Raw genomic sequence first — 72089 nt, 5'->3', positions numbered from 1 at the left:
CATAGAACTTGTGCTCCAGACCCTTCCCCAGCTCCGCTGCCCTGCTCTGGACACGCTCCAGCACCTCAGTGTCTGTCTTGCAGTGAGGGCCCCAAACCCGAACCCAGGATTCGAGGGGCGGCCTCACCAGTGCCCAGTACAGGGGGACAGTCACTGCCCTGGTCCTGCTGGCCACACTGTTGCTGATACAAGCCAGGATGCTGTTGGCCTTCTTGGCCACTCGGGCACACTGCTGGCTCATGTTCAGCTGGTCATCAGCCAGCACCCCCAGGTCCTTTCCCACCAGGCAGCTTTCCAGCCGCTCTTCCCCAAGCCTGCAGCGCTGTGTGGGGTTGTGGTGACCCAACAGCAGGACCCGGCACTGAGCCTTGTTGAACCTCATAGAACTGGCCTTGGCCCATCGATCCAGCCTGTGCAGATCCATCTGCAGAGCCTTCCTGCCCTCAAGCAGATCAACACTTGTCCCCAACTTTGTTTTGTTTCCCCATGTTTGTCATCTGAAAACTTACTGAGGGTGGACTCAATCCCCTCATCCAGATCATTGATAAAGATATTAAATGGGACTAGGCTCCAGTTAACTTCCAGACAACTGGGACCTCCCCAGTTTGCCAGGACTGCTGATCAATGATTGAAAGTGTCTCGGTGTGCAGTTCCACCACCTCCCTCAGTACCCTTGGGTGTATCCTGTTCAGCCCCATAGACTTGTGCCTGCCTAAGTGGTGTTCCTGGCATTTCAATGACCATTTTCCATTTGATTATGAGGGCTTAATTCTGCTCCCCAGCCCTGTCTTCCAGCTCAGGGGGTTAGGTACCCCAAGAATAACTAATCTTACTAATAAATGCTGAGGAAAAGAAGGAATTAAGCACCTTAACCTTTCCTCATCCTTTGGCGCTATGTTTCCCCTTGCATCCACCAAAGGATGAAGATTCTCCTTAGCCCTCCTTTTGTTGTTAATATGTTTATAGAAACATTTTTTCTTGTCTTTTATGGCAGTATCCAGATTAAATTCTAGTTGAGCTTTGGGCCTTGTAATTTTCTCCTTGCATAACTTCACGACATCCTTGTAGTCCTCCTGAGTTGCTGCCCCTTCTTCCAAAGGTCATACACTTTCCTTTTTTCCTGAGTTCCAGCCAACATTCTCTGTTCAGCCAGGCTGATCTTCCCACTGCCTCACCTTTCAGCTCATGGGGACAACCTGCTCCTGCGCCTTTCAGATTTCTGTCTTGAAGGATGCCCAGCCTTTCTGGACCCCTTTGCCCTTCAGGGCTGCCTCCCAAGGGGTTCTGTCAACCAGAGTCCTAAATGGACCAAAGCCTGCTCTCTGGAAGTCCAAGGTAGCAGTTCTGCTGATCGCTTTTCTTACTTCTCCAAGAATCAAAACTTCTATCATTTCATGATCACTATGCTCAAGACATCCTCCAGCCATCACATCATCCACAAGTCCTTCTCTGTTCACAAACAGGTCCAGCCGGGCACCTTCCCTAGCTGGCTCCCTCACCAGCTCTGTCAGGAAGTTATCTTCCACACACTCCAGGAACCTCCTAGGCTGTTTCCTCTCAGCTGTATTGTATCTCCAGCAGACATCTGGTAAGTGGAAGTCCCCCAGAAGAACAAGGGCTAGTGGCTGTGAGACTTTTCTGAGCTGCTTATAGAATTTACCATACCTACTCTATGTTTGGCCAGGAGCTAGAAACTTTTGAAAAATGCATTACTCTAATGACATCCATGGAGGAGAAATCCTTACCTGATTTGTCCTGCACATGGCTAGAACAGGTCTTGTGTACTGTCAGTTTGAAAACTCCATGTTGCTGAATGCACAGTTCAAACTGCAGCAACATTGTTATTTGGAAAACACCTGGTTAAGTTGCATCAGGAAACCTGTGGGTTTATATGTTGTATTTTTTATTTATGTGAGAAAAACCCATCAGGAAGTCATTACTTGCCTTTCTTGCATCTCTCCAGTGGCACAGCTATAACATGAGTCAAAGAGCAAGACTCTCTCATTTGAAATCTGCAAATCTCAGTGTTCGTTGACAGCTCTGTAATTTTTGTCAATACCTTTCACAAACCGCACAGTATTGCTATTTTCTTGATGACATCTGGAGGGATATAGGCTGGAGTTACCAGTTTAGTAGGCCAGTCAGTATATCAAAATGGTCAAGTAATCTGCCTGTGCAGTCCATGCTTACAAACAGGTGAATTATTTAAATATTTTACTGTGCCACTGTGCTCTGCAATCAGAAATGGCATAATTAAGATTAGTGAATGTCTAATGGGAACAGCAGATTTTAATCAGATTGTTTACTGCCAGTGGATCCGGATAGTTTTCACTTGCCTCGGTTTCAGTTTCAAGAATGCATCCAAAGAAATGTTTGCCAGGGAACTGTTTGGTTTCATGAACATATTTTGATGTTGAGACTTTCAGTAGCTTATGCAGAGGGCAGTAATGAAGGAAACAGGTTTTAAAGTGAGTTGTCCATCATGGAGATGAGTTTTGTAGTTTGTGGGCCTAGCAAATCCATATATTTGCCAAAGACTTTTGAAATCACTCTGGGAGGTGTCTCACCACCAAGGACTGCCTCTGACAGAGGAAAAGCAAGGACCTGGCACTGTGCTGTAATTTGAAACACCGTACTGGTTGGTAGAAAAAGAAAAGGGTTCACAATGTTTTTCCATCAAAATCCACAAAGCTTAGGGTCTGTGGGCAACATGGAGAAGCAGTAATTTTTAACTGAGCACTTGAAGTTTTGTCTTTTAAGTTACTCAGGCAAGAAAAGAGCTTTTGCACTGCCTAGCTCAGGCTGCAGGGCAGCCTGTTAAATGGAGAGCACCTCTCAGATCAGTGAGCCACTTAAACTCTGTGTGTGTATGAGTGTGTGTCTGTGTGCATTTGTTTGTATCTTTTCCTCCAAGACATTTGATAAGTAAATAACGGCTGCACTCCACTTTTTTAATCCTGCCCAATTACCAGATCTTCCATCAGCACACTAGAAAGCACAGGTTCCGGAACTGTTTTTGTGGCTGATAAAGCCACTGTAGGACCTTACCTTAAATGACGGCTCTTTGTCAGAAAAAGGAGACAATACAGGGTGAGGCTGGGCATGTTTTTACTGCTAATCATGTTTTGATTGTTCTGAGGGTTCCCTGGTTGCTGTGCATACAGTACTTGTGTGAGCTGTGTGGTATTACACATCAGTGAGATGGCCAAGGCCTGTTTTCAAGGCATGTATAAATTTTGGGGCAGGGTAGGGTATTAGTCCTTAAAACCATATTGTTTAGAGGGTACATCAGCATGCCCAATTTCCGCCATTAGCATGGCAGCGTGGCACACAAATGATGACATCCATCCCCTGTCTGAAGCTGAGGATAAATGGAACAATGAAGATAAGCTTAAACAAGTAGTCAGAGTGATTCACCAACCGGATTAGCAGAACAGAAAAATCCATGAGGCTTTCCATGACCTCCCACAGGCTTTTGTTTTCCATGGTGCTGAGAGTGCATTATTTCCATCAAACAATGTGAAACAATGCAAACCAGTATCACAGAGTAAGGGGCAGTCTGAGGCATAATCCCACTGCTGCCCACAGTCCCTAGGGACCATTCCTCAGACACACCCTGCTTCCAATGTTTCTTCTGCTTGGAGGCTGGAAGGAGGATTGGGGGCTGCAGGAAGGAGGAGTTTGGATTGTGTATTAGCTGCAGGTGAGGCACCCCTGCCAGTGATAAGAGGTTTCATTTCCTAGTATGACTTGAATGTGCATATATGTTTTTCCTCCCTATTAATTTTAAGCCCCTGGGCTGAGTTCAGCCAAGTCTGGCAGAACAGCAGTCTTGACAGTAACTGGGTTTCATCAAGAATGTTGTCTGGACTGAGAGGGGGAACACTATTAATGCCTTCACTAAACAAAATGCTCTAGTGTGAGCCAAACATCTCTGGACATCAACTAGCAGAGAATGAAATAAATGGATTCCCATCCACAAGAAAGTGGATGGGGTGGCTTTTCACCATTTGCACCTATCCCTCAGGTACAATAGCTGAAATGGTGGTCAGTTGAGAGAGACCCACAGCAGAGAAGGGAGAGCATGAAGAGGAAGAAAAAGGCAACACACAGACACCAGCCAGTGGGAGTGCCAGATTTCTAAAGAAACCTTGCACAATCTGGGAAATAATAGGAACAAGAACTGTATCTGTATTCAGAGCTTACAGATTATAGCACAGTTAGAAATTAAAAGCCAAAAAGAAGACAAAGATTGTTTTCACTGTCTCATGAGGTAGATGAGAGGTGAGAAGTGAATGAGGCATGGTTACCAGAAATAATACCAAAGGCACTGCAACAACTGATAAGGTAATTTCATGTAAACTGTGACCCAAGACAAACTAAGTCTTTAAATGAGACTGTTTTTCTTTACCTGTGGCCAAGAACCACAGGGGGAACCAAAGCATATTTCCGAGCAGAGATCTCTGATACTTACATGTAACTTTGGAAGGATTTTTAAATTCCCTAGCTGAAGGACAGAATCATTTCTTGTATTTGTGATTTCAGCATGCAAGAATTATTCCTGAAAAAAAATAGACGTCTCCAGAAGAGCTTTTGAAAAGTGGGGATGGATGAACTATCTGCGGAACGGATTCCATTTGTGGCAGACGCCTGAGCAGAGAAGGTAATAGCTCTACAAGAAATCTAGGTGTCGGTCCAGAGGCAGTCTTACTCTTCCACTGCAGCAACCACTGCTCAGAGCAGACTGTGGAAAAAAAGAATACTTAGGGTGCTAGGAGCTTGGAAGTGAGAGGCATCTCATGTGCTTTCTTCTGATGATAAGAAAGAAGAAAAAAGGAAAATATGATACATGCAGGATGTGGAGACAAATACGAGAGGGTACACAATGTAACTTGAAGAGGACGGGAGACAGTCTCCGTGCCTCTACTGGAGAAAGTGACTTTCTCTTAGGTTTGAAACTGGTGGGTGTACATCCAGTATTCTTCCTTCCCTTTTTTTTCCCCCCTTACTGTGACTCCCCTGATGCAAAAAAAAGAAGGGAAGATCTGTTTTCTACCCCAACCTTTCAATGGGAAAAAGTATTTTCTCTTTTAAGCCACTTATCCAAAACTATAATTTTATGTGCATCTTTTCCTCTTTGAGGTGCTGATGCAAAACTTACTAAAATTAATGAACAGATCTTGGCCCCATGTGTTTTGGGTTAATATGGTGTGTCTACAGTGTCAACCAAGCATAGGTGTGAACTTGTTCCCAAGTTCATAATCATATCTAGTGTGCACAGCAGACAAAAATACTCACACAACCATGTATCCGTCTCTGGACACAGAGTCTAGATTGCTCCCAATGAGCTCAACAGTGCCAGGCCTCAGGCCTCAGCATGATAATTTTCTTTAAGTTTAATTTTTGCATTGTCTTCAGCATAGCTTTCCTCTGAGTTACATTCTCACAGTTGCCAGCTTTCCCAGACTGTTCCCAAAATGCAGTTTGGATGTTGCAGTCCTGTTGGTAAGAAGACTTACGTGGGTTGTATGGTTTATACATTATATTGCTGGACTATACCAGCTGACCTCAGGAGGAGAAAATAAGTCTCGGCATTGCTTGATTTCCTAGCAAAGATATAGCCAGAGAGACAAGTGACAATGACATTGCATGTTAGCGTCTCACCCTGCAGATCAGCCTCAGATGCACTGGCTCACTAAACCCTTCTCCAGCTGGAGGTATTCCCAAATCAGCTACTTATGTGCACTGCTCTGAACAGAGCAGCATCCAGGTGCACAAACTCCTGAATGCGCTGGGCATGCATAGAGTTATGATGGCCAGCAAGCCTGGGTCAGCTCTTCACTTCACAGTGTGAAACTGCATGGGTGAAAAAGAAAATTAATAGCCAGAACGTATTGCCACCAAGCATTAAAAAGTATGCTGAGCCTGGCTGTAAAGAGGAAAAATAAAAAAAAAATATTTTCCTCCACTTTTTCTCAAAGAATGACTGCTGTCACTGTATTTGCCCCAGTGCAGTGGCAATGCATGGGCTTGGAACCCCCAGGCAGTTTCTATGCTGCTCAGGGGGCCTGAGGCAGGCTATGGCTCAGCCAAGGTGTGCTATTACAGTAATGGAAACCAAACCATGTGTTTGAAACAAGGTGTTTCTTCTGAGTGCTGGAGAGGAGAGTGGGTATTTGTGAGCTTAGAAAAAACACCAACTTGCCATGAAGCCTAGGAAAAATAATCTTTGTTTTCTTGAAAACAGTCTCTTGATTCCTGCCTGTCAGATGAAATGCGTTTGCCAATGTCTTGAAGTTACCTTTTGGTTTGTTTTTGAAGATAAAATGGTTTTTAAAAGGACTGTGAACAGAGTACTAAAGTTGTTTTTTAAAAATTAAATATCTTGGAATTGTTTATAAAGCTTATCCAAACTATCACAGAATTGAAATAAGGATAAAAATGAGCTCAGTGGACTTTGGATCACATAAGACTGCAGCTCTCTGCAGAGCTGGTTTCTCTTCATGTTTCTTCCTTAGCAACTCTGTCTCTGAAAACGACTCCAACATTTTCCAGACAGAAATGTTATGCTTTAAAAAAAAATGTTTGTACAGTTTGTTCCGTTTATATCAATGTTTTATTAAATCTTTAGAATCAAAGAATTGAGATTTGTGAGCAATAGCTACTCCCACAACAAAACCTGTCAATTGTGTAGGGCACTGCTCACTTGGCTGCTGTTTCTGCGGGTTTTAGAAACTGCTGCTTGCAAAGGGCACCTTTTTTAGTGTTGTGAAGGTTTGATGCAGCTGGCCATGAGCAGGCCTTTGATATCCATTGTCTCCAATGATAATGGTAATTGTGGAGAAAGGTGCCTTTTAGCATGGAAATTTATCCAGTGGGTATTCGCAAAGATTCTTTATTCATGTGCTTTTATATCTCTGCTGAATACATTCTCTCAGTCAAAGGAGTCTTTGAAAAATTGAGGTGGTGGCTTAAAACACATTTTCAAACTATAGAAGCACTAAGCCTTCTGGTGAATAACGGTATTTGATTGATGCTTCTGTATGTAAAGTTTATGCTGCAGATAAAGATAATAATTAGTTTCTCCAAGTGCATACTTCAGAGCATGAGCAGAGTTCCTGAGAAAACTTATAATATTATTCTCTTGCTGTTTTGCCAGCTGTCTTACATTTCTCCTGTTGGAAGTGGTCTTATATATTTGGGGAAAAGTAACACAAATGCTTCCAGAAAAAGAAGCAGACTTCTCAATTCTAAGTTCATTTGACTCCTCCATCAGAAATTATGCAGCATCCTTCCACTTCTGCTGTGCTTACCATAAACATAGCCTGAAGACTTCAGCCCAGAAGCACAATGCGAAATACTGTAGTTGTCAGCATTAGTGTGGTGTTGTATCCATTGAGGACCTGATTCTTCTGCATCCTTCTTTTGAAAGGTCTTGAGTTTACCCTGCAGCTTGGAATATTTTGGTTTATACATAGGCAACAGAACTGAAGATGCAGCTTCCTAGGTTACTCAGATAAGTGTCATCTTTAAGCACATTTGGACTTTCAGGCTACTGCAAGCTGTAAGACTATTATAACAAAATCAATCTGAGTAAATTGATGTAAATTTGAGTAACATTCCACAATTGTTAGCAATGTTTTCACTTGCTGGGTAAACTTTGAAACATGGGAATAAAAGCAGTTAGAAGGAAAAAAATATGTCTTTTAGTCTTTTGTTGTATTATTTAGTATACAATGGAAAGTGTTTGGCAATTATAATTACCACTGTTTTAAATAGCACTGTATATAGTTATGCTATTAAATAATCCCCCTGTAAAATAGCAGTATTTTTTATGGAGATGTGCTAGTGACTCCTGTACTTTATTTTCAGTTCTAGAAATAGGGCATAGTTTGTTTCACTGAAAAAGCTCCTTTAACAGGAAAATCTATTTCTTTCTTCTGGATTATCAGTTAAACACACATATTATTTCAGCTGACAATTGAAAAACCATGGTGCACTGTAATGAAGCCGAGTGTGTTCAATTTAGTTCTCCTAAATTCCTGGCAGACAGCCAAACCATTCAGGATTTTCAGGGAAACGTTTATGGAGATCTGGTAGTGCTCTTTTAAAATTTTATTTTTCTTTTAATGTCATTATAAAACCATTTCATAGACTGCAGAAATGTTTCTCATTGTTTTACTTTGTTGTCAGTGTCTAAGTAGTAGTCCCAATTTTAGCAAACACCATACAGTTTAGCAGCTGTGTGCCAGAGTGTTGCTTCATTTTTCTGATGAAAAAATGTATTTCATATGAAGTAGGTCAAGGAAATATTCAGTTGTTAATGTTTACTGGCTGCTAGCAGAGTCTAAGAAAAGAAAATCCTGTATTAACTGTCATCTTTTAGCTTTCCACTTACACTCACAAAAACATGAAAAGAATTATAGACGGGAAAGCCCACCTAAGTACAAACCCACCTACCCACCCCACCCCTTATTGTCATTCTGCCTTAAAAAAATGAGAAAGAGTTGCAGGTAGATGCAGTACACACTCTAGGTTTAGGAGGAAACCATAATGAAGTTTTAGGATCATGTTTTTTTCTCTCAGAGACTTTCTTGCCTAGTTTAGGTGTTGCTTAGGCTTTGGTGGTGGCCACTCTTTTCTGGTGGCTGCCCTCTAGCTCAGGCAGAGGAGTTCATCTGGATTATCCCTCTCACAGTCAGATGTGGCAACATTCAATGTTGTCATAGCTTTTCATTTGTCCTTTGAATTTGAATGAAGCTACAAGCTGGTATGGAATTGAATTAGTTAGAATCAGCAGTATTTAAAATTTGAACTGAGAAAGGGGGAAGGACTGCTCAGCAGACACAGGTCCTGGTTCTAGAACTGTGGGGCCAAAATGGCATGAAAGGCAATTCTGGGGCAGAATCCTTGCTCTGGGATATTTAATTTCCACTGACTTTACCATAGTTATGTGTTTACACTCTCCTTCGTCTCGTAGACTTAAGCAGGGAGTTCCAACAAAAGCTGGGTTTGTTGCTTTAAAAGATAATTTAAAAAAATAGTTCTAAAAAACACTTTCATAAAATACTTCTGTAAAGCTTTGGTGAGTGGGTAAGGCTGTGAAATAAAGCCTAATATGATTTTTATTGTGTACAGAAGTTTCTGTGTAATTGAACTTTTCACAGTAAAAAAAACCAGGATAATGGAGTGTATAACTGAAACCTTGTCAGAGGTTTCAGAAAAGCAAAGTAAATTAACCTGAAATTAAAAGATAGCAGAACCTTATAAAAAAACATAGATATGTGCATTAAGGTCCTTTTTTCTCTCTGTTCAAAATACTGATTTGATAATCTGAAGCTGCAGGGTTTGATTTGTCTGCAGTGCTTAGTATCTGTGCAACTCAATCCCCATTGAGATGAAGGTAAACACCACAGAGAGCAGAGCTAGGTTAACACTGAGCACTTTGAGTGTTTTCCTTTGGCTCCACAGTTTGCTAGTTGCTTTTCTACAGTGTTCTGATTTCTGTATGAAAAGAAAAGAAAGAAAAGAAAAAAAAAGAGTAAATATTTCTACCCAAGAACCATGAAAAGTACCTTGCTTGCTTGCCTTCTACATAGATTCTTTTTGCAGGAGTTAAGTTTTAACTTTAACATCCAAGTAATTGGATAAGGTTGAGGTGAAACTGTGTTAATATAGCTGTGAAACTGGATTACTTTACGATTTCATGCTGAAGTTTTTAACCTAAATGTTTATTTTTTGTAGATGTCTTCCAATAGAATGTTTATTCTTTGATAACTTTTTCCTCATTAAGCTGCCTCAGCATTTAATTGCATGTGTGTGATTATTTGATGAGGTCAGCTTGATTCAACGCAAAGGCAAATAAGGCAATCGGTGAGACAATACTGCTAAAGACATGATAGTCTTCTTCCTTCGTGTTACTGCAGTCCTTGATTCCTTAATTCAGTCTTTCTTGCCATAGAGAAAGCTACTCAAACAGACGAGTCTCAGATGTGCTTATGGCAAGGCCTTTTAGATGTGCATTTATTACAACTCTCCTTAAACAGCTTAATGGGTAAAGGCAGCCAGAAAAAAGAATAGCAAAGGGTGTTATTGCTGGCATTTAAACTGAACAAAACAACATCCACTGCTTATGGCGGAGAAATATTTTATGGTCATGAAGAAAAGATTTATCCCAAATGATAGACTTCATCACTGCAATGTAAAGTTTGCTGCCCTGCTCAAGCACTATGTAAGAAATAGTTTTGCTATGTCTGACCTGCAGTTGCTCAACACCCTTCTGCTCTTTAGTATTGGAAAACTGGCTGCCAAACTTCTCTCCCTGAGGCGTCAATTAGTTTGGAATGGATCTTTACACTTCTGTGATAGGTGTAACAACATAGGCAAAGATGGAAGATGGCATTCTAATTTGTTTTAATGAAGGAGGATTTAGCAGAATTCATGTAATCATGGCGCCGGCTATTTTGGTTGCATCACCTAATTGTTGGGCCCTTTCAATACTGTATTAGCCCCATCCTGAAGCATTTTACTTTGTAAAATGACAGTTCGTTCCACTTGCAAATGCAGGTTGAATTTAGATTGAATGTAAATTGCTGATTTTAATTAGTTTTTAATCTCACCAATCTAGGGTGAGAGGCCCAGTGTGGGAAGAGGCTGTCTCGAAAGACTTATTTCAGTTTGAGACTTGTATGAGGTCAGTGTCTGACAATTTGTCACTGTTTATCCTCAAATCTTACTCTTCACATGTGTGTTGTCAGCACTGTCGTTTGGAAGCGGTAGTGACTCTGGACCTTTAAAGGTGGAATGTGGGAGCACTTTGATCAGCAAAACTTTATTAAAATATTTTTCTTCTCCATGTTTCCTATTGTTGAGCTGGGTATTTCTTGACAGTAATGGTTAACAGTGTAGGAAGTATGCTACTTGAGAAAAGGTGTAGATCTTGCCACTGAAGGAGAAAATCAGTTCAATTTATGCTTCATGAGGCTCAAGGGAGCTATTCGCAAAGCTGAGTTGGTACTATTACTACAGCTGTAATTCTTACCGTGTATGAGATCTCTCTGCTAATTTTATTTGATGTCCTCATGCTCAGTGCCATGTGAGTGGAACTGTTATGACAATAATGGGATGTGTGCTACCAGTGCTACGTACAAGCTCCAGCACTTCTCTCAGAAGGTTAATGCTTTTATGTGGACCCCAACCACTTCCTTCAACCGGTGAGACAATCCACATTTATACCCTTATTGTTTCAGTTTAAGATGGCTAGGGAAAACATCTGAAAACATTCCAAAATAAGCTGTGGCAGCTTTAGCAATGAAAAGCAAAAGTAAACCAATCTAAGCAATTAGCAAGACATATCTATCCAGATAACTTGTGTTTTGACATATGCAAATTTAAACACAATGATAATGTGAGAGCAGTAGATGCAGAGAGTAAATATCATGACAGATGTTCAGGAAGCTTTTACCTCAGAATTCCACACAGCACTCTATAAATCATAGTGAACGCAACAGCTCACAGAAACAGAGTAGAATTTGTCCTTCTGATTTATCCAACAAGCTCTTTCTCTATCATTGTGATGTATAATCTTTTTTGGGTGAAATTTCAAACTTAATTCCTCCTTACTTTTGCAGGACCAGCACTCTGATAAATATTAAAACTGGTATGGAACATTACACCTACAGCTAAAATACTGCATGTAAAACCCAGATACTTCCACACAAACTGGGGATATTTTTATGTTCTGTAATACTTTTTTTTTCTTCTTCCTGCATTACAAACCCTCTGAGGAATGTTACATGTTCCAAACTGCTGATGTTTCCATTTTCATTTATTGGCTGTTTATGGCTTTTAACTCTATTAATTATTTTGTTTTGATGTAGTAGCTCTTCTGCAATAAATTTCTTCGATTTTCAGGCAGTGATGAGAGAAAAACAATGAGAATCATGGTCAGATTGTTTTATTTCTTAGTGTACTTTTTAATTGCAGGATATTTCTGTGCCTTTTCCTGAATATATTTAGTGTGGGCACACCCTGTTGTTGGGTTGCTACCAATTCCATCATCTCTTCATAAGAAAGCAACATTTGTTTGCCTGTTGGACCAGACTAAGCTGAGCATGACCATAACTAAAAAGAAAGATGTTTCAAAGGGTGGTTCCCACTAGAAAAAAAAAAAAAAAAAGAAAAAGAAAAAAGAAGAAAAAAAAAAAAAAAGACACCAGAGAAGGCAGAATCCCTCCTGTCTATAACCATGGCTAAAAATAATATCCAGAACAATAAACAAATTACTTCTCAACTTCTCTACAGAAGAATGATAGCTGTTGCAGGTTTTAAAACTGCAAAGAACGTTATTTCCTGCATAATGTAATTTTTCTCAAGTTATGGAAAATTTCTCATTTGTAAACTAAATAGAATAATTATCTATCAAATATATAATACATTCGCACCATGGCCAGTTGTTGACTGTGTCTATAGTGGAAGGCTGAGCAGGTTCAGTTACTAGCTTGCTGTTGTCCAGACTGCTGAACACCTTGCAGAGTCTTGGCTTATGTCAATATATTTCAAATAATATCTTGGCCTGATTTGGGGGATGAAACAAGCCAGCAACTCTTCCCTTTGGAGGTTTGAATAAAGCCACCAGGAGGAAATAATTTTTTATCCATATGGGCAGAAGACAGACTGCGTTGCTCTCAGGGCTAGAGAATGGGACTCGGCCATATTTACTAAAGTAAATTTACTCTGGGCTTGGGCCATGCTGTGTAAATAAGGAATGCACGGCTATCTCCTGGGACGTGGAAGTAAAGCTGGACAGGCTCATTGATGGAAAATGTTGAAGAGGTCCTTTAGCCTCAGTTAGTCTCTCTTCAGTGATTTTTGTGCCTGACTACTCTTTTTCATGGGGCACTGACACCCAAAGGAAAATTCATTCCAATATACAAACCAAATGTTCAAGAAAATGCAGAAGTCTGAGTGCATGAGGCATACACTTTCTCTGCTATATTGGATTGTAACATCTTTCCAATTGTTTTCATGAATTTGAAAGAGAGAAAAAAAACCATAACCAGCCTTAAATAAAACTACTGACAGGAAGCTTCACAAATGCGGAGCTGGAGTGATAAAGTTTGACAAGCTAAAGCAGCAGTAAGTAATGAATTTATCCTTTGAAGTCTGTGTACATATACAAAAATTCTCAAAGGTTTTAAGAAAACACTATCATTTGCTTATGTTTGATACATCACATTGAGTGCTTGGAAGCTTTCTTGCCTACTGTCTAGGTAGGAACTAAATCTCTTGAAAATTTGCCAACTTGAAGGTACAATCCAGTGAGTTATGACATGGAACCAATGAGTTGCACGGACAAGAAAAACTAAACGGCAGATCGTTTTATCATTTTTCCAAGGCAACAGGTTGCTTAGTCTATGAAGGAACGTGGGTCCAGTATTTGTTTCATTTAGTTCATGTATTGTGTGAATTGTGATGTTATTTAGTTTAGTTTTGTTTTCTAGTAGAGGTGCTAAGGAGGTCTGGTCTCATCCATCATTTTTCACTGTGTTGTACAGATGGAGGTATCAGGTGATAAAGTTCACACTGGTGATGTTCATAGACTCACTAGCCTTGAAGTCACAGATGGTTGCTGGCCTAATATGGCAACATTATCTGTTAAATGTGTCATTTGCTTGCTGGTGAATTCTTTGATTTACAACGAAACGGAAGAATGCTTGGCACTGACTGCTGAGACTAGAGTCAGTGGCTGGCCATTATTCCTGGCAAAGAGGTTACTTCCGTATTTTCAACAAGCCAGCTTGCCAAAATCTGGTTCAAAACGAAATGTAGTAAGTGTAGATGTTAGAGGATTTTGTCAAGATTTCCAAAGTTTAGGGGTGCTTTTCCAGGGTGTTACCTAGGAAGTGAAATCATCAAAAGCTTCCGTTAATAAACTTTTCACTTCTGAAATCAGGGCGCTTTTTTTTGACAAATCCTTTACTTGGAAAGCAGCAAATACACTGTGCTTACCTTCCACTTCTGTACCCACACTGAGTTACAGTCTCAATATATTTCCCCTATAGATAAATGTCTTCATTATGAATCTCTCCCATGCATCCCTGAGAAATATCACTTGAAAGGGCTGCAAGCTACTATTTTCATTCGCTTGCACTTGTTAGATTACAGTGAGTGATGGGATGATTATTTTTTCTTCCTATAAATGTTTATGGTGGATAATTATTTCAACTGATAAAAGAAAAGCAAATCAAAACTTACACCATTCTGGTCTTCTCTGATTTGCAGCTGGGCTAGTCTTTACATTTGTGAAGTGAATGTAAAAATAATTATTCTGGATTCTTAGAAACATACATACATTTTGTCAAGATGTAAACAGCTTCCCCAGATGTAAGCCAATAAAAGATCAGCAAGCAGAACAGTCTGCTGCACTTCAAACACTTCAAACCTTCTCAGGCTTTACAAATCTCTCTAGTGAAAGTTTGCAAAAAAAAAAAAAAAATGCTGTCTATTCCATGTGTTATTTCAAATAACAAGGTATGGAAATCTGAGGGAGAAGCAAATTTTGCTTTTCAAAGAAAAAATACTTGAATGATTTAACTTCTGTATAGCAAGCAAACAGAAAGGAGCAATGTTATGGTTGGGAATGAGTACCTGTTTCTCTCAATAGTGTCATCCACCCACAGCTCATTGTACAAACTGTGGCTTGTTGTTGCTGGGGGATGCAGGGTCCACTTCAGCATTTGCCACTTCTAAATGAAAATATATACACAAACTGGAAACAAGGACTGCACAAGAGCTCTACCTTTAAATACAGGATTCATGTCTTAAACCTGTTCCTAAGAAAATATTTTACCATCTTCCTCCCCATCCCAGGCACTTTTTATGCTTAGCTGGTACCCTGTGTAACTAATTGTTTAGTAATCTCAGAGCGTTGGTAGCTTTTCCTGATTTATGCCTGGAATACAAAGACAACTGAAGTACTCTTCTGATTACTTTCTCTTGTGGAGGATACGCAAAAGGACTTTTTTTCTGTTGTTCTAGGTATGAGTGGAAAAGTCTGAAATCTAGCTTTTTGTAACACATTTATATTTATTTTCACGTTGGTAAGGAAGATTGTCAGAAGTTTTAAACAATAAATACTAAACTTTATTTGGGGTTTTTCTTAACAGATTTAATCAGATTAAAATAATATTAATTACAATAAATGGTGAATTAATGATCTGAAAACACTGTGGTACAGAAGATCTGGTAAAAGTATATACTGGACAGTATAGCATGCTTTTGATGTCAGATGAACAAATACCTTCTTTAAAAAGAAAATGATGTGTTTTGAGGATGAAACAAGAAGCAGAAGGGTTTATTAATCTGGTTTTGTTAACCACAAATTCTACCATATCGAGGCTGGGGTTTGTGACTGGAAAAATTTGTAGAATGTAATTTCACAGGAAGTATACTGGTTTTAATATGCTCTTTAAAATGGTGCTTGGGGAAGAGATATGTTTTTTCTGCTTGAATTGAAACACAGGGTGACTTTTGTCTAATTACCAGGGAAGAAGCAAACCAGACCTGTAGTAACTTCCTCTGAAGATACTGCATTTTATATCCTCTCTACTTGTAGTCTATCTTTGGCACACCCCTTTTTCTTTTGCTTTCAAACCGTATTTTGCTTAGTGAAGAGTAAGGACATTTTTTCCTGTATGATTGACTATGCAGAGCTCTGCCATGTGAAAGTCATAGTCTTATCTGGAGAATGATGGTGTAGAGCCAAGAGTAGAATTAGAGCAGAGAATTAGGAGGTGGCCAGCAAGGGCTGCCAGCTGTTGCAAATGGCAGGGTATGTTAGATCATATTCTTTCACATACACTGATCTTTCTTGCTGAATGTAATAATGTTAACCAGATATCTCAGCATCCATTTGCATCAGATCCAGACTAAAAGAGCCAACATAAAGTGATGGTCATATTGGAGGAGGAAAAAAAAAAAAAAAAAAAAAAAAAAAAGGAGTGCTAAGGAAACAGTTCACCAGAAAACTTTAATGCTAATAAATGGATCTGTTCCCTGAGATTAGACTCCTTGGGTGGATGGCAGCATACTAAGAATTCAGAACACATCACATTCAAAAAGCAACACACAGACATAACATTGTTTATTGTGCAGAAAATAGAATCTGTAAACTCCAAAAGGGATAACTATCACAGCAATCCATTATGCCTACAGGTAATATAATGAGCATTGTGAAACAGGTTACGTGGACTGGAAATGCACTAAGCAGCAAGTGAATGAATGCCAGCCTTTAGGAGGCTGTCAGTTCAGTACATGAATGGGAGACATGTTATTTAATGGTGTTGCTATTCACAGAGTGTTCTCGTTCTTTTCATGTAGATGCTCTCATGAGCAAGATTTCTTACTGTATGTCTTCCTTTCTCGTGCAGCATTATCTGTTGCCATAAGCACAGCAATACTTCTGGTCGCGCAATAATATTTTAACTGGAAAATCATCAGTCCCTTTAACACAAATCTTTTCTGCTTCTCCCAAGAACTCATCACTTCTGCTTTTGTTGCTGCCACTATGGATGAGGTGACCAAAGAGCTAGTTTTGCTCCCACCACAGTCCCCATGTCTGACGAGCACTGTGGCACTGGGACACTTGAGCTGGCTAGGTGCACCAGATGAGGGAAGGCAGGAACCAAGGTAGCAGATCTGGCCAGCTTGGACATAACATTGCCTTGGCATGGGACTATATTCACACTGCTGTATTGATAAGGCCTTAAAACCCTGATGTGTCTTTTGGGCTTTCTATAGAGTGCTGGCAAAAAGAGCAGAATCATTTACTTTGGAAATATCAGATGATTTTAGTTTAGTTTGATACTTAAGTTTTGCCTGCACCTCATACACCAAATCCGTAGATTTCAGGGGGGGAAAAAAAAAGATGGGGGGGGGTTGTTGGGGAAGAGGATTTTAGGCTGAGGTAGCAACATGTTCTGAAATTACCTTGTGCTACCTCCAGTGAATGAGCCATCTATGAGCAGTATTACTGTACCATACAGTAACAATATTTACTGTTATTTTTTCACTTTCTTCAACAGCTTACTTGGAAAATATTACATTTCAATATTGATAATGCAACAGAATGGCAACAAGATTTGTTTGGAAGTACAATATTTATGGAGTGCCTCTTCTTTTTTATAATAGAACATTGGTCTGTATGCATGCATGCCTGTAGGTCTATATGAGGACTATGTGCATGCAAATGTGACAGAAATGGCCCTAGCAAGAATTTTTAAATGACCATTTCAATGACAAGATTCTGCATCGCTATCAATTAAATCAGCTAACTTCTACAGGCTGAATGCTCCCTGGGAACATGGTCAAAGCTATAATGGGAGCTGGCAAACTTAGAGATTGTTTGACTGATGAAATCTGTGAAGAAATTCAGAATAGCAAACCATCTCTGCCATGTAACTTTAAGCTAAAAAATGTAGAATGGCAGAGACAAAATAATCACAAGGACAAAAAGGGAAAGGACAAATTTCATCTGCACAAGGAATGAAAAAAAGCATGCCAGTCTGAACTCAGAGACAAGCACAAGCCAGAGTCAGAGAAAAGTAGCAAAACAGGTATGAATAATTCAGAGACAGAAAATCTCCCCAGTAAATTTTACTATTTAAATATTCTATATAATTTGATCTTCCATTAAAAATAAAATAGAAAATGAGTTTTTCACTCTTTATCTGTGTTTCTGAAGCACTAGCATTTATGAAGGGTTAATCTAGAGCTTTCTGTGTCTATAAGTGAGGTTACTTTACTCCCATCCTACAGATAATGTAATATTAATTCTACCCAAGCACAGAAGCACTTGTCTACGTCCCTACTTACTTATCCACATAAGAACTGGAATATGGACCTCCACCATCTCCTGGCAGCGACTCATTTCTCCTAGTGAGTAATGCCATCCAATAAAGTGTTCTCCCAACGTGTTCTGCCCTTTTGGAAGACTATTTATTCACTACTTACACAGATTTATTCTGAACATCTGGGTTTTACTGATTAGAAATGCATAACAAAGATGTACCTTGATTTCACTGTGTTTCTGAAAGCTAAGGAGGGGTTTGGCCATGGTGTTGACATTTGGAAGGACTAGGGTTTCTTTTGAGGCCATTCTTCATTTTTGCTATTATTTTAATACAACACTTGTATGTATTTATTTTTGGCATTGCACTTTGAAGTAGCTTATTAAAATGTATGTTAAGCTTGGGAGCCCTTGGGATCTAATCTGGACATAAGTATGACCCTCAGAGTCTGATGCAGCATTCACTCAAACCAATGGATGTCTTTCAAAGGACTTGGATTATGGTCTAAACTCTCATAAACAGTTCATATATGAGATGAGCTTGAGAAGCCACACATTGTTTTCATATATCATCACTTATCAGGTAAAAATTTTTGGTGTTCAGGCAGAATAAATAACTTTAGAACTGAAGAGGCTGCCTGTGTAAAAAAGAAAGCATGAACCAAGTTCCAAACCAATACAAATTTAATTATGTGGAAGACGAAGTCCAGAACAAGTTTAAAATATAAAATGTAATTTCAACCATAATAGTTTTGCTAAATGTATCCTACTGAAATTGGAAACCCACAAAGAAAAGTAATTCAAACAGACCCTTCTTCTTCAAAATCTAGAAATAAGGGTATGCTGCCTCCCAGTTCTCAACCAAGACAATTTCCCCTTCTTAAAGGGTGGCTGTTTAATTATAATTAACATATGAAATTCATTATTTCCATTAAATAATTTAGGTAGGCCTCACAAACATCTGATAGTAATTTTCATCTAGACATTAAAAAAGTAGGTAACTAAGAGTTATTACTCACCATATTGTATGTTCCTGTAACATGAACTTAGTATTTGTTTTCATCAAGTTTTCTACTCTCTATGGTTTGTATACAGACTAATGAGAGAAATCTGGGTTATACAAATTGGAGCTCTCTGGTTTCATTCCTGAAGGTTATTAATTTTTTCTGTAAGCTTACTGTGTTTGATTTGTATTCTTCCCCATCATGGAGTAAAACTTTATTTTTAAAATGTTCAGAGTAAAGCCTAATAATTTTCTGGATTGAACTCAAGTATTTTCAGCTACTGGGATATTTTTATAGTGACTTACAATAATGTTAAAAATCAGATGATTGAGCATCTACCCAAGACTCACACGGTTTTGCACTACTATGTAGTTGCATATATAAAAGTATGTAGTCAGAGGTCATATCAAAATCTTGTATCACATGTCACTGGTTGACGTCAAACAATTCTTGCAAGTCTTCTAGTCAGTAATTGAATTTTTCAGCTGCTTTTTCTTCAGTTACTAGAGCACAAGTCTCTGGAAACACAAAGGGGTTTTTTAGCTTTAGTAAGGATTTGACCATTTCTAGATGAAAAAGACATTTGTATGTTTATATAAATCTGAGCACTTACATACACAGATTTTAAAATATATATTTGGTTATATCTGATGGAATATGTAGAATTCACAGGTATCCAACAGGGAAATATTGACTTTGACATGAGAAGCAACTCCTTCCTAACTCATAGATCCATGGAGGGAAAAGAAGCTAGTTCTAAGTAACGAGACAGTTTAGAAAGGAGACAGTAGAAATAAACTAGAAAGTTTAATGATCCGTGTCATTATCCACACTATGCTTATTGCATCAGAAGCTGTAAGATACGTGAATCTCTCAGAGGTTAAAGTAACTGGTTTGAGGGGAAAAAAATAGGAAAGTAAGGTTCTTCAGAAAGTTGAAACCACCCAGTAACACCTCTGTTATGCCCTTGGTCCCTATCAGGCCTCCAGTTGTTAGAAGTTTAGCATTGGAGAAATCATGTAGAAAATAGAATGCAGTGCATGAACCTCAAAGACATAGTGAACTATGAGAGAGCTGGGGTTGCTCAGCCTGGAGAAGAGGCTCTTTCAGTACTTAAAGGGGGCTTATAAGAAAGACGGGGACAGACTTTTTAATAGGGCCTGTAGCAATAGGACACGGGGTAATGGTTTTAAACCAAAAGATGTCAGACAGAAGGAAGGAATTCTTTACTGTGAGGGTGGTGAGACACTGGCACAGGCTGCCCAGAGCAGCTGCGGATGCCCCATCCCTGGGAGTGCTCAGGGCCAGGCTGGATGGGGCTTGGAGCAACCTGGTCTGGTGGAAGGTGTCCCTGCCCATGGCAGGGGGTTGGAGCTGGGTGATCTTTAAGGTCCCTTCCAACCCAAATCATTCTATGAATCGATATAATGAGATACATCAAGGTCTTCTGCCACTGTTACCTTTATCTAAAAATTTGTATCCCACGAGAATTTCTAATTATGTGAAGGTTTTGCCATTGTGTTTTTTTCATTATGCTGTCAATAATCAACCAAGCCAGTCATTTCATTACAGAAGGCCATAATTTATTCCAGACTTCCTCCAGATTTGTTCCAGACTGTTATACCTCAGTAGCAAGGAGGAAATGAAGGGAAAAGGAAGAAAAATTGTAATAATGAAACCATGAGGTATAAGTTTTGAGACAATGTTGAACTGAAACTTCTGCTTAATGGAAGGGCTAGTGGCTCATGACCTCACCTCAAGCCTACAGGCATGAATTGAAGCAGAAAGTGTCCCTGACAAAATGATTGATTAAATTTACTGAAAGTGTGTGCTTCATTTCTCCTTTCAAGGATGATATTTTCACCTCACGCCCACCCCCACCCCCCCGTATTACTACTAGCACTTCACTGAGTATCTCTTTCAGCTCTTCAGACATCCTCTACCCCACTCTTCCACCTTCTGTATTTCATTCAGGAAGCTTATCCACCTTTTCCTGCATTGTGCGAAAGGACCACTATGGGGGAATCAAAAGCACTGAAGGAAAAACCATCTTGATCTCAATTCTGATACCAGGATGAGTTTTCAGCCATCCTGGGTAGGCAGAGGCAATCATTTTGGACTAAAACATATTCAGATGCTGCAATTATTTCAAACTGTTTAGTATATATAGTTCCTATGGAGAACTGAGTTGCTTAGCGTTGCTCTACCTAGGAAGTAAATTGCATGTTTTCCAAATTACAGTCCTTTTTTTTTTTTTTTTTTTTTTTGTGTGGGTACACACGTCTCCAAAAAACTCTGAAGTCTTTCACAGTAGAAAGCACTTTTTCTTTTTTTCTACTTCATTGCATATCAACTTTCAAAATATTGTTTATAATTGTTTGTTGAATCTTCCAAGAGTTTCCTGTTGTTCAAAGACTCAAGGTAAAGATCAGGCCTGTGTGTATGAATTTCAGTCAGTATCCTTAATGGATATATCACGTCAAAACCCTTGTAAGTTAGAAGCAAATAAAATTTGGCTTTTCAAGCTTCTTATCAGCTTATTTAGCAATAGAATTTACACTGTAAGCACCAATAAACACCTGGGGAACACTAATATACCTGGCACAATTTTTATGTTTTTTTATAACTTTTCAATTCTCGATCTTACTAATTGATAATTACACCAACACTGATATTTTTGACTCCATGACACTGTTCAACATTTGTATAATTTCTCTCTTAAGATACTAGGGTTTAATTTTCCTTAGGTACTAATTTCTGTTTTAATAATTAATGTGATTTTACATGAAAGCAATCCTTGGGATGTTTATCCATATGTGGCTCATATTGTGTTGACAAATTGTTGATTTAAAAATATTACTTATTTAAACATATAATCAGAATGATATTATGATGCTTTTTTATTTTACTAGTTCATCTGGTTTCTTTATCTAAAACAATTCAAAATTTTCTACTTGTTTGCAATGTTTATGTATAATTTTCATGATCCCTCTTCAGAGTTTAGTATAAATCAAAGTGTTTTGCAGAATCAGAAATCTAGTAGCAATAATACAAGAGAAAGTTTATGAGAGCTTGGTTATCCTCAAAAGTAACAGTAACACAAAAATCTATTTATGCCAGATTTACAGACTCACAGAGCTATAATTCCTCACTGATTTTTGTGCAATATTCAATGTAAAATATTGCATATGCTCTTGCCATGATGTGGACTACAGTGCCTATTCCTTCAGCCTGATAAATCTGTGGACAAGACTTCGAGCAAAGGAGGAGTTTCTATTTCTATGCATCTATTCTGTATCCTGATAAATATCAAAAGCAGAAATGCTATGTTACAAAAAATACTGTGTTTTTACCATTAAATTTTCACATGCTAGAGCAAACTGTTTATCAGCAAGGATAGCATTCCGAACATCTGGTCAATAAACTACCTGTTTGTGATAGGTTTGCTAGCATTGAACTAGAAAAATCTCTGGGGTTTGCTAAAAATTGTCAGCAACTGAGACTCATAGTAAGCTGTTCTATCTACCACATTGATTGCAAGAGATAAAATGTACCTTTATTAAAACTGAAGGCATTGTCTTCCGCTTTCAAATTCAGTGTCTTTTATTTCTGATCTTTATTGCAGAGAATGCTAACTACAGCATCGATAAAATCCTGTGTACTGAGAGATTCTGCAAGGGCCACAGAATTTACTTTAGTAAAAATTATCTTCTTAGGTTTTCAAGAATTCTGAACATTCAATTGATTTCCTCGCTGAACTTTCTAATAAGCTGCTGAGGTTTATGGGTGTAGAATTAGTCAAATATCAAAGGCCTTCAGTAGGAAATATAGCTATTGACATCAGTGTTGTCTGGGAAATTCCTTCAGCTTGAGTAAGAAATGTTCAGGAATGAACAAGCCTTACTACTTGTTTTAGGCATCAAACCAGGCTTAGAACTGACAGACCAAATCCTCAGAATGATGCCCAAAGAAAGGAACAAAGCTGCCATCATCAAACTGGTTTAGATGAAAAGCTACAATGCAGTCTTTACTGTCCCTTCCTACCTGTGCAGAGTGGATTTTATCCCAGGAGGTCTGAGTACCAGAAGTTTTCCCTTGGAGAACCCCCAATGCCAGAAGGCCTGCGAGTGCTGGCAAAATCTCCATGAGTCAAGCAGACAATGTAGGTTACAGGAGTCTGCTACATTGTGGCTTTCCAGTCGGTAAGGGGTGGAAATTAGGAAATATTGGGAAAAAGGGATTGCCATTCTCCAGCTTGTCTGGACTGGAGGAAAAAGGAAGAGAAGGAAACCAGCAGAAGTGAAGCAATATTTCTTCTGGAATAAAGCAAAGGAGATTTATATGGTCATTTCTGCTCTGGGTTGCAGCGTTCTGTGAATAGATGGCTTTTGTTATTTTATAAATAACAGTGCACCTTTAAAGTTAAAATAAGCATATGGAATAGTAATAAAGAAAGGAATTATTCACCAAACGTGTCCTATAGAGGTTGCCAGTTGTGGTGGGTTGACCCTGGCTGAATGCCAGGTGCCCACCAAAGCTGCTCTGTCACTCTCCTCCTTGGCTGGACAGGGGAGAGAAAATACAGTGAAAGGCTCAAGATAAGGACAGGGAGATCACTCAGCAATTACTGTCACGGGCTAAACAGACCTGGCTTGGGGAATTAGTTTAATTTATTACCAATCAAATCAGAGTAAGACACTGAGAAATAAAACCAAATCCTAAAATACCTTCTCCCGCCCCTCCCTTCTTCCTGGACTTACCTTCACTGCCAATTTCTCTCCCAGGCAGTGGGGGCTGGCGTCAGTCCATCACACGCTGTCTCTGCCACCCCTTCCCCCTCAGGGGCAGGGTCCTCACACTCTGCCCGGCTCCAGCCTGGGGTCCCTCTGATGGGAGACAGTCCCCCATGAACTGCTCCAGCATGGGTCCTTCCCATGAGCTGCTGCTCTTCACAAACTCTTCCAGCCTGGGTCCCTCCCACAGGGTGAAGTCCTTCTGGAACAGACTGCTCCAGCGAGGATCCACCATGGGATCACAAGTCCTGCCAGCAAACCTGCTCCAGCCTGGGCTCCTCTCTCCACAGGTCCTGTCAGAGGCCTGCCCTAGTAGGGTCTTCCCATGGGGTCACAGCCTTTTTCAGGCAACTACCTGCTCTGGTGTGGTGTCCTCCATGGGCTGCAGGTGGATACCTGCTCCACCGTTAACCTCCATGGGCTGCAGGGCACAGCCTGCCTCACCGTGGGCTGCACCACGGGCTGCAGGGGAATCTCTGCTCTGGTGCCTGGAGCAGCTGCTCCCCCTCCTTCTGCACTGGCCGGGGGGTCTGCAGAGCTGCTGCTCTCACATAGTCTCACTCCTTTCTTTGCAGCTGCTCAGGTTCTTTTCCCCTCTTCTTATACATGCTATCTCAGAAGCACTACCAGGATTGCTGATGGGCTCAGCCTTGGCCAGTGGTGGGTCTGTCTTGGAGCCTGCTGGCATTGGCTCCATTGGACATGGAGGAAGCTCCCAGTCACTTCTCACAGAAGTCTCTCCTGCAGCCCCTTGCCACACAAACCCAGCATATCCGTAAAACAGGGAGCTTCATACTGATCAAGAGAGTTATAGATTAAACACCAGCTGAGAACATTCAGGCTTATGCAATGTGTTTCCTGGGCTTTGAAGAACTTCCATGTCCTGTAGATGGCTTAGTGTATGTGACACCTTACAAACATCTCTTACTGTAAGCACTTAAATTGTCTTGTAGCCCTACAAAAACATGTTGTGTGCTTAAGTTTTATTACATTAATGGTTAAGCAATATAATTGAGAAATAATCTATTCTTCTGTGTCCTAAATCTAAAAACATAATGCTAACAGATAAAAAAACTGAGAAAAACAAAAGCAAACAGAGAAAGCAAAAAATCAAAAGCAGGGCCTCTCTCAGAAGACAGAGGTGCAATTTAACTTGAAAACAGAATAGGAATGTCATCTTTCCCTATGAAACTAGTTCTTGTACAAAGTACTTTATAAGAAACACAAGGTAATATATCTTAAGATGAAAAGAAAAAGATAAAAGGAACTGTCCGATATGCTATACAAAACCAATACACCATATGCTAGAATATACACCTGGTATAACACTCAGTACTACCTTGATTTATACTGAATATTATTAAGTCAATGTATACCATGTGAGCATCACCCTTATGTATGCAGACATAAGGATGTAAGCACTACTACATTTTCAAAACCTTCGTTCTCCAGCTGTTTAAACATGTTCTTTCTCTCATCCCTCCTGGTTTTTATTTTTCAGGTTGACTTCTTCAACTAAGAATTTCTATATATGTTTCCAACGCAGAAAAACATCTTTTGAAAAAGTTTCATCAAAATATGACAGAACCATTTTGTACTATGTTATTTTTTCCAGATATCCTGTTCAAATACTTTGTGCTTGTGTTGTATATACCAGGAGGTATTTGGAAAAATTAAAAAAGGAGGTCACCGGTTTCCTTAAATACAGATCACAGCTATGAGAAGCTCCCTTTGTTCTGTCATTTCATTCATATTGTGTTTCTCTCTGATGACTGTTACGTTACTCATACAACATGAGTTAGTAGTGAGTTAGTAGCTATCTAATATGAGTTAGTAATGTTTGTTAGTCCAGTAATCCATGTCCATTTTCAGCATGGATTTCAGCATCTCATTTTTCCAGATAAAGCTATATCTCATTCCCAGTGTAGGATGGGATAATTCTATCCCAAAGGAATCATATATGTCCAGAAAATGCACACCTGCATCATGAGGGGATTTGCGGCATGTGTTTGCATGACCTACATAATCTGGCAGTTCAAGGCACATTCAACAAGTACTAGCTCTCCATATTTCTAATACAGAACTAAATAAATCAATTCATCTTCCTGACTTGCCCAGTTTTAGTTTTTCAGCATCTATTTTTTCATCAGTTCCTTACCAGGCTGTTCAACAGTTTTGTTATCAAAAAGATTATCCTAACATTTATATTAAGTTAATTTTTCTTGATGTCTTCTTATTGTATCTATATATTTAAATGAAATTTTATACCAGTCTTTATAACTTCATGTGTTCTTACTTTCCCATGTTTGATGCATGCAAGCTCTAAGTAATTTGCATTAAACAATTGAATTCATCAAATTGATATTTCACAGAATACTTACACATCACACCGTTCTTCCTTGGATATTTTGTTGTTGTCGTATTCATGAATAGAAAATAAATATGAAAGGCATCTAAGCACCACAGTTGCATCTTTTTGTGGAAGCTGATGCTATGTATTTCCTTTGAATATTTATAATCTTTTATCATTCATTGCTTAGCAGAGCTATAATTATATGCAGGCATTTTATTAATCCATAAAATGAGACAGCACCAAAATACCTTCTATTTTTCTCCTTTTGTCTGCCTCAGCTGTGCTGTTTATTTTTGAATGGCTGAAGGGGAATCAGAGCAGTGATAATTAAGTATACCTGCTTTCATAATTGTTGTTCAAGACTTTCTTCGAGGAGCTTTCTAGAACATAACAAGCCTGGCTGTACTGTGATTTAAATGACTAGATAAGCTGGATTCAACTTCTATGTGGATGCTTTCCCAATTAGTTCAATTTTCTTTATTCCAGGTTGGAAAGTAATTAAGGGAAACCAAATTGTGGTGAGTCATTCTAACTCTGAGAATTTTTTTATACAAGGAATTAATGGAGTTTTACTCATTATTTTTAAAACCCTCTCTAATTTCCAACAACTTTCCTGAGAACCTCTGAACAAGAACTCCCGATCTTTGACTTCTTTAGTCTTGGAATAGTGACTCATGCACAAAATCATGAAGAAAGTTGTAGCCATCAGCCTAATTAACTGAACCTCTTGCTTCCACCTAACAACGCTGTGGCTGCCCTGAGTGATCAGACAGCAGCACTGCATGCTACATCTTCCGATTCTGAACCCCTGGCAAGTACCTCAGCTGTGTTCCTGTGCCATCGGTATTGAGATAAAACTGCTGGAGCACGCTCAAGGGCAGTAGTGCTCTTTAGTAATTCCCCTGGATTAGATGACTTCCCCGGGTTCTGCTTTACAATTCAGACACAATTGTTAGGAGTTTCTCCCACTCTTTGAAAAACAAACAAACAAACAAGCAAAAAAAACCTGAAGAGAGCAAATAGTACTAAATTATCCTCTACAAAATATTCCACATTATTGTTCTCCCAGCACCCTTGTCTTTACTCTTAATTGAAGCAAACTCCTGCTTGGCTGTGCCATCTAGTTCTGGTTTTGACCACCAAAGCAGAGAAATTGTATGAGTGTGGTTTGCAGAACTGGAGCTATGAACGCAGCATGGGGAAGCCCTGAGTGGATGGGCAGTGCCGTTAATTCTCTAGAACACCCAGGAAGCTGAGCCATGTTGATTGCATGTTATGTGATCAGCTGGTTCCCAACGTTGGCTGCTCTGGTCCTTCAAACAGGGCCAGCTGGTGACAATGAGTTGTTTCAGTGATATAAGAGCTGCAACAACTATGGAAGTATTGCTTGTAAAACAAGCAAGCAAATGTGGAATGAGGACAATTACGTCAAAATGGTGTGGGCTGGGAGAGTTTACTACTGAATAGCTTCAGGAAAAAAGGGGCACAGCAGGAAGAACATGAATATTATATCAGTAAGTAGAAAATTAACAGAAGTGGAATGATTGCAGAAAAGGATAAAGAGGGGGATTATTAAAAAAGTTTGAATAGTCTTCTGGGGGTGAAAAGACTTTTCACCTGTATGTCTACAGTACTCATTAGCTTTTGTTTAATTAGAGGGGTCTTAGGACTGTTCTGACTCTGCAGGACACTAAGACATGCTCAGCCATCTCAAACCTGTAAAAAGAGACTCTGGGGGATCTAGGTCACCTGTTTGATGATATTGCAGGCTAACGTGATGATTTTATTTAGCAGAACACCAGAGTGTGGGATATCTCACTCTAACAAGAAGATGAGTTAAACATAACATCAGTGAAAGTGGAGGTATGATGCATGCTTAAAATTGTTGTTACTAAAAAGGATGATGTCATTGGCACGTTGTAGGTTTTTGCAATCTGGGATAAACTGTTAGACAACTTTGGTGTAAAATAAAAGCAGCTGAATCCAACCCATGGATACTAATTTCAGATTAATTTTGCTGCTCCACTAATGTTAGGTGTGACCATCTAGTGACTCCAGACTGACAGCTGATCTGTCATTTCCTGTTTTCAAAAGCTAGTTGTAGCTGGAACAAAAGGTTGGAAAACCTCAAAATAAACTGTACAGTGAATGACCTGGGGATACAAAAGGGAATTTTCCTGTTCTCATGATGCTGAAATACATCCTATTCACAGTGATTCCAATTTTTAAAACACTATGCTAGGGTCTTTGACAACTAAAATGACATGTGAGATGCACTCACACCTACACCCACATATGCACAGGACAAAATCATTTTGACAGTAACTAAAGTGAATGAAGATAAATGGTGGTGGGGGGGAAACCCATGAATTAATTCTGCAAAGCATAAGTCTGAGTGGGATAGATAGCAGCATACAGCATTTAATAGTGTCATGTCACAGATGGAAAAGAATTTCCAAAATCTCTTTGACAGACTGATTGCTTTGATGCAATCACTTATGTGAAAAGCCCAAATGGAAGTGACTGCACCCTTTAAATGGTTTAAAGGTTCTCACAGAGGGCTTGCTTGCAATATTTGCTATTGATGGTATTATACTTGGGAAATTAAGATGACACTGCTGATGGTATCAAGCCTTCTCTGTACGTGTAGAGCTAGTTAGAAAGACCAGCATATGGCTGGTATTGAGGTGGAAACCCTTCTGGTCAATGTTTATTTCTGCCTTACAGGGTATTGCTTTACTTCTTCATCCAAGGGCCTGATTGAACAGCAGAGGTGGCAGATGGCTGTTTGGCCAGAATATTTTTAGGAGAGATGGTGGCTATTCCAGTCCTGCGGGTGATCTTTGGATGGGTGTAGAGCACAGACTGGAGGATTCCAGCAAGGACCACTGCCCCTTTTCAGAAACAAGAGTGTGTGCCGTGCTTACAGTTTGGGAAACCACAGAAAGTGCTGAACTATACAGTAAGTGTGGAATAAAAGGTTCTCAGTGTAAGGAGACAGCAAAAAAGAGTGAGGAGGATTTGTTTTTAAACCTTGTATTGCATTGTCTTAACTAACAGAGTAGAGGTAACTTCTACTAAAAGTCCTACTTGTTTGTCTTTGTTTTGGGGTTGTTTTCTACTAGTTCAGTATTTTACATTCCAGTAAAACCTATGTTTGGAGATTAAGTGACTTTCTACAAACTCCTTAGGCAAATACGTGATATATCCACTTGAGGATGCTGGCTTTCATAGAATCTTGTGCAAGTATCCTTTACATGTTGATTAAATATGTCACCAGAGTTTGGCACTTCCTGTTCATGGCTTTCATTTCTGCTCCTGGCTTACTGCTCAGTATTAGTGCTCGGAAAGATCCCCAGCTTGAATTGCAAAACCTGTTTTCTGCCAGTAACTCACAGCTTCAACATCAATTTTGCTTTGCCAAAAACTGTGCTGCAATGTGTCCTTCAGGCATTACTCTGCCTTTTCCCCATGTAGCACTCCCATCTTCAGGTTACCGTGTAACTATTATAACTTCATTAGTCTATGTCTTCCATTTGAGACACATAACTAGCTCAGCATAGCTTTTGTGTTATTATCTTGGCATCAGTTCCTGGATGGCAGTCCCAATTCAGTACCTTATCACTGCAGATTTTTATCCTGCTATTTGATGTGCACTCTGGTATGTGGACATCACAAACAGCTTTTGCCTGGAATCTTGATAGTAATCTGTGGCTTGCAGGAAAATTTGCATAACATCATATTTTGGAAAAAAAAAAAAACAAACTTGGTTGGAATGTGATGCTTGTTTTCTTTCCAGTTCTTTCTGATAAATGAACAAAAGATAATCTGATGTTGCTAATGCAGCTTATCCATTTCCTTCCTGAAAGTGGAATTGATGTGTGAATTCACTATTAAGACAGTAGCCATATATAGCTAATTCTTATTACTGGACCTATATTTATACTATGTGCTGCAGGATAGATCTAAATTTCATTTTCTTATTTCATTTGGATACATACATTCCATCTAGTTCTGTAAGCCATCTATCTCATAATGGTTTGTATTGTCTTTCTGTACTTGAATGTGTACACCGCTCTCACAGTTTCTAGTGGTGCCCTACAATTAAATATCTGTTAAAGATCAGGAATGCTGTGATGTTAGTATTGACATCACTTGTGTCAAGAAGCACTGTTGTACACTAAAAAATACTCTCTAGGCAACCTTGCTTTTTGTCCTCCGAGCCTTCTGATCCTACCAAGCATTTTATCATGGAATAGTATCGTGACTTTGGAAAGTTATCTTTGGCCATCAGTCTTGGTATTGTTCTCTATGCTTTACTTGCAACTACTGACATGCAAATGTCACATCAGCTGCATCCCATTTGAGTCAAGCTACACAGCAAGTAGCTCACAGTCTGAGGTTGTCTTTAATGGATAGTGTCACACGGTATTCTAGCTGTTAGTTTGCCAAAGCCCAAGAGCAGTGTCATGCCACTGCAATTGCAACTGCCTCGATTTTTGTATTTTCACTTAAGGATAGAAATGGTAGTGGCATTATTTCAGTTTTCCAATTACTGAGAAAAAGTCTGTCCACTTGGATCTGCCAGTTTGTGTTTCTATTTTAAAATAAGCAAGATATTTCCCCTTCTTCATTGCTTGACTTTTGTATTTGCTGAGGGATGAGATTCTACTTACACTGCAACCTCCACTGCTTGTCTGTTGTGTTCTTGATAACTTATTTTTCAGTATTTTATGTTAACCTCTGTGAAGAATCCCTCCTTTTGTAAGTAATCAGTGTGGAGCCATCTGAACTCTTTAGAGACATTATACGAAAGAGTTTTTAATGACATCCTGGAAGAGTATAAAAATCTTTGATTATATGGTCAAAATTACTCTGCAATTGTTTTCCAGGCTCAGTGTTTAGTCACCGATCCTGCATATCTTACTGGGTTTAGTTTGTTTGAGTTTTTTATCATTACTATAGGATCGCAAACTATTATACTTGCAGTAACAGACTAGTAGGAATTTATTGAAGTAGTTCACATTTTTAGTGAATAGTTGGTAGATTTTAATATTGCAGAAACAGTCATGAGCCAGATATCAACGCATCATCTCCAAAGAAACAGATGCTTAAGTCCTGTTAGTCTGACGCTGACAGGTACTTTTACTTTCAAATTCTATTTTTTATTTTAAATATTATCACCTTAGATACTCCACACACACACACACACACCCCCATTCAGGAGTGTGTTAGTGTTTGAGAAGGGTTCATGGTTCACACATATGACTAAGTTCTTCCACTTTTTAGGGCCTTTTTGTGCACAGGAGAAGAGATGCCTTATGTGATGCTTCTTAGTGAGTTTCCTGACAAAGGAGCTGTGCCAGCGATCTGGTTGTTTCCTCTGCAAGTACGCTGGACATATGCACACACACTCCATCTGTATGAATGAGAGAGGAGAAAAGTGCATTTCAACATCTGTTGCAGGCAGTTATAAATAATATAGTAGCCTAATATTCCTAGGAATTATGCCTAAAGCAGGGCCCATGGCTCAGCAATTAAAAATGGAAAAACTAGCCTAGTACGATACCTCTAGGTCTCTTGTTTCCTATGATCTTCCTTTAAGTTTTTACCAGATGTTCCTTGAGAAAATCAAGGTCAAGTTACTTTTTATCATGATTTGTGATTTTTCATGGTTGTATTTGAATGTCTGGATGATCCCTGACATTTCTGAAATAAAGCTCTGTGAATAATTGGCCTGGGTGGCACAAGCAAGAAACTGTGGGATTAGGAGGGAATTCATACTTTGGTTTTTCAATGAAATCAGCAAATAATTGTTTCAGGATATATATTTGAATGAAATATATAATTTTCTCTAGGATTTTATTTCATTATTATTATTCAGGTTATACCTCTGATTACAATACCTGGGGGATAAAAACCCTGAAGGTGATTGCGTGAGCCCAGTTTCACATCACATAGAGCAAATTTCATTCATATGTGATGGACTACACTAGCATGTTCTTTGAAGGATTGTTTAAAAGCTACTTCTGCATAATTCCCTATGAGTAAAAAGATATAAAGTACTTTCTAAAATTCCTAACAACATGATGGATTATAAATTTTTAAACTGAAATAAATCAGAATGGATAAACTAATTTCCTTTCTTTCAGAGATGTTAAAGACAGCAAATGTGATAATAGTAATGAAAAAATTATTTTTGAAAGTTGACTCGATTTTAAATATTTTCAAGGACAGTTAATTAGAGCTGACATCCAAAAAGCACCTATTTTCATTAATTCATAGCAAAAGAAAAAGTATCAATATTAATGTATAAATTCCCTTGCTTTTTAGAGACTCAAAACAAAAATTAAACCTCAGAGTCTTATTGTAGTGTAAGGCAGAATGATACCTGTTCTGAAAATCACTATTTTGAGGCAAAGAGAAATTAAAAATGGTCTTCCTAAAACAATAGAGAACTCGCCTTTTGAAGATTTTATTTCTAGAAAGAAACATATGAAGAAAATTATATGAAATAAGCTATTACCCATTTTAAATAATGTTTACGTTAATAATAGAACAGCATTCTTTTTAAACTGATGCTTTTGGCACTTGTTATGTGGTATCTGTCTTACCACGTATTTATGAGAAAGAAAAAAATAAAGGGAAATTAAAGGATGAAAGAGAAAACTGTTGATAAATACTCTTTTAAAATAACTTTACTTTGACATAAATTATGAGCTATGCCAGCAGTGGTGTTTCAATTATTGGTATGTAATTATCTAGGGAGGAAGGGTTTTAAGAATTCATAGCAACTCCTTAGCATGTCTTATTGGATTTATGCCAGCATGAAGGATTTGGTAATGAACTGCTAATCTGACTGTGCTCACCACCTGCCCAAGGTTTGAAATGTGGGTCTGTCTAAATGTCAGCTGCAATTAAGTGTTAGTACCAAAAGGATCTCAGAAAATGAGAAAGTAGTAGGATAGATTTAACTGTCTATTATTGGTATTTATGGCTCTTCTCAGGTTTAATCACTCGCAGCCACTGCACACTAAACACTTTCTTGCAAATGTGGCTGGAAATAGTGTTTAATAGAAGAAATGGGATGAAATGAAGACAGGGAGTTTAGACTAGTAAAACATTCTGATAATGAGATTTGTTAGACAGTAGAAGAATCTCCTAAGGGCAGAAGGGGAAACCAGTGTCTGGGACATGTCCAATTAAACTTGAAAAACAGAAAATGCTCTCCTTGGAACAGGAAATAGATGTAATGAATTTTTTTCATGACTAATTTCTGTTATTCTCAAAGATTTTTCCCAGGCAAGAAATTTTCCTTGTTTCCTATCACTTCTGCAATGAGTAGTTTCATTGTTTTAAAGGATTAAGGCAAATAATTTACAATGTCTATGTTAACTTTGAAACTGGAAAGTTAATCATAGTCTGAATCACATGCACCTCATGCTTACTTATTAATTTATATCCTCTAATCTAAGCCTGGTAAAACAGGAATCTATTCTACCATGTTCTAAAATAGGAACTGTTGTGAGAACATTTCTACTACAAAATATTCCTCAGATTATGTATTCACACTAGCAGTCATGATGCTCTTTTGCGATTAACATTGATACAAGATGAGCTTTCTTGGAGTCACTCCCAATTTTACACTTATTGGGCAAATCTAGGGACATTTCAAAGAAGTGGACACCTGCTAATGTAAACCCAATATTTTGAGAGCACAAAAGGAATGGCTCGGTAATGGGGGGCAACGATTTTGTTAGTCCCAAAATGCAGGGTAGCTATTAAGCTGCAATCTGTCAATTTACACCAAAGCTGACTTTACTGAATCTTGAAAGTTAATAACTTCTACTTAATTTTGTTCCCAGGCTCAGCTATACCTGGGACCATTACCCACTTTAGGCTGGCCTGATTTTTCATTATCCTGCTTCTGACTCTATGTGCAAACTTAACACTGGAAAGCATACCACAGAAACTATTGTTCTATATAAATATAAATACACATATACATATTCACAAAAATACCTATGGATAGAAAGTGAGAAACAAGAATTCCAGTAACTTGACTAAATGCCATTTATATTTTTCTAATCCGAAGAATAAGAATTTTTAAAATACATTCACATTTTATTTTTAATTAAAATTATCAATTTTCCTAAATTTTCACAAAAAATATTTCCCACAATTTTCAAATTACTTCTTTAGAATGGAGTTGGATAGTTTACCTGAAAGGTTTGTTCTTCTTCACTTCTTTCATCTCAGAAAGTGTAGCATATGTATATGTAAGGAAGGGCAAAACCAAAGCCTAGAAATGAGAGTAATATTCAATATTTCAAACCAGTTTTTCTTAATACCTCTATTTTTCTAGGAGGAAAACACAGAGAAACCATTCTTGTTCCTTTCGCAGTATCTTACTTTCTAACATTCTGTTTCTTTGATGGAAAAACAGTTTTTAAAAAGTAAGAAGAAAGTGGCTTTCTCCATTAATAATGAAAATACTACTTTATAAACAATTTTAAATGAAAAATCTTAATACATTATCAAATCAAAATTCAGACTTTTTCCTTTCTTTAACAGATTAGATTAAAATTAGAATAATATTTTGAATAGTTCCACTAGCCTACCACCTTTCTTATCATATTCTGAGATAAGATTTGCAAAGTCAGGTCATCTAACAAGCACTTCATTTTCAGGATATTTGCATGATCTGCAATAGTAAACATACTACTAATAAAATTTTCTGAAGATGTAATCACTGGAAAGTACAACAGCAGTGCTTCCCAAGAAGCAGGCAGCACTTTTCTGCTTTCCCACTAATTCCTGCCGTGCTGATTCTGTGCTCGCAGAGCTTAGCAGTGACCCCGATTCAGATTTTTTTCTCAATATCAAAAACCAGTGAGTGATCCACTGACAGCATTCAAAGCACCCTTGGTTGTTCATAAGCATTTATCAGACCCTGAGAGCAGTTTTTCCAGCTGACAGATCTCTTTTGTGAGGTTTAACTAGGTCGGCACTCACATTGTAATGCATGTCTGGATCTGAACTCCGTGGCCCTGCCCTGTCTCTGCTTGCTGTACAGATTCTCATTTTCAGAAATACTTCCTCTCTGAAAAACCTGCTCAGAGTGAACTACAATCTGAAGTCACAATGCACTGTCTGATCAGCGCTATCTCTTCAGCACGCTGCATTAGCTGATTAAAAAAAGAAAGAGGATGATGGCTTTAAGCAAGAACAACTATCAGAAATCTGTTTATTTCCTCCTTTTTTTTATTTTTATCTTTTAAATGATGAGGGAAAGAGAAGGGGAGAAAAAGAACCCCAGAGAATTTTAAGAATAAGTCATTTCATTCTTAGAAGTCAATTGAGTAATTTTCTTTCAGTTCAGTCTCACATTCCATTATAAGCCAGAACAAAAGACTAGCCCCGCACATTGGTGTGGAAATCAGAATAGGATTCTTTTGCTGAAAACTAAGATGACTTTATATTTCTTAAAAGGCAACTTGGCTGTAAGCCAGAAAAACTATGAAATGCAAAAGAAAAATGAAAAAAAAGGACATATGAAATATTTTTTGCATGTATCTCCACATTCTGTATACACACTTTGCATACAGAATGCCACACTGGATTACTAATTCTTGTTTTACAAGTTACGTAGCTTTCACATCTCTGTTGAAGTTACTTGTGGCTCAGATAGCCACATCGAAATGAAAAAAAGACTTTTTTTTTTAAACAAGTGAAAGATCTAAACCAAAACAGGTTGGTTTCATGGGTGGTAGATTATTAATTACTGAATATATATTAATAAACAAGGTTTTAAATTATGATAACATTATTTTTTTAAGAACGCTTCTCTTCCACAAGATTGTAGCTCCTTACCCTACCAAAACTGTTTAAATCCTTTTTTCCTCATACCTCAGGTAAGGCAAAGGAAGGACAAATGACTTTGCTTATATCATTCAGACAGCTGGAGAAAAACTTCATATAAAATGAGGAAAGACCTTTAATTAGTAGTGGTAGTTGCATGAAGACCACTGGTCTTTCTTTTTGCATAAGCCTTAACAGATTTACTCTCTGCTAAGACAGGCCATCAGAGAATTAATTTGTACTTGTTTAACATTTACATACTTGGTGAAAACTACAGACCCAGGAAATTGGAAGATACGTTTCAAAGCTTAAAATAAGCTCTTCCCCTAGCAACTGTTTAGGAAAATGAGACCTTTGACTTTGATTCAGAAATTGTTTATGCTCCCTAATGGTAATTACATCAGCATTTGAAGAAGGTTCCCCATTATGTAAAGGGTAACTGTAAAGCACATGAAGTATCAAAACAAGCACAGAAAAGCCAGAAGAAGTTCAATTCACAAATTAATTTTACAATGTCTGGGGCACATTCTGCGATGACATCTAGATTAAAGATAAGACAGAACCGTATTTTGCTACTATGGTGACACAGCACCTGCAAACAGCCTAGATAGGATGCACCCAGCTATGGACTGAATTCAGCCCACAGGAACAATCGCCCGCCCCACACACTACTCCTGCATACCTTTTTGATGAGGCATCCTCACACATGCACAAATCTGATCCCTGATATCGTTTCTTAAAGGCCCAGTACCCCCCTTTCTTTCTCATGTATAGCACTCATTGAGGATGTATTCTGTACAATTCTTCTTAACCCCACCTTCCTTTCCTGTCTTGTAAGCATAACAGTTAGTAAAATTATTGTATGTAATGTAATCTGATTCTTCATAAAGATATAATCATTATGACTGATGAGCTAACATACAATCAAAGAATAATGTAGATTGAAAGGGACCCCTTGTGGTTATCTGGCCCAATTCCTTACACAAAGCTGGGACAACTACAAAACTACAGTAAATGTCTCAGAGCTGCGTCCAGTTGAGTTCTGAATGCCTGCAGGGATGGAGATGCCCCACATCTCTTCAGGCAACCTGTTACAGGGTTTGACCACCTTCATAGCAAACAATTTTTTCCTCACATAGAGTCAAAATTTTGCTTGCTTCTACTTGGGTCTCTTCTTTCTTGTCCTGCTGCTTTGCACCTCCAAGAGCAGCCTCACTCTGACTCCTCCATACCTCCCATTCAGGCTGGGGAAGACTGCAATGAAATCTCCCCTGAACCCCTTTTTCCAGGCTAAACAAGCCAACTTTTCTCAGTGTCTCCTTATGCACTCCATTGCATATCCAATGCATATGGAACGTTCTATATGCTCCAGTGTCCCAACTTCTGGATGGCCTTCCACTGAGCTACCTCGGGTATGTCCATGTCTGTCTTGCACTGGGGAGCCCAGACCTGGACCCAGCACTCCAGATGTACCTCAGCAATGCTGACCAGAGGGGAAGGATCCCACCCCTCAACTGGTAAGCATTGGTCTCCCCTCTGCAGCTTGGTATGCAGCTGGCTTTCAGCACTGAAAGGGCACATTTCTGGCTCATGGTCAACTGGTTGTCTACCAGGTCTCCCAGGTCCTTTTCTGCCAAGCTGCTTTTTTAGCCAGTTGGCCCTGAGCCTGTACTGGTGCTTCTGGCTATTCCTCCGCAGGGGCAGGATTTTGCAATTCCCTTCACTGATCTTCATGAAGTTCCTGCCAGCCCATTTCTCCAGCTTGATGAGATTCCTCTGAGTTGCAGCCCTACCCTCCAGTTTACTGACAGTTCCATTCATCTGGATTTTGTTTTTGAATTACTTACTAAGGGTGCACTTAAACATTTATTGACCCAGATCATTCCCTGAGGAACACCGCCAGTACCTACCTAGCACTTGAACGTTGTACCACTGACATCTACCCTTCGAGCTCAGTGGTTCATCTAGTCTGCTTTCAAGTGTCACCACTGTAACTTTTCCTATCTCTTAATGTTGATTATTTTTTAATCTAAAAAAAAAAAAAGAAGCAAAATTAAGAAGAAACAAGCGTGCCTTTCATTTCTTGGCTCTGAAAATCCCAGCTGCGTATGCTCAACTTCCTCAAGCTTTTCTGTTTTCCAGAAAACATTAAAAATAAAGTTTTCACATTCTAACATCTAAGGGGAAAAAAAGACAGAACAGATAATTTTTCTTTTGAAGTTAGTTCTTAAAAATGGCTCTTCCAAAGGGTCGTCTGAGTTCAAAACACCTGGATGGAAATTGCAGAAATTTTCTGAGCACTTCTACTCTTTCTTTTTTTTAAAGAAAATTGGCAAAGCAAAAATGCTGAGAGCTGTTCCTCCTTTCTTCACAGGCTACTCCTGAAAAAGCCCTCTTGAACTAATATGTAAATGTGTATTGCTGCATAATTAAGGATTAGAAAAATGAGGCCAAACTCATCCAGTTTACTTTTTCCAGCCAGCCTTGTATAAATGAGGTGGTGATCTAGAAGAAGTTGGTCTTTTCATTTAAACTGGGACTGTTCCAGAAGACCACGTATGAATAGAAATATTTATTGAAGATGAAATGTTCCAGACTTGAACAGTGGGTAGGAACAGCAAATTCCTGAATAGAAATTAGTATGTAATTATATAATATTTACTTTTTTTCATGGTGTTTTTAGTTAAATCATAAATATGTTTTATCTATTTCAAAAAAACAGAAGCTAGTTTTCTGCTTTGGTATTTTTGGAAACATTTTAAACATTTATTAATCATCAATTATAATAACTTTTTCTGTTTTATTTTTCTACCATTCTGCCTTAAAAAATTGTACATCTTTTTCTCTGAGAGTAGTTTGGCGCATGGGCACATGCCCACGTTTGTGAGTTGTGTGACATTCAGAATTGGCCTGACATTTAAATATTTGTCCTTATTTTGGCTTCCGGTGATGATCAAGAGTTCATCTTAGTCCCAGTCCAAAAGCTAACAGGCTTCCCTTAATATAGGTGTGTCTCATGCCAAAATTCAGCAAAAAAAACCCCTACTGAATAAAGGTAGAGGTAAGGACAAGGTATGCAAAGAGTCTTAGAGACATATTAAAAAAGACATGGTTGCCTCAAGTTCAAATCTTGGTCCTGAGGAACACTTCTTGACCAAAACATAAATGTAATTGTTAAAAACAGATTGACAAAGAATTTCTGACCAGCAACTACTTCAGTATCATAAATAATTTCTAATAACAGCTATCTGAAACATCAGTGATAATAATAATTAATTGCATTTCACTTTCTGTCATTCCTGCAGTCCCTTAACTCATGGCAATAAACAGGCAAGCAAAATGGCACCTGCCCCTTCCATAGGATAGGCAAGGCCTGAGTATTAGCTTCCTAACTGTTTTTTACATGAGAGGACACCTCTGCAGAGGTGTTTGCAAACTGGGTGAATATCAGCAAGTGAGCAAATGTCCTACTCTAGCAGTGGTGGTCACCAAGTCTGGTCCTGAAGATCCTCTGACACTGCTAACCTCTAGCATGTTTTACATAACTTCTTTGGCTGCTGAGGAGGTCCCAGGGGAACAGGCGACCGAGGCTGGTGTTGCTTACATGGTCTCCCTGACTACCTTCCTCTGCTGCCACTGCTGGCACTGGATGGACCGTTCCACTGACCCGAAGAGGGATTTTTATTTTCTTATATTCTGGCAGGACGACCCAAACTTTACACACACAAGTGGTTATGGACTTGGCTCAAAAAACATTCACATTCCACATCGAGCCTGTCCCATCTGCTCTCTCTTTGATGCCCAGATCCCATGCAGGATGCTCTCTGTGTCCCTTGCAGTACTATCTGTGAAGAGAGAGTGCCATCTTAGGTGTATGGGAATTTTGTGTGAATTCAAACACACACCAAAGACAGATAGGTGAGCCCCGGATCCTCTGAACAATGTTTCTGAGTTTCTTCACCAGCTTAGGTAGTCAGGTGTTCACCTCTTACATGGGCCATGCCCTGCCTCTCCCTGCACATGCATTCACCCTCCCCACACCCCCAGGCACTCTGGCACTCCAGGCCAGAGGTGTGAAGAGGGGCAGGGGAAGACGAGCACGGAGGGAAGAGTAGAATGAGTTGGAGGACAGTGGCAAGGTCAGAGTATCACAGAGGTGTGTTGTGGTTTTTTTCTCTTTTAAATGGACATATCATCAACGGTGCTTGATTTTTCTCCACCTATGTGGCATTTGGTTTCTGTGCCCTTGCTGTGAGCAGAACCTGCTCAGAAATTATGCTGGGCTGGTTGGACTGGTGGGAGCGGGGAAGGGCGATCAATAAAGCTTGAGCATCTGCTTTTAAGGTAGAAAACTGCATCAGGTATGAGTGAATCCAGTAGAGCAGACTGCCTGGGTTTGCTGAGGAAGGAGCCCACATGTAAGATTTTTTTGCCCTTGTTGTTAGGCAGGCTGTCTTTGATGGCAAAGTGGATATGGTGTTCAGCCGGAGACACCTCAGCGAGAGTCATAGGTCTCTCCCTGGTGAAGGTCAGTACAGCGGTTCTGCAGGGCCTGGGGCCCCTTTCCAGGGTCATTGAAAGAGCAGCAGGTTGACTGTCATGACTTGGAGGTTACAGTGGTGCTGGGGACACCATGGAGCCAGGCGTAGGGGTAGCGGGGACCAAGGCTTGGAAGAGCCGTGCCCTCCTGGTGGGGCACTGGTGGGTGGTGCACACCGGGCAGTGCTGCAAGGGCCACGCATGCACAAATGTGTCAGTGAGTCTACCAGCTCCAAAGATCCTGGCACCTGCATTTGAGCATCTACCTCATTAAATCATTATATCTTAAACATGGTTTCTGGCTCGAGCTAACAAGCACTCTCCCAAACTATTTTTAGATGTGGTTTCAGAGTTATCACAGACCAAAGACCATTTGCAATCAGCAGTTCACGTGTGGCTACCTTATTTTGGTGGATAAGGGTGTTTAATAGTATGGCTGCAGCCAGTAATAGAGATCCTGACTTATGCATAGACCTCCTCATTATGTTTAGCAAACCACACGCTTGCCTTTTAATTAGTCCTGTGAAAGTTGCAGGGGTTGGGTCACCATGAGAAGGGTACTTAGGGTGTGATAACAAATGAAGAAAGAAAGAAAACGCTCTGAAATTTGTGACTGTGAAATTAACAGTAATACAGAGCAGAATGGGAAAAGGCTTTCTGCATGTTTATTGTTGTCTTGAAGCTGCAGCAAAAAAAGTCTACCAACTTATATACTGCAGTAATTAGCAATTTCCCGTCTCCACACAGTGATTATCTTCAGACTCAGGCTTAGAGCTCCCCTGTTCCTGCATGCATGTGAAAGCACAGGTGCCTGCCAAGACTGCACACAGTTCCCTCATTGTAAAAGTGGAGAAACTCTAGGTTTTCTATAAGGCAACTGACAGCTCCTTTATAATTTCCATACCTGAGTACATCAGGTTAACCTTATACTTCTAAAAGTCACCATTTGTGCTCCTTTTCTCCTCCAGCATGTCATACAGTGGCATATCTGTGTTCAGTCAATGGGGTATGTGGCAAGGGGGTTGTCACCAAGCTCTGGCTAACTGCCTGTGTGCTGTTATTCTCTCTCTCTCTCCAGACGAAAAGCAGAGGCTGCTTTGAGTCTATGTACCTTTACTGTCAGGTGATGCACAAAGAAGTCAAATGGGGGGATGGGGGTGGGGGGGAAGTGCAAATGCCATCATCCTGTAAGTCATCTTAACCTTGCATTTCCAAAAAAACTATGCAAAGCCCATTTATTTCTTATATAACAGCTTATTACTGCTACTAGTTACTTTACTGATATATAAATAATTGCTGCAGGCAAAGCCCCAACTCAACTGTGCTTAAATTTAAACATGGAATATCTTTGTACCTCTGTCAGATGCCAAACAACTGTTCAGGAGTTTGAAGTTAAAACAACTCCCTTTTATTACATCTCCTGCTTATGATTTTTTTTAAAGTAAAAATACAGTCAACCCAATGTCAAGTAGTAGAAAATTTAACTTTTTCTCAATAAGTTTAACAGGGCTACCCAGTGGGTAACTTGTAACGTGCTATTGCCTGGCGTTATCTCACTGACTTTCAAAATGCCTTTGCAAACTGGGTTCCCTTCCAACAGCCAAGTGCTTTTCATCCTTGCTGAAGAGTTCTGCTGTTGTCCTTATACTTGCCCCTAGCTTTGCTAGATAAACCACTAATACACATTCTTGCATTTTTCTTGCCAAGTCTCTGAGTGGCTTGCATGGCAATTTCTCCCATCAAAGACCACTGTTTACCAATACCTTGTTAGATACAGATCTGACAGGTTTAAGCTTCCAGGCTTTGACATCATGGAGGGGTAGCTCTTGGACAATGGCTCCTCGACACATCCTTCACAAGAAGCTTTTTCTTACCAGGCAGCGTGAGTCCTAAACACAGAAGCAGGTACAGTGCAGACAGATGAAAGAAGATAGTGAAAGAAATGTATGGAGGTTTTATTTTGTTTTACCTTTGTTTTATCTGAAGCCTGCTATGGTATCATGGTAAAACCTCAGTCTTAGCTTAGATGAAGTAAAGATTTTCCGAGGGGAGAGCATAAATTGGGGCAATAAGCCAAAAAATACAACTTTCCTGGTTTGCTTGAGTTTTTAAAAATCAGGAGTCCTGTCACGCTCCAGTGTGGGTAGAGGAAGACACCAGAGCAGAGACAAGAGATGGAAGAATCGGCTACGAGAAGTTTATGCATCCATCAAAGCCCCAGGAGCACACGCACCAGGGTGACCCTTCAACTGCCTCTTCTCCCTCCCCTCAACACCCCTCCCAGACTGGTGACTTAAGGCAAATGAGAGTCATGGGCGCCAGCAGCAAGACAAAGGGAGGGCAGCAGATTTCATGTTGTTCCAGCACTGAGAAAGTTGCTCAGGTTGCTGACATATGCTGTGGAGACAGATTTCCGCAGTGTGCAGACTGAGATGCATAATCTGAACAAGGTTATGAGCCAAACATCTACAGTGTTTATTGAAAACATCCCCGATGTTTAAAATTCCGTGGTCTTCTGAAACCCAGAAATCCAGCCCTGCAGTTATTTCTCCCTTTCCAAGAGAATGAGACGCATACATGCTTGGGAACACGTGGGTCACTTTTTTCCCCTCCCTCCTAGCAGGAGAGACAGTTTAGCCTGCTTTTCCTGGTTCGCATCCTGGGATGAATCACTGCAGACAAACAGCTCCAGCAGAGAGGCGGCTCAGAGGCCAGTACAGGAGGAGAAGAGGAGCTGTCTGTCACTGGGCAGGAATCACCGTGTAGAGACAGGGAGAGGGGAGGAGAGTGATTTATGTGGGTCCCTTTACGAGGGTGTCTGGCTTTCAGATACTGTGTGGGATTTTTCTTTGACAAACAAACAAATACTAGTTATATTTCTCTGTCTGGAAAAACTCACTGCTTCAACCAGTCACTCTCCTCTTTGCTCATTCTTTTGACTCTCACTCATGCTAAGCTGCTTTAGAGGTATTTTTGGAGATATTCAGGCTTGGAACACTGTGTTCCTCCTAGCTGTTTTCAAACTTTCTTGCATGACACTCCTTTCCACAGTGCTGGTCTTTGGGCCAGCCAGAAATAAGGGTATTACTGAGCACAAAAAAAGCGTTGTGTATCTTCTCCAATAACTACTTTTAAAGCTGTAATATATCTGCAGAGTGATTTTAACATATTTTTAAATGCCAAAGGACATTTTAAGACCGTGTCTGGTGACATTATTCATGACACATCTTCTCTGCAAAGGTGGGAAGTAAGAAGAAATAAAGGCTAGACAGGTTTATTTGTTCAAACGTACACAGACTTGGCTCTGTGTAAAGGGGTACTGTAACCTCTTAGTTCTCGTAAAACTGACCCTTGTGCCTGTGCATGCATGTGTACATGCATAAAAGATAAAGACGGAGCAAGTGAGAATATTCTTGTAGCAGTACACAAAGCTGCTCCCATCCATGAGGCGCTTGTTTTCTGGAATTTATGTCTTGAAAATTCAGAAGTCCCCCAAGTATAAGAGAGAAAGGTTTTTGCATAGGAGAACTGCTAAAATTCCACAACTCCAGAGATCCATACTCATTTCTTTCATATTTTGATGCCAGATATTTTATTTGTACATTGCTTTCTGTTAGGTATCATCCCAGCAATCTATCAGGCTGCTTAAGACTTTCATGCATTGCAGTCCAGATAAGAACTAGAATAAATTTCAACTTTGTGTGGATAAAATATATGAGATCTCATTTAAGGTAGTTTTAAGAACATCGCTGCAAATGTAAGCTGGATTCCTGCCATGTGCACCAAGAAGGCATGTTAGCATGCCTCTTCCAAAATTCTACTGCAGTCTGTGTCCTAGCAAGCACGTTTCCTAGCTGCTGCCCTGGAAGTTGCTACAAGTGATCTGTGTCACTGTGCTGGTGGGAACACACGGAGGAGAAAAGTCTGGGACCCCCTGAACTAAAGCATATTGTTACTTTCTCAAGTAAAATTTTATTATTATTATTTCTCTTTCCGCTGTTGCCATGTACCATTATATCATTCATACTGGTTGAATGTCCATCATCACGCTTCTTTTCTGTGAAACACATTAGATTTTTTTGTGCAAGGGATTGGAGCACTCAGACTTTAAGACACTCACTTGCACTTGCCCATATTGATTTTTGTTGTATATAAAATACATGGAATGTGCATACACACACATGCACACACAGAAACGTACAAAATCCCATGGTTATTTATTTTATTGACAGCTGTTTGATTATATTTGAAGATATGCATTAGACTTCATTTGATTTCTACTTAGTTTAAAACTGAGTGCTATAAGCAATCATCCTATTGTTACAATGAATTCAACCCATACTATTCCTAGGAGTGCTTCTGTGCTTTAAAAACCCCCACAAATTTCACATTAAGCAAGCAGTGAGGAGAGCACAGGTTTTCTACTTAAACAGAGCATTATGTGTTATCATGGATATAACGAATAGATAGCTATTCTCTCTTCCTTTCAGGTGCTCAGGTAGAATCAGTTATAATTTTGGTTTCCAAAATTTTGAGGGGAAAATGGCTTTATCCTGAATGTTTCCTGATCCCGCGATACTCTCATAGCATGCAGTTGCATGTGCAGTTATTCGTATCATGACAATTTCCATGGTGTGCATTACAAAGAATGGTTTCATTTCTGTAACTGCACTTTTTTGTAGAAGGTATTCCCTACTGCTTTTTGGGAGGAGTTTTAACCACAGAAAAAAAAAAGTCCTGAGAAAAATGTGCAATGAAAGGTGATTTATGTTGGTAGGTGAAAACATTCATTAAAATTTTAGCACACTCTTCTCTGGCTTGTCACAGAGTAGAGTGAGGGTGGACCTAAGAAGATCTTTGCTGCGTACTTTGCTTTGACATAGCCCAGTGACAGCTGCCTATACCCCTGTGCAGAGTGCTTAACGTCTGACTTGCAGAATAATTTATGTCATTCAGCATGCTAATAGGTCCCTCCAAAGGTGCTTTTTCATTACTTATATAACAAATTGGTTCAAAGTAAGATACTCATGACTATAGCACAGAGAGAAAACACGCATTGCTACCATGAGAGCTATTTTATTTTCTATCATCAGCACCAGGATGGTGCATATATTTTGGGAAGTGGCAAGGCTGACGGACAGTACTAAGTTTGAGTTTCTACCTATACCCTTATAGACAACAGCAAAAACAAACAAACTAAAAAAAAAAAAAAAAAAAAAAGCAAGCAAGACCACTACATGGCAACCACATTTGCTTGTGCTGAAGATCAAACAACTCGGTGGTAGTTCTTAAATTCTGGTTGTATTGATTGTGCTATTATCACACTGTGTTTTCCTGCCCATTTGTTATCTTTCTTCTTTTCCATAGGTTTGTTTCCAGAGAAGCTACTCTCCTGACTCAGGCAAGACTGCACGTGAATGGTAGCAGCAGCCTTGGAAATCCCTTTGTTATTCATCAGGGACTGTTTGAACCTCTGCCAGCTTCTTTGATGGGGCCTCATTCAGAAGCCATCAGGATCAATGGAAAAACTCCAGTTAATAAGGCCTTGATGCCAATCCAGATCTGACTTCAAAGTTCTCCCAAGAAGGATCTGCTTCACAGTATGCTACTTGATAATTCTCGTGCATGGGCACATTTTTCATGTGAAAGAAAATGTATTTGCTTCCATTCTGCTACAGAAAAGCTTGCATGTGTCCTTGGATTTTTGGCAGATGTTGAAAACAGATCAGGAGCAGATGATGTGAGGGCAACAATATGTCCCTGAGCAACAGCAAAGCAGCAGGTGCAGGAGGAGCATATGCCAGATTCCCATCAGCAGAAGCAGCCGCGTGGAGGGCTCTCTGGGACTGCATGTGAGGTGCATGCTCCACTCTTCTGCTGGCACTGGGGAATATTCATAAGTCTGCACTAGGCCAAGCAAATAATTTACAAACTTAATTTTCAGTTATGTAATAATTCAGAAAGTAAACACACGGAGACTGTAGTGCAAGAGGATTTCTCAGGGAAAACAACCTGGGTCTTTAAAAAAGTATCATATTTTACTTTTAAATATTGAATGTCTAGATACAATAATGAACAAAATTAGACACCTCAACTCTGACCTTGTCCTAAAACCTTTCCCACACATCCAGGAACACGAAAAGATTCCACTCATTTATTTTTAATAAAAGACACCAGTTTCAGAAGATACTGTATAAAGTTAATTTGGAATGTTCAATGAGACTGCTTCTGAGACATTCTTAAAAAAAAAATAATAATTTAAAAAGCAACAACAAACCAAAAACAACAAAAAGAAAGACAAGCAATGGTTCAGTGACTGAAAGCTTTTTTCTGCTCTTCAGCCCTGGTATGCTACATTGCTTTGAATGGATTCAATAAAAATAAGTCCATTGTGATAAAAATTGAATTCTGGATAGAAGTTTTCCATTTCCCTCCAATGTCACATTATCTGTGTGAAGGTGGACAAAAATCCAGTTTATAAAATATATATGCATATTATGCATTTTACCTCAAGATAAAGCCAAGATTTTTCTAAAACAAAAGATGATATACCCCTAAAGTAACAACTATTAAAAAGCAGCCAGTGCAATAGAATATAAACTTTGTGCACCACGCGGGATCTGTTTCTAAACTCCTGCTGTGCCACACTATTCCATGCTAGTGACTTGAAACTCAGCTTGGGAAATAGGGGTCCTTTCTTTCTTTCTTTCTGACTTCAGTTGAAACTTTCTCATTAAAACCTATAGGAAGATTGTTTTTTGATATTTTTTCTCTTAGGAAAAATTTCCTCAGAAGTCCCCAATTCTTCCCTTGAACCGTATGACTACATTTAAGGAACCAGTTAGAAACCTAAATGCATATATTAAAAAAAAAAAAACAACAAAAAACACCACAACCCAAACTATTTTATGCCTGTTCAGGTAGTATCTAAAGTCCACAGGACAATATGTAAATGGGAGAAACAAAGTATCTCCACTGGTATAAGTTTTTATAAATTAGTGGTCTCTAAAGTACTAATAGCATGACAAGGATTTTGTGAATATATGTTTTGGAATAACTTGCAATGTCACTAATGAAATCTAATGCAAAAGATCTGGAGCAAGTGTTAACAAGACTAGGAACTCACTTTGAGATGACCAGTAAAAAAATTCAGTTCTAAGTCATTCACAGCACCATACCGATAGATTTCCCAGTAATAACTAATACCAAGAATCAGGTTATCACTAACCTTGAATTTTAATCAGAATTTATTGAAGAGGATGGAATGGGAATTCAGGGACTGCCTGACACACTTAGCTATATCAACCTGTTTGACAAATGACATGTGGATACATTAAATGTTTGAAATATTGATTTAAATTAACCCACCTGACTTTGCACTGAATTCATAAACCACCTGAGTGAGGTCCCCCAGACCACGCCTGTCTATGCCATGCCCTGTGCTCCTGAAATACCATAGAGGTACGAGGCCATAAAACTAATCCTCGCAGATATTAGGACACCGAACCCCTGTACAACTGGCAGGTCACACTGACTTACAGTTAGGTCTTGGTAGAAAGCACTGTAAGAGCACTGCAGTTATCTTTAAGGAAATGCCTGTGCAGTAGGAAATGAGCAAATCAGATATTCCAGAAAAACTACAGGAATTTCCTGAAGCCAAAAGGGAATTAGAAGGCTTGTGAGGAGCCGAAATATCTCAGCATTTGCTAGGAAATCCTAGAATGCCTATCCAGAAATGTCGGCTTGTTACATACCCATGCAAGGCAGGCTGGGGAAAAGCAATAACCAGCATGGCAGCCCTCCTCCCAACAGATAAAAGGGGTAAAGTTCAGTTCAGAAATCTGAAATTCTTCAAGGAACTTTGGAAGCTCTTTTGCTTTATATTGGCAAAGAGGTGTTCCTGCTGGAGCATTAGCGGGAAGGGCAGTATAAGACATGATCAATAACATGCTTGAAAATCTACAGAAAGATAAAATCTGTATCTTTGAAAGAACAGATTATGAACCCATGCCGTAAAAAAATGTTCTTCATCTTCTCTTTTCTTTCCCATTTGAATCCAGAAGGCACACAGGTTGATGTCATTCTGTAACAGTATATACAATTCAGAAATTATTCACTATCATAATACTTAATTTTATTTGTGAGTTCACTGAGTTCTAAATAAATTATGCTTTTCCAAACTAATAGATAATTATTTTTTCCAAATTAAAATTAAATATACTTAAAATTAACTTTGTGACAGCTGGCAATGGGTCCATTGGAACCAGATGCCAGGTGGGAATAGGCAAGGAACATTGTTTTCCAACCATTTTCCCACCCCCCAGATCTACTCCTGCAACAGAGACTCTGCACAAACAGGAGTAAGAGCCAGTTACACTAATCCTAGTCACACACCATGCCTCCAGGGAAAATTCTGTAGAGGATCTACAAGATGTAATTGTTTCCATTTAGAGAGAGAAAAGCAGAGCAGTGAAACTGTCTTGAAATGCTGCGTTTTGTTCATATGGGAAAGGGAAGCTAAGGATGAAAAGCTGGACATAACTGAAATAAAGTATTTTGGGGCTTTTGCACACATCAAATGAAGACAAGCAGCTTGGCTGCTGTTTAAGTTGCTGATCCAGCCAGGTTTTTTGAGATCTCTGCCTGCAGAGTTTCAGCGTCTGGCCAATTTGAAGCCTCTCACAGGCTCAGGAAAGAGCATTTTGCAGCTTCCTCTGCTCAGCTAGTGTTGCGGATGAGTGGAATGCATCTCACTCAAAAGAGAGAAGCAGCAATATGTTTTATTGAGGTAAAATAATAATTTGACAGAGTTCAATAAATTCAATGAAATTTAACAGTTTAACAGTGATTTACCAAGGTTCAGTAAGTTTGATGGCAAGGTCCACCTTATTAATTACTGCATGGAAAAAACATACAAAGGAAAATCGAGTTACAATCAAGTTAGAATGATTCACACAGAGACCAGAGACTAGAGACGCAAAGGGTAAATAAAATCCTCCTGTTGAGTCACCTAGGTTCAAAGTGGACCCCTTTGCTTTCTAAACAACTTGTGGAGCCTAGGTGTGGCTAGGTCCAATCTCAATCTCAGATCTGGACAACAGTTTATGCCTAATAGAATTATCTATAACATGTTTATACTAATATTGAGTAGCTACATGGATTAGTAATATTACATCAGTAGTTAATTCAGCTTGCTATTAGTCACTTACCGAGGATCTGTTGTGGGTAAGGGATCTCTCTGCCTTGGGAAAGGAAGGATCTCTTAGTCCTAGGTGAGGAATCTCAAACTTTGAGAGCCATCCCTGCCCAAGGGGAGAGTCACCTGGTGTGCAGTCCAGCTGCAATTCAGGGAGAGCATGTATTGAGCCCATCCTGAGAGTAATATCTGTAGAGTGAAGTAGTTGACCACTAGTCCATAGTACAGTCAAAGTAGGCATCTTTGGCATCTTGTTCTGTACTTTGGTTATCTTGCATTTTTGGGTTTCAAAATCACCTTTTGAAATATTTTTTCAAGGCATCTTCACTCCCTTGCACGTGAGTCAGGAGCTTTCCTGCTTGCAGGTTCACCCCAGGGCATGAGACCTGTTGCTCCTTGGTTAGCCTGAACCTAAGTGTGGTTAGGGGTCCAGCGTATCCATCACAGCTAGCCTACTGGATAACTGAAATGATTTTTTAGATTCACATATAGAGATTTTCCACAGCATAGATAGGAGCCAGGCACTTTTTTGTCAGTTGCATCTTTGAAAATGTCCCTAGAGATGGGCAAAATGATTCTTCTACTGTCCTCCTGCCCTTGTACCCTTCCCTTCAGCTGCAGAACTGCCAGAGCCTACAAACAAGATAAAGGCATTTAAGAGAATCCAGAAGCATAATATTTTGCAAAGGTAGTTTAGAAATTCTTATTAATTTATCTTTCTTACCAGTTTAGTTTTGTCTTTTTTTTTTTCTTTTCCTTTTCCTTTGTCTTTTTCTTTTTTTTTTTTTTTTTTTTTTTTCTCCTTCCTTTTGGTCTTATTACAGTATGCTGTTGTTTTCTGTCAGCAGGAGACGTGTGAAAAGGTTTGGAAAATTATATTCTGAAGTTCTGTAGTCTCTTGCAATCCCAGCAAGGGCTGGGTTTTAATCTTTTATATATCAGGATTTCATTAAAGTTTCTTTTTTCCCCCTTCTAATTCTCAGTATGAATCAAAACTGAATTGAGCATTAGGCTGTTTAAACAGTAAAGCATTTACACAGAGGAACTCCAGCTGTAGTGTAAATACTATTTAACAAGGTTTTTTTAAAAGACATAGTCCTGGAAAAGTCATTATAACTATTTGTTTGCCAGAAACTATAGGAATAAGAGAAAAATCCTTTGTGTGTCATTTATTATTGTCACTTTATAGGTCAGGGAATTATAAACAGCTTTAAGTATTTTGCAATAGCAACTTTTTACTGAAAGCTTTTCTTTTTAAAAGGCAATGTCTGTTTTTTAGCTGCGGCAATTCTTCAATGCATTCTTTCAGTTAATTCAGTTGAGTTGCCTACATTTTTTTACAATTATGGATGCCAAGAAGATTTTATAGCCACATGTTGATGCTACCAGTTTTGCTTATTGTGTATATAAATCTTGTACCAGCATTGCAACTGTCAGTCAGAAACTGTCTTTTACAAGTATGGCTGCTAGATGGTTTACTTAATCTAATAGTTTCCAATTCACATAAAGTTAGTTTGGAGTTCCTGCCATAACCTTTTGTGGCAAACTTGTATAAAACTCATATACATCCCATAAATATATACTACTACTCATCAACTTTAATTCCTTCTCCTGACATATAATCCATAGTAAATGTAGTATAACCTATTGATAGGCTCCATATGAGTCTAAGGGCTTTTTTTTCGTAGGATTCAATACCCTGAAACTCCCTAAAACACACACAGAAAAATGTTTCACTGTCCAGCTGTTTTAAAGCTAACATCATCTTGTAGCCTTTCTCTTTTTATAACAAAGGACTCTAAAGACCAACCAACCTCCTTGCAATGCAACATTCGACAAGAGTTTTTTACTATACTTGTGACAATCCGCATCCACTGGGTTTGAACACACCTAAGAAGCAATTTTACATTCTCACTTACCCAAAAATCTTGATGAAAGACCAGCTTTTAAATGTATATTAAAACTTCAGTGGTATTACTTAGGTGGTGAGGTACACTCTTACTGGACTTCATCCTTGGTGCTTATCTTTTGAAAACAAAAGAAAACCTTTGCATTTACATGGCACATTAAAACAGAACCAAGAGGCAAATACCGCATTCAAATATGGTTCAAAATATGATAAAAAACCAATAATGCAGCTGTACTGGTGCAAATGAAAATTATATGTAAAAACTTTTTCATCTAAGTAATACAATCTTTTTGGCATGGAAAAATTAATAATCCAAGAAAATGTATGAAAACACTATTCATTTTAATTTTCCTCACCATTGTACTCTTAGACGACAGGAATTACCTGTACCAAGGAAGGCCAAAGCAGATAAAGAAGTTACTAAGCACAAAAATCTAAAAAACAGATGCTGTGAAGTAACCATGATGATCAAAAAGACTTTATCATACTTCTCTAACATTTCACATCTTAGGCCAAAAATAAAATATGATATGTGAATATTAACCTGCAGTGGGAGTTCATACAATGTAAGGAAAGAAAGAGGAACTTTAGGAAAAGAGGAAGGTTGATGACAGTTTTTAAAAACTGTACTTAGAGTTTTCCAAGCATGATGTCTTTACAGATTTATGTAAGGATAGCATGCTAATCCAAGGTTAAAAACAGAACAAAGTTTGCTATGCTTGTGTCATATGTGCTTCCCTTTCTGAATGTTAAATTAACTGGGGCAGTAGCTCAGTATGTGAGCCAGGCCAACCACACAGATCAGATCCATATTCCACCCCCAGATATTAATGTCTGGCTCTAGTTCAGCAACAGAAGACGCATTCTTCGTGTATCTACAATGAACAGACAGTTGCAAGTTCTTTTCTCAAGTAGGGATACGTTTGCCCTAAATATCAGTCCTAAAAGTGTTCTTGTCAAAGGAGCCCATACAGTGGAGCTGACATCATCATTACAAATATGGAAAAGAGACAAGATTTACAACGTCTTCTTGTTCACAGCCATCTTTCTACTGTCATTTCCTCCCTGATTCTCCCATTATGTATTTTTAGTCCTTCCCTTATTCTTTTTCATTCGTTCTCCAGTTGCTTGCTTTCTTCCACCTCAGAAGGGTCAGCTCTTGAGCAGTCAGTAAGCTCACCCACACAGATGATAACAAGCTTAGTGCATCATCCTTCTTGATGATACTATGTTGATGAACTGACAACATAAAGTTGTCAAGAGAAATTAGTTGAAGAGTCTGTTGTTTAGGACTGAATGTAAAACCATATTGCAAACCCAACTCTTTGATGCATTGCTATCCAGCCAAATCCTAAGACACAGTCAACCACCAATGATACCTGTTTTCCAAGTGATTGGCTGCCCTAGCAGCAAGGTATCCTTGGGCAAGCCTTCCTTTTGCTGATCCTACTCTATCTATAACAGATCAGAGTGAGATGTAATCCATGTCTCCCAATCACCAGCCTTACACTATGTGTGGAAGGGCTGCTCTGCACAAACAAGTAGGGCTCGGTACACCCATAGTATATACTTTCAGCCTCCAGCTCCAGAAGTGCCCTACGTGGTTCTTTGATGTGCTTTCTTACATCAGGTATTGTTATTTCAGTATTTAAACTTTAACGGTAGATGCAGTTGATTCTCAGAAAAAAGGGAGTAGATGGCATGCTACTGGATTAAATGTGATTTATATGTAACTGTTACATAGAAATTGTAGATGTCTCTACCTGTTATTAATTTACTTGGCTAATTACAAGGAACATTAAAAGTAGGAGGACTACAGCTCTTAGAAGCACCGTGAGAGAAAATTAGTTTCAAACATATTTTCACCTGCTTACATATACTATTGCTGCGTTTTTAAAGCAATTCGGAGTGTTTTCCACTCAGTCACCTCCTTCACTTTTCTCCATAACATTTTACATTTTTCAGTAATTTATATATCGAATGTGCTCATCTCAAAAATTGGCTTCTGCCTGTTCCCAGACCTGCAGTGACTTGCAGTACTCAGGCTACATCCTTGCTTTCTTTTACATCATTGCTGCTGTTAGAAGTTCTACATGGTAAATTGTGCCTGCATTAACACATCTGTAAGCCCAGTGTTTCACAGTTCACAGTGATGTCTGCTCCTTGATGGAGGTCCAGCCTCTAAAACCAGTTATCCATTTGTCAGGATATGAAAGCACAAACGTCACTGCTGGCAGGGCGTAGAATGGAAGGAAGCCTAACTCAAGCTGTCTACACTGCAACTGTTTCCTGTCCACTTACAAGGTAAGGGTACAATTTATTAAAAATTTCACAGAGCTCCTGGTTCGCATTCCATTGCAAGCACATTAATTACATGGTTGACAAAATTTTGTGTCCACTCCTACAGATTTTTTTATTTTTTTTAGCTGTAAAACTGCTGTCAGTTCCACATATGGAAAGGCAAAAGTATTTAAATATCTGCAGTCATTTTGTGTGACAGCTACAGCACTGTCCCATCAGTAGCTACAGCCTGACTTAGTCCAGAGCAGTGTCTCTTGGTGTTTGCGTTGGCAATACAGAAAGATATAAACTTTCATCCTTTCCCATGTAGCACTCACAGTACTCGAAGGAGGTGTTATCATTCATTTGCTTTCATGCTATTGAGGAGAGACTTCCAGAAACTTACAGCACCACTAACTAAAATCCAGGGAAGGCTCCCCAGGAAAAACCTCCGAAAGAAGCCCTATAGATATGGAAGGATGTCAGGACCACATTCATACAGCACAAATGAACCAGGGGATAAATCTAAGTTTTGCCCTGTAACTGATGGCAGAAAGGATTCCTTGTTGTCAGTGATAAATTGTTCACAGCACAAGGGGACTGGCAGCTATAATAAGCCTTAAAAGCAGTTAGGTCTCAGTCATAAAAGATGTAGAATACTGGACTTTATAAAATGAAAAAAAAAAAGAAAAAAATATTTATTTTTTTTTATAGTAACAAAATTAACAAGACCAGAAGAGCCTATGATTTCATGTAGATGGACATCCTGCATTAATGCGGGTTTGCATACTTCACCTGAAATCAAACGCTGTGACCTTAAACAAAGAATTTGAGTTGTTATGGAGCTAAACTGTGAACCACAAACCCAAACCAGGAGACACTAGAATCAGTGTAGGCTCACATCTTTCCCAGGGAACGGGCCGAAATAATCTTAGCCTGTGAAATATGCTCTGTGCTTGAAGAAGATAGTAAAAGGGCCACAGCTTCCCTGGCAACCTGGCTTTCCATCCTAATCCTGGTTCTAAAGGTTCATATGCTTCCTCACCACTCCATCAAAACACAGTTATTAGTACAGAAACACAACCCACAGGGTTCTCTGCAGCACCTCTGAGCACTTTCCAGGCTATCTACTTGCCGTCTTCAATCCTTGCCAACAAGGGCTGCAGGAAGCTGTAAAACTAATCTGTATAAAATACATTTGGTAAATTGTTTTAAAGAGAGATTAGAGAGTTAGTGGACCAAAAAGGAAGATAAGTAAGTAAAATTTACTTTAATTAATTAATTAAAGGCATGAATTAATTTATTCAATAAATTAATTTAATTAATAAATCAATTAATTAAAGTTAAAATTAGGGAGAAATCCTATTTAGAAAGATTATCCTGTTTCTACCTATTCTTATTTTCTGGGTTCAGAAATCTGCAGAAACCAGGAGCTACATCAAGTCAGTTTTGATCATCCAGCATGCTTAATTTGATTACTGTTATGTGTCTCTGACATACGCAGCTTAAAAGAATTTGTTTTCAGTACAGCAGTACATTATTAATCCCATTAGCTATGTGAAATTAATAAGCGAAACAAAAAATAATCTGGTTATAGAATTTCTAGTTACTTGGCCTGGTGACATAGCAGCACAACTTCTGTATCACAAAAGAAAGAGCATACTGAGTGCAGAAATCACTAAATGATGCACACCATGGACTGCTGCATAAGGTCAGATTTCAGAACGACTTGCCCTGCCTGTCAAACCGAAAGAGCTGCGGTGTGCCAAAGAGAGGGGCACCTTGCTTTGCAGCAGGCTAGCATTCGTACCCATGCTGTTTCTCTAGGCACAGAACAAAATGGAGCACAACGTTAATAAATGTTTTAGATTGCTGGCCTCCAGGCTGATATGCAGGTTAAATGGACAAAATTGATGGGAACCAAGTAAGATCCGGGAGAGAGCCATAACTGCATATTCTTCTTTGGTGTTTTGCGTCCTGTTGCTCTTTAATTTAGAATTTCAGTTAAGCTTCAGGTGTCTGTGAAGAGCTAACAAATTGCAGGTCCCATTTAATGTTGAGAAGGAGATATCATGGAATGAAAAACAAATCCATATTGAATAAGGTTTAGTCATAAATACAGCCTTTTAATGGTTATGACTTCAGCTGACTGAATAAGAAGTGCATCTCAGAAAAGTGAAAGTACATCCCTAAGGCTGCAAGAATATTTTCCAGAACCATTGCTCCCATTTTGTTGCAAGAGTAAGAATAAAGCATTTGTGATAACAAGCCTTTCCTCAGGTTCCCCTTGGCTTACTGCTCGGATACTGACGCGTGAGGTACAAAAGCATACTGCTGGTGCTAAATGAGGGATTCATCTGCCCAAACATAAATAAAAAGTTATCTTCAAGTCCAAGTTTGGTGTCTCTTTATAGTCCCTTAATACAATAGGCATCTCTGGATATTAAATCAGACCAATTTATGATAAAATAAATACCTAATACATGCCCTTTGAAGGTGCCTGTTGATCACTATAAAGGTAGTGACTACCTTAGACTTTAGCGTTAAACTTTAATACACCTAAAATTAGATGACATGAATGCCACCCTAAATGCTTCCCTTTGTCATTGCATCTTTAGAGTTAGCAGAGTATTAAAAAAAAAAAAATAAATCAGTATTTGCAATGCCAAACTACAGAGCTTTTCACTTCCAGTTGATGCTCAGAGGGCTGGAGCACCTCTCCTATGAAGACAGGCTGACCGTGTTGGGGTTCTTCAGCCTGCAGAAGAGAAGGCTCCAGGGAGACCTTGCAGCAGCCTTCCAGTGCCTAAAAGGGGACCTACAGGAAAGCTGGAGAGGGACTTTTAGAAGGACATGTAGTGACAGGACAACAGGCAATGGCTTTAAAATAAAAGAGAGTAGATTTACATTAGACAGAAGGAAGAAATTCTTCACTATGAGGGTGGTGAGGTGCTGGCGCAGGTTTCCCAGAGAAGCTGTGGGTGCCCCATCCCTGGGAGTGTCCAAGGCCAGGCCGGATGGGGCTTGGAGCAACCTGGTCTGGTGGAAGGTGTCCCTGCCCATGGCAGGGGGTTGGAGCTGGGTGATCTTTAAGGTCCCTTCCAACCCAAACCACTCTATGATTCTATGATTGCCAAACTGAATGTAGTCTGAGCCAGAGCAGTATTACTCTGCAGTAGGCTGCAATGTAGGATCATGTACAAGTCATTCTTCTAGGCATAGACTAACACAAAGAAAACACCAGAAGTACTGTGTTTTTCTAATCTTCAGGGTGATTCACAAAAGTAATGGGAACATACTGAAAAAGCTGAGTGTCATTAATATTCTCTTAAAGGAAGAATACATCCTATTTTACAACAGACACACTGCATGAAGATTAGTCCCCCTCACACATGATAGTTGTGATACGAAAGAAAGGCTTAAGAAATCCAAATTAATCTCACAATTCTTAAGTACCTTCTTTCTTCCTTTGCTTTGAAGGAAGTTAGGTTTTGTGGTTCTCTATGGCACCAGAAACAAAGGAGGTGAATACTTAGCAAATGAGCAGAACTAAAATCTGAACGATTTCACCACAGAATTTTTTGGCTGAATTACTTCTATCAGCTGCCTGTTCAGCCCAAAGTTTAATCTGGCAGCACTCAAGGGTTCTCAGAGAAGTTAGCACAGATGAATACTTTCACATCCAGCCATCCACAAATATCTCAACATGTTGAAAGTCACGGAAATTTTCTAAAACATGAATGCCATGGAATTCATAGCTCCCAAGACAGCTGTAACAAAATGCAAGCAGAGGTCCTGACCCTGCAAATGCTCAGTTCATTAGGTTTATTCAGGAGAATAAGTAGATGAAGTATCAGCCCTTTCGCCAAAATGCTCAATACACCAGCAGCTGGTGTGCTGTGACAGATATTCATTGAAACCCTGTTCATCATGATTTTGTTCTTTCTACCATCATTTTCTTTATCTCTGACTGTTACTTCTTCCCACATCTTTAGATGGGAACTCTTTGAGATCTGAATTGCCTAATTTCATGTATGTTACCACAATGCAACTAATGTGCTCTTTGACACGGTTCTTTAAACAACATGGTAACACAAAATTTAAATAATTGTAGGTCATGATGAGTGTGACAGTCATCATAATCTAGACTGTGATGAGGATGGTAATGGTGATGTAAAACATGGTATTCCAGCAGAAGCATCTTTCTCTGAGCATCAACATTAGAGTAAGAGCAGTATCTTTAAAAAGTACATTAAAGATAAATGCTAAAATTAGGCACACTCTTCACTGTTTTATGACATATTCAGCATGTAATTCAGTCCTGAGCAGGGGAACTGGGCTACTCTGTAAAACAGAGATTATATGAGGTGTGATGGTTAAAGCAGGATGCCACGACTCTGTAAATCCAGTTCCACGAGAACGGGTTAAATCTCTGAACAATCCTGTCTAAAACATGAGGTGGAGGAGAGAAGTTGTCTGATTTTGCAACTTTACTGGCATGTCTGTAACTAATAAGAATAGGTCCTGGCATGGTTGTGCCTGGCAATCAAGCATCTCCCAAACTACTCCTAGGGACGACTCAGGAGCAAGCATGTGCCAAGGACCATTTCTAATAGGTAGTTTGAACACGACCACCCTGTTCTGGAATATAGGACAGTTGGATAGTATATATGACATCAAGCTGTGCTGCTGGCTTCAGGATCATGGAAATGTTTAGCTTGTCATTATAGCCTGTGTCCAACAATGTTAAGAAGGCCAAGGGTATTAGAATTATATATCTATATGTATGTATGTATGATATTACATTATATTATCATTATATCATGATATTATTGGATTATTATTTATTATATATCATATAATGATGTCTTTTAGATTAATATTTTCATTAAATTATAAAATGCAATATCTGAGATATATAATTAAAACATTGCAAAACTGTTGTGAAATATTATTGGTTCATTTATTACATTATAATCATATGAGCATAAAGCAACACAGTTAATGTTGCAGTTTAGTGTAGATCAGCTGTATCTATAAGCTCCACCTTTTATGGATTAATTTTTAGTCAGCTTCTATTCAGCCAAATGATTTTTTTTTTTTTTCTGGGGAGTGAAGTCCCTCACTTCTGATGCAATGAGGATATAGAAATGCATATCACTTAGATGTGGCTATCTCTTAAGCCCACTTTGCTGCAGCTAACTGCTACTGTACCGGGTCTTCAGCACCGAGGAGCAGTTTCCTCAGCATTGGTATTAAAGTTGTGCATGACACCATGACAGAAGGAAGAACACACACACTTCTGTAGTATTCAAAAAGGAAATGGTTTGCAGAAAGCACATTGTGCAATAGTCTATGTTTAGGCCAGGTGGAAGTTCTCCAGAAAAGAATCTGGGACTACAGGGAATCATAATCTGAACATGAAATTAATTTTGTGTAAAAAAACAGATGCATGAGCAGACATTCAACCAGTCAGATGCATGATTATCTGTCCTTTTTACTCAGCACTGTTAAGATCGCAGCTGAACTATTGTGTCCAGGTATCTACCAGGTATTCTAGGTAGACATAAACCAACGAGAAGGAATTCTGCAGGGAGCACTGGAGTTGTTAAAAGTCTGGAAAGCATGAACAGTAAGGAAAAATGAAAGAACTTGCACTGTTTAGTTTAGAGTTTGAGAGAAGAAGTGAAAACAGAATGCAAGTATCTGAAAGAATATCACAGAGAAGGGAATAATGTGCATCCATATCTGTGATGAATAGCACAAAGAATAATAGTTTTTAGTTTGCAGTAAAGGACGTTCAGGTAAGATATTAGGGTGAAAAGACTGTTAAGTGGTAAGAATAATTTAACATAGAACCAGACTGTCTAGGGAGTCTGCAGTATCTCCAATCGTGGAAATCTTTAAGAACAGGCTAGACAAATATCTGCAAAATGTTTACGTATTACTTACCTTGCCTTGGGGCAAATAAGTTGATTAGATAACTTGAGGTCCCTCCCAGTCCCCTTTCTGATGATTCTATAATGGTAGGGTGTTTCCCCTTTCTGAAAGGGGTGCTCCATTTATAACAGTGATCCAACTCCACTGGATTACAAGAGGGTGTGACATTGAGAAGAGACTTTAGGCCACTTTTGCTACTCTCATTAAACTTGGACAGTGAGACATGAATTTGAGTGAGGCTGAAGCTGAGAAAAGTGCTGGAGCAGAGGTGAAAGTGCCTGAGGATTTAAATGACAACTGAAAAACAAGGAGAGTCACTTTCAGGTGAGAAGAGACCAACAACTGTGGCATATTGCTATGGGCGTATTTATAGTCATGGGATTTGCATAAATGCAGATGTCCCAAGAGAGTACTAGAACACAAAATGATAGCTTCATACTGAAGCCAGTCATTTCACAAATCAGCACACGTTGTTGCACCGTTGGAACACATACCCTCTGCTCGCCTAGGTCTACTTACTGTTTGCTTATCTTCTTTCATAAATGCTGTGAACTTTCTCACCCTTCCCAAAGCAGACCTGTTTGTGATAATTATAACCGTCTAATAATACATAACACTTCCACCCTCTGTGAAGTCCATCTTGCTCTGTAACGATACTCCATATTCAGTCAACATTCACATTCATTCTTTTATGACAATGAGTATTTGTCTTCTTTTTTCTGTGCAAGGAAGGAGTCTGCAAGAGTGGCTTCCAAATAGTCTAAGCTTGGCAAGGGAGACAGGACAAAGCCAGGAAAAATAGTGTCTTCCAGTTTTTAAGTTTCAGTCTCACAGCACTTTCTGCAAGGTTGGACAACATCAGAGCCTGAATGGAAGTAGAACTTCATGTATTTTTTTATTGTCATAATGTATCACACAGTTCATTTTTCAGTTCATATCAGCACTGGGTTCTTTTATTTTAAAAGTTATTATTTTTTAAAAAAATCCATTTTTAGATACTTAACAGTTTATGGAACAGGTGTGCAATAAAAGTCAACAGGAGGCCACGCTCACCTGAGTTTTACCTTCATTTTACCTTTAAAATTTTACCTCCAACCATTGAGATTGATCACAGGATCTTACCATCTCATTCATGAAACCTGGATTTGCTGACAGGATTTCTGAATGCAAAAGTGAAATCTGCCCCTTGGTCTGTCAAGATGAGTTTCTTTTGGGGTTTCTGGAGGGTTGTACAACCGCAAACAGGTAAAACCACATTCATCTTCAAAAATTCTGATTCCCTTCAAAGGAAATCTTACAAATATATTTACTTAAGTACTACATAATTATTATATTAATATCCCTTTAATTGACTTGTCATGAAATTATAACTTCTAGGAAAATTGTCACTAATACAAAATAAAGAGGTAAACACCAGTAAAGTAATAATGATGATGGAAGATGTGTTGTTGCAAAACAAACTGAAGAAAAATTAGGTCATGGCAAAGATAACATCAATACCATGTATTTGGTACCCTTTAATTTACATGTTAAAGGTATCATAAAACCGAGTACTCTGAAAAATACCTGATGTGTGAATCAGGATGCAACAGTGCTGAATGCTCTAAGGAGTGTAATAATGTAATAATTTCAACATTTTTTTAATCTTAAATTAAACCTGCCACAAGAACTGAGAAAGATGAAGGGTAGCAAAGAGAATTATAATGCTAAACATGTTGAAAATGACAAAACTTTGAATTTTCTGAACAGATCTCAAGACACAGATATGAGTTAACATTTCCTTATTTATCTGATAGATGAAGAATTAGGGAAAGTTATAAACAGGTAAGTACACGTCCTAAGTCCCAGCTGCCATGCAACTACCAGGTTGCTATTGAGAGCTGGTCATCAGCACAAGGTGCCACACTAAAGACACCCATTACATTCTTACCCATTTGAGCTTATTTCTATGGGAACATGCAGTATGTCTGTGGACTTGCAGCACTTTTTAGGGCGTTAAATATATCTCTATGTCATCGTCTCTTCTTTCATAAATAGCTGAAGGGAAATAAAAACCAGACTGCTTAGGAGCTGAAAGGTTTTTAAGAACATATTCCTGCTCACTTGCGAACTCTATTAGCTAGTTATATTTTCATTTAAATCGCCACTTTGCTAATATCAAAGAGCGTAATTGTGAACAAGATGCTTGTGAGCCTGAAATGAAATGGAGAAGAAGGTGTGCAGGAATAATCTTGTCTCCAGGAACAGATAAACTTATGAATGAAGCAGTGTCTGGGAGTGCTCCTGGGCAATGGAAGAGGATTGCCCCCACTGTGAACCTGCTGGGGCAGTCCTGGGCACGTTTCTGTCCCAGGCTTACAGTAAAGTTTCCCAAACCTTTCCCACATTCATTTCTGATATTAAAATCGTCCATTTTCAACAGGTGGCTTAGGTACAGCCCCCTCTCCTGCATGGTAAGAAAAATCAATAGTGTAGGTGTTGTCCACTCGGAGTCAGTTTGCCTAAGTGCCTGGAAAAGTTACAAATTTACTTACTTCTTTTAATTAGCTACAATAGACTCAGCTGGTGTATACTGGGCTTTCTTTCTGAAAGTATTGCATGTGGCTTTTGCCTCTTTTTCCACAGAGCAAGAAGCCCAAGACTTTAAAGGCATCATCAGTCACGTTTTGCATGTAGTTATTGACAAGAATACTGACCACTTTCATTGCTTATAATCAGAATACTTTTAAAATAATTTTATCTTTAATGGATAATTCCTCTTCTAGAGTGTTTTTTTTTATTATTTTGTCCAAATGATAAATTCAAGTAACAAATAATTCTTTCAATGTATTTATTAAACTCTAGAGAAGAGAAATTTCAAGTAGCAAAATTCCAAGCAGTGTTAGGATTAAAAGTATCCTTAGTATGAAGCATATAACAAATATACAGGTAAATCTGTTAACAGTTCATGAACCAGCTAGTGTAGTTTAATATAAGAAAATACAAAAATTTGCTTTTTGGATGTCTAAGCATTGCCAAGTAAAACAGTAAAATTGAAAGGCTTGTACAGAGTCAAGAAGACAGAAAGGGGTTGAGTGAACAGCTTGTATCCTCTGTTCCTAATTTGTTGGAATTTTAAGAAGTTTAACTCCCTGAGGCAAACAGAAATATAAGCATAATAAAATGGAAGGGGAACATTTATGGATATGAAATGTAAAATAGTAACTGGGAATCTGGAGGTGTTAGAAATAGTTGACAAAATAATTAACCCTTCCATAATTCTTCATTCATATTTGAAGACTTATTTCATTATAAAAGAACCTCAGCTGAGTAGGAAGATATAACAGTGATAAAATAAACAGTGAAATTGAGGGTAATTTGTACAAAAAGGGAGATAAAGAATTTACAGTTGGTAAAAACCCTAAAGATATTGATGAAAAATTCCATGGTTATGAAGGTCAAATAGAACATGAGGGTACTCTTTAGATTCAGCAGAGGGAAACATTCTTAGCAACAGCAAGGATAGTTAAGAAAAATAAAGTTATCATTCCTATTGTATAAAAAGAAAAGAGATCTAATAAATGTTTTCTTCTGTATTAGGTATATCCATATAATTCAGTGGCAATGAAATGCTTTTGATACTGTCCATATCTACAGTATACATAAAGTTAATTTTTTTAAAGTCAATCTTGATAACTGGCATCTTAGTGTTTAGAAAAAAATAGGTTTGTTTTTTTTTTCATGAATGTTTATTTAGGGAGTCAGGAAATAATAGCCCAGCAGTGGTTTCAAGGAAATATCAAATGTTGGTTGAATTTATAAAGAGTTAAAAGATAGAACCATAATGAATGCCAGTCATGGTGAGATGGAAACAGGGACTATCATGTAAACACATTCTTGTCTTTTGATACGAATCTAAAATTAAAGTACTTGTGTTGTCATAAAACATCTTACTTCTACATTCTATTTTTAAAAAACAAAACAAGACAAAATCTAGAACTTAACTAATCAATGAAACCCACCTAAAAAATACATGAAACACAAATACATGGAAGGGAAAGAGACTTGTATAGTGGCAGACTTTTTAACATAACAAAAAAAAATTAGAAGAATAACCAGTGACTGAATATTGAAGACAGATAATTCTGAAACAAAAATTACTAATTATTATTTATTAGTACAGTTTAGTTTGAAATAGTTGTAGTGGTCTTTTATAATCTCATCTTGAATCCAAGAACTGAGATTCTTGTGGTTCTTCTGGAATGTATTAAGTTCCTTCCTACTCAGGCAGTATTTGCCCATGTGAAAGGGTACTTCTGGCACAGCTCTGACTCCCGTTACATTCTCTTTGACCTGTAATCACATTCCTGCAGACACATTTTCAAGTCTTTCAAAAGAGACAAGTTTTTCATCCTGAGGAGGAGTATGGCCATAAACATTATGTCTTAGAAGAGGACTGCTGCTCTGCTAAAGTTAAATTATACCCAGGCTATACTTCGTACTTTAAGTACAGAAAACCCAGGAAGTACAGGAAAGTATAATAACAACTAGAGTTAAGCTAAGGTTTGGTGAGTTGTTTGGGGTTTTCTTCTCTATTTCACTTTTCTTTTACACAGAATGAATGTTAAATTGTAAAAGCATTTGCATGTGAAAAAACACAAGTTATAACTAGCATATGCTTATCTACTCAGCAGCAGAAGTAAAATGTTTGTAATTAGCTGTCATCAGCCTAATTGATTGTTACTAATATTTGTTTTCTAAGTTTTCAAGAAACCTATTTCTTTGTCTGCTAAGTAACACCTTTTCTTAAATTCAGATTTTTAAAGAGCTTTTCATTGACCTTAGCTTTCCTTATCATTTATCCCTTGCTAATTTAAACAAATACATAATAAATAATTGCTTAAGTATGAATCCTGTCAGCTCACTTGGCATCCTCACCATACTTAACATTTATTCAGAGGCAAAACTCTGTAAATTGGTACTGTCACTGGAGTTAATGGGTTATATTAGCTCTGTCAGTTTTAGATTTCAAATATCACTAAATACAAACATTCAAAATAATGAGGAAGTTATGCATTTAAAAAACTTAAGGAATTAAATGGGGGAAAACTCATTATATTTATAAAATAATGCATTCTGCTGTCTTTTCTCCATCTTCTACTTTGAGTATGTAAGCCTTACCTGGTTTTAGCTATAACTATAAAGATTTTCTTTTTCCTTGCCTTTCCTTTCCCTGCCTTGCCCTGTCTTTTCTGCTCTTTCCTTTTCTTCCTCCTCCTCCTTCTCTTGCATCTCCCCAGCGCACGTGAGTTTCACAGGTACTGAACTGCTGAAGAAGCTGAGCTGTTCAGAAGTCTCACAAGATACTGTGGAAGCTGGCAAGTCTGCTTCATTCCTACACAAGTTATTTTGGTGGATGAAATCACCTGAAAACAACACAGAATCTAACACTGTGACAGGTGTTTCTTACTCAGAGAAATTACAGCAAAGGTTTTGTCCTGGTTTTCCTCATAAGCCAAATGACACATTGTATCTTCTATACTGAGCTCCAGTGAATCGATGTCACCAGCGCTTCAACACAGAGTCATAGAATCATTAAGTTGCAAAAGACCTTTGAGATCAAGTCTAACCATTAACCCAGGATTGCCAAGTCCATTGCTAAACCATGTCCCTATGCGCTGCATCTACACTTTTAAAATGCTCCCAGGGATGGTGATTCTACCACCTCCCTGGGCAGCCTGTTCCAATGCTTGACCACCCTTAAAGGGAAGAAATTTTTCCTAATATCCAATCTAAATCTCTCCTGGCACAACTGGAGGCCATTTCATCTTGTCCTGTCACTTGTTGCTTGGGAGAAGAGGCCAACACCCACCTGCCCACAGCCTCCAGTCAGGTAGTTGTAGAGAGCAGTAAGGTCTCCCCTGAACCCCCTTTTCTCCAGGCTAAACACCCCCAGTTCCCTCAGCTGCTCCTCATAAGACTTGTGCTCCAGACCCTTCCCCAGCTCCGTTGCCCGTCTCTGGACACGCTCCAGCACCTCAGTGTCTGTCTGGCAGTGAGGGGCCCAAACCTGAACCCAGGGTTCGAGGTGGGGCCCCACCAGTGCCCAGTACAGGGGGACAGTCACTGCCCTGATCCTGCTGGCCACACTGTTGCTGATACAAGCCAGGATGCTGTTGCCCTCCTGGCCACCTGGGCACACTGCTGGCTCATGTTCAGCTGGTCATCAGCCAGCACCCCCAGGTCCTTTCCCACCAGGCAGCTTTCCAGCCACCCTTCCCCAGGCCTGTAGCGCTGTGTGGGGTTGTGGTGACCCAAGTGCAGGACCCAGCTCTTCTCCTTGTTGAACCTCATGCAACTGGCCTTGGCCCATCAGTTCAGCCTGTCCAGATCCCTCTGTAACACTTATGAGGTTTTGACCTTAAAAATAAAATATGGTTTGGGGAACATGAACTTGTGAGGACCTGATTTGAAGGATGAAAGGACTTTTTTCCCAGCACTGGCTGAGTTCTTCCTCTCTGAGAATAACGGTAGTTTAAGACCTCCTAGGCTGAACATGCCAAAGAAAGAGGGGGATGGGGGGAGGAAAAAAGCCACTCAGCCACGTAAAATTTCTCCAGTCACTTTGGAAGTTTTAGGCCATTGCCTGCAAATTACACTTCCTGAAACAGAAATGCAGCACTGCCATCCAGCCTGTCAACTGCTACAGACTTTCCAGAAGCGCCACTCTCTAAAGTTGTCAACAGAGTATTTTACAAAGATATACAGTTAGCAAGGAAGCAGGTAACACAGAGATAGCCTTTATTCAGCACAAGAGGCACACACAACCCTTCTGCAAATTGTTAGACACTTACAGCTGTTTGTCAGCAAACCAAATTGTTAGCAGTGAAACCATGGAAGAATAGGGTGTTGCAAATTTCCAGACCAAGCCTGCAAAAGACATTGTGAGACTGCAGCATGGAAAGTAAGGCCTTTGGAGACTTCCACTCATGCAAACAATCACTGGACTACATGAACTTTAGAAGTAAATTATTGGAGTTGGAAGAATAAAAAAGATACTCCAATTTCAGGGTTTCCCTACCATAATTCTGGGATTAGAGGTCCAGTCTTTAACATCATCACCATATGTCAGGCTGTCTCACATTTTGCTCATTAAAATATGACCTATTATTTTTATATTTGTTGAATAAACAGTAGCCAGGAAATTCTTTTAAACTTCTATTAGTCATGCAGTATTTCCTTCTCCTCAGATATTTAAGAGACTTGTTCTTAAAGAAGCAGAGAATGGTTCTTCTGTTCATATTTTGTCCGGTCTGAGTAGCGCAAGCTTTACTGATTTCTCTTTCTGACATGGGAGGCAGAGGAGGTGAATTCTGCATTAAAGTGATGAGTGCAGTTTGGCCTGCAAGAGTTCAGGCTACTCATTCAGTAAATGCATTCAGGCTAGGGAGATTTGTAGGTCTCTAGCTGCAAATCCCTGTTTGTTAAAATAAATGAAAAAAAACCAATATTTTTATAAAACCTGTTTGCATCAGAATGGTTTTTATTGCATTTGAAGACTTTTATTCTTGGAAAGTAGTCAAAAATCTTAGACAGAAGCCTTCTTTAACATTAGATATGTATCCAGGCACAAGAAAAGACTCTACCCTCCCTGCCTATTGTGTGCTATAATAGCCCATTTTTTCAATGTTTTCATTCAATAAATAGATTATATTATACAGATTTTCAGCCTGGTCCTGGTCCTAATGTACTAATAGAACTTGTTCTCCCCATGGCACAGTAACTACCTACCTTTAGCCATCAACTAGGTTTTCCAAAGTAAATTAAACAACTGCTGTTCCTCAGAATATGGGTTTTGCTACTACAAGTGCAGATGTTAACTGTCACACAAGTTAGAGGTCCTCATCAAATATTTGTAGAAATCAGGCAGGTTTCTTTTGTCATGTAGAATATTTTCTGTCTGCATTTTAAAGAAAGTGGGTCACAAGGCCATATTAGCTAAGCATTCCAGGAATCAACAGGAAGAGATTCAGGGTCTTGTGTTTCCTCAAATACTGTTTTTTAAAAAAAAAACAACTTACGGCTTCTGTTTCTCTGCATTTTTCAGTGTTGATATAAGCAGTGTGTAGGTATTAAGTACTTTACTTTTTACCTAGAGGATCTTTACACAATGACAGTATTTTTCACCAAAAAAACAAACCAGCTTGGTTAGCTGGTGTAGAACAGTATCACAAATATCCAAATCTGGCAAAATCATGTCTGTAATTTGCATGCAACCTTAGCTTCTCATGTCTCCAGCCCTACCTTCATCAGTACGAGTCAAAAAGTCAAACATGCATCTAAGAAAAACATTCATTTACCTTTAGAAGTAATCAATCATGTTGAGATTAATGAGCTCATGAGCACCGTATCCATTGCAGGCCCATAGTCTGTTAATTTCCATCAGGAGGAAATGAAGCACAGGTGCATCTCTGCTTTCAAACTCTACCCTGTACTAAAAGCAGCTCTCCTCCCATCTCTTCTGTGTAGGTAATTGGGGTTAATTAGTACCTGGCTCTGCTACTATCCCCTACATGTCAAAAGGGATAGGAAGGAGTTTGCTGGTGACTGTCAGGGAAGAATCACTGGTGCTTCTGTTTTCTTCAATGGCTGCAAACAGATCACTAGAGGAGCTGAATTATTCTGTGTTACTGTGATTTTAACAGGTACTGCCATCTAGTTGAGGTATACATCCTAGAGTCAGGTTCTAGAAAAAAGTCCATTCCCTCTTAAAAGTAAGAAACAGAAAGTGGTGTCCTAAACTACCTGTCTTCTCACAGGTGTCTGAGGACCCTCTGCTGCTCCTCATTCCTTCCATGCCATTGCATCATTCCCTACCTCCTCCTCATTTTATGATGTAGAAATGTCCTTTCCAGCCTTGTCTGTCTCCCCTCATAAAAGCTTTAGGAATCATCCAAACAAAAGGTCCTGGTTTAGTGTCCATTGTGGAGTTCAACCATTTGCATTCATGGGCATGTTGGGTGGAGTCCTTGACGTATAAGAATTGTGAACATCAGGAAGTTTTTCTAAGCTCCTAAATTCAGATATGTTCCCTGGACATGTCCCAGCCTTTCAAAAGCTTCCAGTTCATTGCTTCTGTGGCTATAGGTCATGTGGTGGAGAAAAACAGCAGCTACATTTTGAAAGTAGTATGCAAATAATTGTTATAGTTTCTTATTTTTCAGTACACAGCTATTGACTGTTTATCTTCTGGTGGGCTTTGTTTGTCTAATTATCTTAAGATAGAGAACAAGTAATTCAAAACATGATTTTTATTTTTTTACTGGATTCAGACAAGAGATAATCTAAGGATCTTTTTCTGGGTCTGTTCTCCAGGCAACAAAAAGGTCAGCTGCATGGGAACAGTGAGAAATTAGTGCAGCTGCTTCAAATTTGCACTATGCCATTCTGCATGCAAGTGGTTTTCTGACCCAGAACCTGACAAACTTAATCAGATTTTAATATATTTTTGAAAATTGAAGAGGTGGCATGATGCTGATCTTAAAGGCAATAGAAATTGGAGGGGAAGAGGAAATCAATCAGGAAACAAACACATTTGATGTTCTGTTGGTCTGTCCCGAGGCTTTGGCATTCACTGCTGGCCCTAATAATGATAGCACAGGTGTAATTAAGGATCTTAAAGGTCCAGGATATAATACAAAGCTGGAGGACAGCAGTTCCTGAATTAGCTCTAAGCACATCATCCCTGGATACGTGGTGGGATATTATACCTTACAGGACCCTCAGCTCAGACTCCAGAGTGAGCATGGGTCTGCTAGTACTGCTACCTAGCATGGAGCATAGGACTACACTCATGCTACTTTATCTGCTGGTTTCTATGGAGCTCCATGAGAGATTTCCACAAGACTTTGTGTGGTTCCTAGTACCTGTTTAAACACCATAAGTGTATGGGCATAAGAGGATAGGGATCCAGTAGGTTACAGATTTGAAAACGTCAGGGGCACTTGGATTTCAGCATCAAAGCAGATATGTTCTCCTATGCCTCCAGGGATTGATCCCATATTCTAGTAAAGCCATTTAGTTAGATGTCTAGATGTCTCTGCAAAACCTGGATCATTTTACTTTGGTCTTGCACTTAAAATTAACCTTTCAGTGACAATTCAGGACCTTTTTTCTCCCTAACTAGCCACAGGATTCTGTAGACAGTTTTCCACAGAAATTGGATTTTCCCACATAACTATGTGCAAACTTGACAAATTAGGTCAGAATTAATTAGCTCTTTTCCTGTGTTGGAACGAAGGTGCTTGAAACAAGAGAAACATGGTAAGGGATATAAAATATATTGCTTGCTAATGACTAGAGGATGTATGTAATTGTGACACATTGCAAATAGCTGCTACAATAATATTGCTTTCCTCTGTGGGAGGAAATGGAGTTTGTGAAAGTGTTGTAGTAAATTCCCATAGACTAAGGCTTCTCCCATACTCAGTGCATTCACAGAATGGCAAGTTTGTGTATGTTGACCTTTGCCATGATCCGTGCATTTGTAATGTTGTCTTTGTAGTTTCAGTATTTCCACACTCAAATGTTATCTGAGGTGGGTAAGAGAAGTGAACTAGCACTCCTGAACTGCAAATTTTCTTCCCCTCTCCTTCAGTAGTTTTTGTACGTAGTGATATATGAAGACTTTAAGCTCACTTGCCCAGGTTTTGCGTTACAATTGTTCTGAAGGTTGAGAATCATAAATCTTAAGCATAAGCACTGTATTTTTTGGATTAATTTCCTGTGTCAGGTGATAGAAGACTACTGAAAAGCTTTGTATGAATTTCCACTCTGTCAGCTCTAAATATGCCTGCAGTATGTTTTTAATTATTGTACATACCTTCCTCCCCTTCTCATCACATCCCCAAGGAAATAAAAAAGTTAGTTTACTTGGATTGATGTCTCTAACAACACTGAAAAATTTTCACACCACTGCATAGCTATCTAATGAAAATGCAAGTGCTCAATCAACCCAAAATGAATCTCCCGGTTTTGCAGTTGGAGGTTAAACAAAACAGTTTCTTACAGGCAGATCGGTAAACTACAAAAATATATATTTGAACAAATTCTTACTATGCCTCTGAAAGGTAAACTATGTAGAGAAGTGATTTGATGGGGCTAATTGTTTCCAAGCAAAAGATGCAATAACTACTGAGTTGGGAGTGGTGGGCACGTGCATGTGTGAGCACATTTCTCCTATTAAAACCAGGGGAAATGTGTATTCTGCTCTTCCCAAGGGAAAGTAACTTCCCAGTTAGACTGCAACAGAAAACTGAAAATAAAAAATAAAATAATTGTATAGATGACACTATAGCTTCCTCCAGTTTTCTTATCTCTTCTCTATTGCTTTTACCCAATCATAATTTTACCCAAATACAAGTGGTGTTTGTTTTCTGGTCCTTCACTTAATGTCTTGCTCTAACAATGTTACATGTGATACTTTACTTCACTAATTGCCCAGTTTTATTCTTTTTGTACTTTCATACAGTTCAGATTGCATTCATTTAACTTTTGACTTTGTAATGCACATGTTACTTGTGATTAGACCATCAAACATTTCTGATGCCGTCTTCAACCTCAGCTGCAACACTATGCTATAGTATTGTTCTGACATGTTAGCATGCATAAAACGCCCTCTATACATTCATACAATATGCTTTACTGACTGCGTTTTCTTCTGTTAGGCCTCCTTTGGGCTTGGGTAAGGCTGAAGGTCATAAAGGGAGGAAAAAAAATGCCTTTATGAAAAACATCTACAGACTTGCTTCTTGAACTGGAGAAATGTGATGCCATGCTCTTATTTTTCAAAGATGTGGTAGGCTTTCTCCTAAACCTATTTGCCTATGTGGTCCCATCTGTGCTTACTCCCTTCTTTGGAATGCCATCAGCATTGGCCTACCCTTCACATCCCTTCTGCCCCAGCAGCACAAGACTAGGAAAAAAACTGTCTCCTTCCCTGCGTGGGTGAGCAGGTGACAAGGCAGGATCTCATCTGTCTCCTTACCGATCTGCACCTACCACAGCGTCTAGCCCTTAGTAGTTCTGACTACCTTGATTCAAACAGAACATCTCACGATCCCATTTTGTGGTGGTGTGATTGCCAACAAAAGGGTTGCCTGTGCTCAGGATAATTGGTTTGACCTGCCTTTCCCATTAATGTTAGTGACTTTCCTTCTAACCCTGGGCAGGTCCTTCTCTATCTCTAGATTCTTTTCTTTTGTTTGTTTCTGTTTGATGACACCTTCCCAGGGCTATTGAGTGTGATTGCATAGTTCAAATGTGTCATGGAATACAAGTGTGAAAGGCTGTGTAGGTGCAAGGATATTTTTTTTTCCTGGATGATTT

The 72089-nt window shown here is 38.9% G+C and overlaps 1 long non-coding RNA gene across 1 annotated transcript; it reads right to left on the bottom strand.

The window, feature by feature from the left end:
* Positions 1 to 31044: 31044 nt before the first annotated feature.
* On the bottom strand, positions 31045 to 34835 carry LOC114011357 (uncharacterized). Its single transcript, XR_003553210.1, has 3 exons — positions 34623 to 34835; positions 34221 to 34300; positions 31045 to 31417 (listed from the first exon to the last, which is right to left on the bottom strand). It is a non-coding gene; the product is annotated as an uncharacterized LOC114011357 (long non-coding RNA).
* Between the last annotated feature and the right edge of the window lie 37254 nt (positions 34836 to 72089).

Source organism: Falco peregrinus, chromosome 7 (genome assembly GCF_023634155.1).
Source record: "Falco peregrinus isolate bFalPer1 chromosome 7, bFalPer1.pri, whole genome shotgun sequence".
Lineage (NCBI taxonomy): Eukaryota > Metazoa > Chordata > Aves > Falconiformes > Falconidae > Falco > Falco peregrinus.
Note: the sequence above shows the minus strand (reverse complement) of the source record. Positions and strands in the feature narration are given on the sequence as shown.